Below are 70,502 nucleotides of genomic sequence, written 5' to 3' on the forward strand. Positions count from 1 at the left end.
ATGGGCAGTAATGTTAAAGCAGCCTCTTAACTACTTAAAGTCACTGCTGTAAGTCTTGAAAACAAAGGCATTTATCTCTGATTTCAGGAACAGCAGCGCCCCCGTCTGCAGCAATGATAACTGCACTGAGAGTCATCTCTACTCTTGGACCTCTAACAGCTCAGCGCTCATAAATGAGGCAAAGGTTACTGCTTTAAAGTGATCTTTCCACAGAATCTCTTTCATCTTCTCCTCTTGTCTCAGCTGAAAGACGCTGGATTTTGCTGCTGCCCTGAAGGTTCAATCTAAAATCCAGGTTTGTGACAGTAAGCTTTACATACAGTAGGCATTACATATGCGCCAGCGTAATAATTACACTGCTTAATGCTTAATTAGCTACACTCCCCTATTAGCATTACCAAAGCTGCTACCTTATTATTATTACCATCTTATTTGTATGTACTTTTTATATTTAGTGGTGTTTGACAGTGGGTGGGTTGTCACATTTAGGAATAGACAGATTTACACAGTCAATATAAAAAGTAATCAAAGACGTCCTGGCCTGCTGTTATTAATAACTGGTTGATGAGGAAGGATTGTCAGCTAACGCAGCTGAGCTGTACTCTCCAGGTTATAAAAGCCGGCCCAGGTGACCTGCTCAGTCTCTTCCATTCCACCAGGTATCAACTCTCCTTGATGTTTGTGTCTTGGTTGGTTTATGTTTAATAAATCATCTTTTATTAAAGTAAACATCTTTTGTGGACTCCCTCCTTGTTGCCTACCTTGACACAAATGACACACAATTCAACTCACACCGGACACACACACACAAAAATACTACGAGGTCGATAAAGGACACAAAGGTTTAATCTTAAAGTTCCTGATGGGCTGATCACACCAGTCACGTTGTGTTTCCCAGGTCACGGAAATCAAGAGCTAATATTTCATCAAATACACTGATCGCCCACAGCTGTGACATCAATATCAACAAGCACCAATGTTCATAATGATGCAACAGTGGAGATGAACTGCTCCAAACACTCACGTTTCTCACATATTTTCTACTTTTGCATGTTTATTATGTCAAAGAGCAATGTAACGAGGGGCAGCCAATCAGGAAAAAGGATGGCTCAAAGTTCGTTAGAGCTCAAACTGCTTATTTCAGGGCCCAGTATAAGGCAAATAAAGCTTAATTTGAAATGGGAAATATGTCAAGCTACTCTAGTAAAGTCCAAGAAAAAAAAAATATGTGGAGTTGGAACTTTCTATAATAAATCAGCTTGAACAACCAGTTTCCCTGAGACGGGACTGAAAATGGATCTTCGTCCAGCAGTGGGTTTAATCCAGGTCTTGGCCCCGTGTCTGTGGCTCATCTAGTTTCCAAACTAGGTTAAGGTGGTGCTGTTAGGAGGTGAAGCAGGTGTGAATGGAGATGGTTCTAAATTATTGAGTGCCCGCCCCCCCGCGCGCGCGATACAGACAGCAAAAATATTTGCCAATAAGTATTTTAAAACTATTTGAAATTGTTGTCACTAAACAAAACCTGGTTAAACTACAAAGAAAGACCGGATCATCTGACTGTTTGCCACATGACTCTAACTGTTAAATGTTTCAATGAAGTGTGCTAGCTCCGCGGACACAGGCAGGTTTGACCTACCAGGTAGCAGTGAGTTCTCCGCGGGGACAGCGTGTGTTTCAGGGCCGACTGCCTCGGTAAAGCGCCGAGTGTGAGCTTCGCCGGACTCTGTAAGACTCTGCTGTGAAGCAGCCGGCAGCCCAGGCTGTGATACAGCACACTCAGAGCCATGGTTGGACCTGAACAGAACCGCTACAACAAGCAGGAAGCCGCTACAGCTTTGGGAAAGCATGAGAAGTGAACAGGAACTCTGCGGACTGGCTTCTGTTCTCAGATCAGTTATACTGCAGCGGTGCTAGTTTTAAATAGCCCACAAGGCGCTAAAGTGGCTGATTTCAGATCCGTAGCCGGGGAACGGTTACTAAACACAGGAAAATACGTCACAACCTTCTTCTTCTACTGTCTCTTTTGGCCGTGTCTATGCTGCCACCCGAAGAATGGAAAAGGTTTACTTTTAGACTAGACTGGTCTTAAATTCACTTTATTTTATTTAACTTGAAAATTACATTTGATTTAACAGAAGATAAAGTTTAAATAATAAACTTTTTTATTTTTATTAATTATTTTACATAAGTGTTCAATAAAAACTCAAACGGATCAGTGCATTTTAGCTGTCATAGATTTGTGTTTAATCATGTTTCATCAGCCAAAACAGGCTGATGTCTAAATGGCAGTCGTACAGTGTGAAGGCCAGTCTGATCTCAGATCCTTGTTGATGTGGTAATAAAGCCAGGCCACAAATGGGAAGACTGTGATGGCAGCAGCTGTGGAGACTCTGAGTATCCCGACAGGAGCTCTGACAAAATGAGGAGATGAGGGGGAGGAAAGGAAAACAGAGAGCAGATGAAATATAAAGGACAAAAAAAGTATGGTTGAGTTATAGGCTCAATGTAGGCAGAAAAAAGAACAACAAAAACAACAAACAAAAAGAAAAAAAATTAACAATGCTAAATTTATTAGCTGAGATTAAATTTTCAAAAACATGAAGAGGATATTCTTTTGACACAAAAATATGAGGTAACATTTGGATATTCTCTGAGTTTACCTCAGAAAAATGAACAGAAAAATCACTAGGATTAAATTGTTTTTCTAAAAAAAAAATCTCACAGTAATTTATTATATTATATATACACATACAGACACACACAGAGAAAAAAAAAAACTATACAAAGTTAAGTTTTTTGAAAGTTAAAAAAAAAATATATATATATATATATATATATATATATATATATATATATATATATATATATATATATATAAAATCAAAAAGTTAAGAAAAATACAAAATATTTTTGTCTTTTTTCATATATATATATATATATATATATATATATATATATATATATATATATATATATATAAAAAAATCAAAAAGTTAAGAAAAAACAAAACAACAAAAGACAAAAATATTTTGTAAAGTTCTCAGTATAAGATGGAAATGAGATTCAAACTAAATCTGTTACCTTCCAGAGTGGCGACACAGGAGGAGCCAAATTGCAGTCAAAACGAGACCTGAAAATTCTCTAAAGGGATAAAAACTATATCAAATATCCATGTATAAAAATAATAATCTGCAAAATATGTTACATTAGTGTTTCATACAGAATTAAACTATAATGATACAGCAGAATGCCTTTAATGAAGTGAAGCTTCATTATAGTTATACCGTCTGATAGGCAGCACATTTTTTTGAATGGAGAGCCTAAAAATGCGTAAACGGTTTGTTTTTCTCAGATCAGGTGAGGTGTGGCGTACCTGCCCTCCTCCTTCTGGAAGATCTGTGTGATTTGCTCTTTGTAGAGCGTCCATCCCAACATGGCACTGATCGCACTGGAAATCAGCACATGAAGGTCAGCAACACGCCTCCAGGGCAAAGTCTCTGAAAAGGAAACAAAAATAATGAAGGCAAACAATTGAAATCACAACCCTAACTCTGCAACGAGCTGCACGGTCAGGATACAGCCGCAGGGTGGCGCTACGTGCACTGGGGAAATGCACGAGTAAAGTTCAGCAGCAACGTAAGATACCAGCTTCATGCACGTTAATATGAGGACTTTATTGTTAATATGCGAAGCATCTACTGGCAAATGACTCCAAACTCATCCCTGTACCTGTCACATGAGGCTTCACAACAATACACGCACTCAGGACTGCAGGGACGCCGTAACCAGCCTGAAAAAGAGGGTGGTGTTTATAATAAACTGTGCAAAAAGATCAAAATGTCTAAAAATATGGACCAAAAAAAAGTGTACTCTTGTGTAATCTTACCATCCATAAACCTGCATCTGGATCATTGATCTGCAGCGGGAAGTCAGGACATAGTTATTGATCACAGTTCAAAGAAGTGCTGAGAAGACAAAAAATCAAACTCTCACCTGGACGTACGACGCCAGAGCGAAGAACAAACACATGAAAACGTTGCAGATTTGCCAAACAACACGAAGCCACGGCTTCCTCTCCTTACAAACTTCTCCCATAGCTGCTTATTGTTTCACTTCCCCGCCCGGGCCAACGGGACGTGCACACGTTTTAAAGCAGGCGCACCTGCAGTTCCGCAAGGCTGTCAAATTGGTCAAAACCGTGATGGGTTCGTTCGATATATATCACGTCTGCTGACGGATGCATCGATCACAGGCGGTGTAAACGACACTCACTATCGCGTTGTTTCTTTATTTTATTTATATATTTACTTTTTATTTTGTTTAATTTTCCATAATTTGCACAAAAAAGTAATTAAAGTTGTTAATTTAATGTGTCATATCCCGCAAGCATCTTCTAAAACAAACAAACGTGTACGTAAGCATCAAATAAACCTGGCACCCTTTTATTCCTGGACACCTTGATCGATAAATCGAGCACACATTTCAAAAGTCCGCAATGACGTTAGTCTGCTAGAAGACACGCCTTATCCGATTAATCAGACGCGTCCTTGCCGCCGCCATCTTGCAGCGGGGTTCTGAGACCAGTTAAAGATGGAATCGGGACAATTTTCCATATTCTGCTACTGTGAAGATGCTGATAAAGTTCTCCACAGCAGGGAAATATGATCTAAATCCTTTAAATGCTTTATCAGGATGAGGATTGTTTTGTTTTCCTCATGTTAGGTTTGATTTATTGTATTTTTGTCTTTTCTTTGTTGTCATTGTTGTTGTTGTGTTATTTTAACATGTTCAAAATAAAACCGCAAAAAGGAACAGGCTATGTTTCGACATTACTTACACAAAGCATGCAGTTAAATATCATTTTACAGAAGCTCTTTCTCTGTGTGTGTGTTTTAATATGAAAACTTGAAGGTTTGCATTTATTTGTCTCCAGTTTCTGACGTTTCTGACATGAAATATTTTTCCTTTTAATAATGGAGATCCCGGTTATGATATATATTTATATGCCTTAATAATGCACTAGGAATTACAGTAGTTCCCCGCACCAATATGGTGGCTGGGCGGAGGTGTTGCTGCAAAGATTTATGATATCTTTACAAAATAAAAGTACCATGAGTATAAACCTTGTCACTGGTCAGAACAAAGACCAGAAAAGAAAGAAAAATGTCTGAAAATCTAAACTAAAGCAAACAAAGCAAACAAAGCTGCTTAGATTTTTTTTTATTTTTTTGTTTCATTCTTCTTCTTTTGTTAAATATAAATGTGTAAACACTACTTTAACACTTTTGTATTAAATCAGCAGACTCAGACTCTTATATTATACTAGTAAAGTTTCATTTGTTTAGATGTTTCAAGCCCATAAAATTTAACTGTAGCTTTGACATTGCTTGTATGTGGTAAAAATGGCATTAAAATACATAATAACTTGATTTACACGTGTGCACACAGCATTGGGAATCTATTACGTTGGTGCAAATCAAAGTGACAGCAGGTGCAGCGAAGCAGCAACACAAGACAGTTTAGCAGGTGCTGGTCATGGGTCACTGCTCTTTCACTTCTCACTGATTTTTTTGCCTGTTTTACATTTTACTTTTTTGTCTTATATTGTGACAATCAAGTGTGCCCTGAATATTAATTTAAATGTACCATGCATTTATTTCGAGAATTATCTAAATTAACTGTGATCTATAAGAAGTATAAGGAGTGAACACAGCATCCAGCTCAAAACAAAAAGCAAAAAGGTTTCACCTCAGATGAACTTCAGTGCAACCTTAGACACTATTATTTTAACATGTATCCAGCCTGAAGCTTGTAGATTATTCCAGGAAGAAGGGCAACATGTTCAAAAGCTTTTTCAAATTCAAATTCAAATTTTATTTGTCACGTACACAGTCATACACAGTACGATATGTAGTGAAATGCTTGGACAACTGCTCGTGACCTAAAGAAAACAAAAAAGGAAAAGGCTATGAATAAGAAAGGAAATAAATACGAAAAATTAAAAAGGGTAAATTTAACTAGGAAGGAATAAAATATAAATTAAGGTTAAAAATGAAATAACTGTACAACACAAATTAGAATGAAGGGTAAATTTAACTGGGAAAGAATAAGATAAAATATATAAATTAAAGTTGAAAATAAAATGACTGTACAACAAAATACACAATATAGAACTATATAAGAATTTTTGGTAATTTTTGGTAATTTGGATGTTTTTATGTACAGCTGTGAAGGCTGATTCTTGGCACGCTTTTACACACTCTGCAGGATAGTACACTGAAAGCACACTGAGTCACAAACAGGTTTAATCAATGTGGCAGTGAGCTAAAATGAGGTGAAACTCCACTAGATACTTATTTTTAATCTAATATAGTCAATTTCCCTCAATTTCAGTTTAATTTCAATTAAATTTCACTTATTCCATAAAATGTAATTCAGGATTCTGTGTCATATCTCCTGCTTATAATATCTCTTAAGGACATTGATGTGACTCCCAATACATTTTAGCCAAGCACTGCTGTATTTTATTTTGAAACAAACTCCGTTGAACGTCGGTTCTGTCTGCTGCTCGCGAGTCGACCGCTACTTATGTATGGAGGGACAAAGGTGCCAAAATGACATAACTAAATAAATAAATGAAGTTACATGAATGAAATCAAGCCGTAAATAAATACAATACAATACAATATAATTGATTTAATAAATATCCATTCATTTTATTTGAAAACATACTGAGTTATTTCACTGTTTTATTATTTTGTATTTCCTGTGCTGCAGTGCATCATGGAATAATTTACGCTGTCAATCGCCAACAGACTCTAGCATATGGTTACCCTGTACAGCAAGTCAAGACAGAGAATGGATGACTGCCACAATCAGTTAGTGTTGGTGTCCACTTGGCTGCCAGGTATCCCAAATCCCAACTGGTAATGATGGAGGATCGTGGGACAAAGTGCAAGTCAAATGCTTTTTCTGTTGTTACATTCACCAAATACACTTTGGTTTTTTTTCTTATTTTTATTTATTTTTTAGTTGTGAATGTAGTGACACGATCTTCAAATGTCTAAATGATTTGTCAATGTAGAGTCTACTTGGAGAAGTGCTCCATTGTTTTTGGAAATCTGTGGTTAGCCTAACACCCAGTTTGCCTTAGCAGCTATGAGCTGCCCAGGCTGTCAGATCTCACCTAATTGGCACACCTGAAAAGAAGTCTATTCCCAGCACTCTGTTTCCAAAGCACTCACCCTAATCTCTAAATGGATGGAAAAACTGGATTTACTCCTCTTAGGTGATATCAAACAGGTGATGTTTTCTTCATTTCAGTGTTTTATTTCTTCAACAACAAATAAGTTTTGCTGATATCAAAGTTAATCTTGGACTGGACAGTTTCAGTGGAGCACTGTCAGTATATTTTAAATTGTGTCACTTGCTTGTTTTTATACCTGATGTTCAGATTGTATTATACTTCTTTATAGCGTTTTATTTTCAATTAATTAATTAACATCAATTAACTGACACTGAAAATATTTGAATGCAGGGAAAGAACTCAGAACCTTTTCAGAAACATCTGGACCAGCAGATGCTGAAGAGTGATATCATGCCAGATTAAAAAAAATATTTGTTATCAAAATTTAGTCAACTGTATTCTAAACATGAGCTGTCTGTTATAAGTGTTGAAAGTCTAACAAACAACAAATAACAACAAACAAATGAATATGAAAAGGGCTTTTTCAATGAGAATTGAGAGTTATGTACACATTTATAGTATTTTTAGGAGAGATCTACACAGAACAGTCTGTTGATTAATTATCATATTATATCTAATATACTGGTGTACCGTTTTTCACCACCGTCTTCCAAATGAGTCCAGTGTTTATGTCCGTTCACTTAGGCTACGTTCACACTGCAGGTCTTAATGCTCAATTCCAATTTTTTGATCAAATCCGATTTTTTTTGTCTGCTTGTTCACACTACAGATAAAATGCGAACGCGCTCTAGTGTGAACGCTCAAAGCGGCCCGCATGCGCAAAAGAAGATGTCACACAACGCGCTGTTTAGACCCAGACCAAACAGTATTGTTTGACTGATGGCCCTTAATATAAAGACTTCGGACTTTACGTTTCCCAATTTTTACTTTAAGTTATTTTGTTATTTACATAATAATGTAAATAACCTAATAATGATCCTTATTGCTGTTTTAGAGAGGAGCGGTGCTTCAAAGGATAGCTGCAGATTTCTGTCAGAATCTGCAGATTATACAGTACAAATAAAATGTTCACGTTGTCTTCCCAACAGTTTCACTGACATCTACACTGGATGGCCAGGAAGCGTTCGCGATGTCTTCTCAGGCGCTTCTCCGGTGCTGATAATTGGCGTCTGTCTTGTGTCAGTGACGTAAAAGACGGATTTAATGCGACATGACCGTTCAAACAGCAGTCGCTTTCTAAAACATCGGATATGTATCGGATTCAGTACCACATACGAAAGTGACCCAGATCGGATTTGAAAATATCGGATTTGTGCCGTTCACACTGTCATACCATGATCGGATATGGGTCGCATAGGGTCAAAAAAATCGGATTTGGTGCGCTTTCGCCTGCAGTGTGAGAACGTCAGGGATAATGAATTATTTATCGACGCATTTCATGTTGGCACTGTTAGCCCTCCAAACAGTGGGTGTTGACATGTCCGTGTCATTTGGTCAGCTGATTGCGGGTCGTAAAGCCTCTGGGATAGCCAGTTTAGTTAGCCTAGCTGGCTGTATGTTTGTTTTTTTTAACGTTGGTACAAAGGTGGCCTTTAACGTAGCCCTGACGTTTTAAAAAGCTGTAGCAATTTACGGCATTTCAAGCGCCGCTGCCTGCCTTTTTTTGCGGCTGTTAGCCTAGCAACGGTTAGAGTGGCCGTGGGGAAGGGAGTGAAGTTGCTCTCCGAGTCTCTGCATTGCAGCTCCGGGTGCTGCTGATGGAATTCAAACACACAACAATGGCGACTCCCAGCCCTAACAACTCAACAACACCCAGCAGCAACAACGCAGGAGCACACCAGCAGTCCCAGTCCCAGCACATTACCACCATGAGCAGCATGCAGGGTAAGTGGGAGGCGGTGGGAAAATATTCTGGTGAAGCTGGAGGAGGAGGGGAGGGCTCACATTCTGCTGCAGTGAAGGTTAACGTTAGCAAGGCTAGCCGTGGGAGGCTCAGGCTACTCCCAGGACTGAAAAACATTCCCAAGGGAGCGGACTAGCATCCCCTCTCAGACAGGAGAGCTGTTATTGCCGAGTTCCCCAATTGGAAAAATAATCAATTTATTATTTCTTTGCTAACGAGTTAAATGTCCTTGTTACCATTTTTTGGTGTTTTATTGCCCCGTTGCATCCTGTTTTTCTATTGCCTGGACATAATCTCGCCAAGTCCCATTACAAAAACAGGCAATTTTAGCTAGCGGTGATATTTCTTTATCGTACATAAACCTATTAAAATATTTATGTTGGTAAATAACACAGACAGTGGAGGGACATTGTTCAGCTTAGATTAGAGCAGTGTTTCTGAATGCACTTGGGTTGCAGCACTCTTGACATTCAAGATGATCTTCCACACGTACACGGTGGCTTGCACCTCAGTTATGTTAGTGTTACGTAGGCTGACTTTATCAAAACGCCCAACGATTAAGATTTTCTCAGAAGTATTTGCTGTACGTTGATGGAAATAACGTAAGTTAAATAGCTGGATTCGTTATTGGAGTTTAGTTATATTGGATGCATTATTTGCAGATCTATTAAGCAGCAGGTTTATGCAACTCAGTGCAGCACATCTCCATACTTGCTTGTGCAGACAGTAGTGAAGGCTTTCTCAGCACCACCACACGAAAATGCTCTTTACCTATGCTGTGGTTTTTGTACAAACAGTCTCTCATTTTAACTTTCAGAGTCCAACACCTGCTGGAGATGTCAGAGTGAAACAGGTAGCTACACATTTCCTTGACTTAGTAGAGTCAGATAAGCAGATGACTTTAAAAATACAGTGTTTAATCTGGATAGTAAATTCTTGGGAAAATGAAACAGCTATTACATACTCTGATTTAGAAAATAAATCTCACAATATACTGATGTAAGAATCCCTGAATCATGAAGGTGAATATTGCTTGATTGGAATTAGGTGTATTTCACTTTAATGTAATCAGTGTAAATGAGATGCATGCATTTTTCAGCCCTCGTAGATGTCACAATAATAAACTTTATGCCACTTTAATTAAGCCTAACGTTAGCGATAACATAACCTTCAAGTGCTTTGATTGTTTAATTTTTATATTTACATTTACGTCACGTAATCCTGTCTCTGTTTACTTTTCCCTGACTGTATTTCATCTTTCATTTTAATGCTGCTAACTAACGATTCCTAACTCCTCCCGTGATGCTGATGGATGGTGAGCTGTCCTAAGAGGAAAAACAAAAGTGTTTTATTTATGTACACATTTGTTGTTGTTGTTGTTGTTGTTGTTTTTAAGTTCAAATAATTTCACGATCATAAGTCATGCTCGTTCCTTTTTAGTTTTACCTGCAGGCCATTTTTCCTTCTTCACTGACTGACACCTCATCCTGCTCCAAGTGCTTGGCTCATAAACATGCGTGCATGCCAGTGCATTGCCATTCAGGAAATGCATTTAACCTGCGATAGATGCACCCGAATGTTTGACAGCTCCGAAACTAAAGCCAGGGCAGTTTTTGTAAATTGCTTCTCGGGCTTTTGAGTTGTTGGGATGTCAAAGTCAAAACTGACAAAGTAGTAGTCTATCTCTTGAGGTATATAACACAGGCTGGCATATGGAAGGTGAAATATAATAAAAATAAAAAGCTGTCTTCTCACCTCTAGGGTTTCAGATAAACCTGTCTGGAGCTCCCCCAAGTAAGCCAAATCTCTTTTGCTTCAGCACCAACAGTTCTCATCCCTTTGTTTCTGCCTGACAGTCTGGTATGGGGGAGTCTGTCCTGCTGTTCTTCACTAATCTGAGTCAAAACTTCTGATGGGTTCAAGTAGGCTTGTGCCGGTACCTGATGCTTTTAATATGACCTTTTCAGATATCAGGATATATCAGGCTACAGACGCATGCAGTTATAGAAATGTTGTTTGTTTTGTCCACGTCAGGATTTTTGTGCTGCGCAAAAATACTTTTATTTTTATTTTTTTGTCAGACACACTTCCAGGAAAAGCGTGTCTGTTCTCGTCGGCACAAGCCTAAAATTCAGAGCTTCCATTGATATTTTGGCACGAGATCTCTCAACGGACCCCCCTCTCCCCCTTCTGCCAACCAAAGAAACACCAGTTTAAAAAGTGCAATGGAAGCTCTACCTGGCTGGTTTTCAGTGTGCAACTAACCAGCATAAGTAGTGCCTGTATAAGTGTTGTGTGTTACTTTTTTTTCCCTCCCCTTGGCATTGGTGCACTCCAGCATAGCCCTTTCTTGTCGAGACAAGGTACGCACACTGTGAAGTTGTCATTTCACACAACTTCTTCCATTGAAACCTAGTGGAATTTCAGCACTCGCATTCCTGTGGTATTTTGGGTGGAGTGAGCTGTCCTTCGATTCAAGGTGAAATCAGAGCAGTTGGCCTGAGGAGCATGTTTCCCAATATATATTTCATTTTATTTTTTTCTTTCTTACATCCCCCCCCCCCACCACCCCCCTTCATGTTTATCTTTGGGTTGGTCTGTTTGCATTGTAAGTGGAGGTGGTTTAAGCAGCATGCTGGATTTCTGTCTCTGCATCAACGTCAGTGTCTGGGTATTTTTTCATCTACTGTTGACATGCTTTGGAAATTTGAGTCTTTAAATTCTTAGTTTTGCACAAAGCCAGATGGTAATGCAAGTTATGATTATGAGAAACATAAACAGTGACATGATCATTTCTCACTGGTTTTTGTGCCTAGTTTGCATTCATCTGCTATTTTATTTGGTCTGTACAGCCAAACGGTCCAATCTAGCAGTCCTGCAGTAAATCCTCCTCTTTATAGTACCCGCTACGACTCCTACCAACTGCGTGAGGAGCTGTAGGGGTTTGGTTACTTGCGGATTGAGTGGAGGCCCTTGTCGTCTGGTCCACGGCTGCCCTGACTGGTGTTAGGGACATGGAACGCCACCCCTCTTATGAAGAAAGAAGCTAGAGCTTGTGTATGAGGTCTGTCGCATCCAACTGCAGATTGAGGGTCGTCTGGGAGTGTCTGGCAGAGTCTCCAATTGGGGAAAACTTATTCTTAGGCCATGTTCTGCTGTTGTGGCCCCCTAGACCCAGAGTTGAAAGGTGCTGTCATCCAATGGATCTTGGTTATTTTGTGTCTTTGGTCTCTGGAGAATGTCGTAGGTAACAGAGGACCAGATGACTTTGGATTTAACTCAAGGATGCATTGTACCTACAGGTTTTTCTATTATTTAGGCCACCACATTTATATCAGTACCTGCAGATCAAACACCTGTGTAAAGCAATAACATAGATTTCCCTGAAATCATCTTCATTCTTTCACTTTTAAGGTGTTGTTTTTTTTAAAGATTATTATACATCATCAAGTGTCATCATGGAGATATCAGATTTACTTTGAAAAGCCCCGCCTCTTTACTATGTATGAGTTGTAAATTATAAAGATGCATACCCATTATATTACCAGGACTGATTGGTTTTTCTGTTGTTTGATGTACCCTGATTGTTTTGATGAGGCAACATTGAGTGCTTAGAACAGCTGTCTGAACGACCTTCACGAGGGAGGATTTTTTTGCAGGACTGCTCAAGTAGATCGTTTCAGTTTTAGCTAATGATACTAAACTGGCAACTGACTGTACACCAGTATCAGCCTGCTTGCAGTTGAGTCAGTGAGGTTGCTCCACTCACTTATTTATTTGCATTTTTTTGATTAAAGTAGATTTATTCAAAAAGAGATTCATTCACTTGTTTTTCCAAGTAAACTTTTTAGTGTTATTATCAGATTTTTTTTTTTTTGTCCATTTCCTCAAAAATCACAAAAAATACAAACATTAGGAAAGTGCGCTGATCTTTTAATCAAGATAACTCATTGCCTTCTGTTTGTTACTCAGTCATGCTTACGTGTCTAGTCAGCCAGGAAAAACCCCGTCTGGATTTCAACATGGAAATATTACAAGATTGTCTGCTTCCCGTACAAAGACAATCTAGTACTCCAAATCTATAAAACTTCTGACTTTAGAATGCATCTTATCGGACCCACCATGTTTTTCTTTTTAATTCCATTATTATGAGCTTTATGAAAAATGTGGTTGGGTGAGGGTTGTATTGTTCCCATGAAAAGACCAAAGTAACTGACTGAGCTGTCAGCAAACCTGAATAGAAATAAAAACGTCCTGTGTTTTTATCGGTTTCCCAAAAGCTACAGCCAGTGTGGTTTTAAGCAGACATTATTTAAACTGGAAAAGTTGTACGTTTGTTGGGGACTGTTTTCATTGGTGGATTAATCCCATTTTAATCCAATAAACTCCAATATGTGTGTTCATGCTAATGCTGTTGTGCAGTTTGAGACTGCATATCTCTATCGGGGATGAAAATTCTCTCTGCAGCATGCCTGAATTGAATCCCTGGATGCAGAAGGATATTGAAGACAGATTTGTTTACCTCTGTCTTCATGTTCCAGTTGGTAACAACATCCATGTGACTAGAAGCATGTGACCTCAGGTGGTGCTTTTTGCATTGTTGTCTGATGAAGATGAATGCAATAAATCTGTAAAACTGGGGCCCTGCAGTTCATGAAGTTTGAATTCTTTTAATTTTGTTGAGAACCTCAAGATGGTGACATTAGACTTTTTCCAAATTATCATTAATATTTATTTTCTTTTTTTCCCCTTCTACCTTGTTCTGCGGAGAGTTCTTCCTTTTGAAAGGGAGTTTTTCCTTCTCACTGTCACCAAGTGCTTGCTCACAGGGGGTCGTCTGAAGACCGTTGTTGTGATTTAAAGCTACATAAAGAAAATTGAATGGAATAGGTTTTCTTATAATATTGAGATTTGCATTTAGGCAATCGTGAAGAACCCTTTCAAAAGTTTCTGGATGTGGATTGAATCCACAGCGCAGTGGTTCGAACCTCACTGCAAGAACGAAGAAAATGGATGAATGGACTGAATCCAGAAAGTAATAAAGAATGTCATGGAACAGAAATGCTACACCGCTCACAAACTCATCTCTTTGGTCTTTTCATGGGGTAGCTAAGTTTAGAAAAATTGGCGAAATTACCAACAATATGTTCGAAGGCTTGCGGATGAGTATTTTTGTAAATATGCAGGTGTTGCAGAGGTTGCCAGTTCCCATCCCAATAATCTATAAAAAGCATGTCATCTATAGATTTCAGGAGGTTGGGATGCATTTAATCATCTGCCCAGTCCTTGTGTTGCCTCATTTCATGGTTGGTATCGTTTTCAATCACTGATCATTCGGAGCTGTCGTGTGGGATGAGTTTGGTCGTTTCATCGGCGTTTGATTCATGTTTCTCTCGCTCAGGTAAACGTAAAGCCCTGAAGCTGAACTTTGCCAATCCTCCCATCAAACCCATGACTAGATTCACACTGAACACGGCCGGGCCGCCCTTCCAGAACCCTCACATGTGAGTGAGCTTTCCCCCAGGCTTGTCTGTTAATGTAGTTCATCCAGTTTCTCGTTATTTTGGCCGGCTCTTTCTTTCTTCCCTCTCAGAGAGAGGCTGAGGACACACAGCATTGAGTCCTCGGGAAAATTGAAGATCTCCCCAGAGCAGCACTGGGACTTCACAGCCGAAGATCTCAAAGATCTGGGCGAGATCGGCCGAGGAGCTTACGGCTCCGTCAACAAGATGGTGCACAAGCCGAGTAACCAGATCATGGCGGTCAAGGTGATCATTGCCCTTTCTCTGTCTGAGCTAAAACTGAACACGGGAGCGATGTCTGTGAGTCTGTTTGATACGTATGGAAGCATTTTGTCATTTTCAGAGGATTCGATCAACAGTTGATGAGAGAGAACAGAAGCAGCTGTTGATGGACTTGGACGTGGTTATGAGAAGTAGTGATTGTCCTTACATCGTGCAGTTTTATGGTGCTCTGTTCAGAGAGGTGAAATGAAGTCACTTTGTTACAGAATGAACAATAATGTCTCACCTCAAAGGAAACAAGTGACTGAATATTCCTTGTTTGTTTGTTTTTTCAGGGGGACTGCTGGATTTGTATGGAACTTATGGCTACCTCGTTAGACAAATTTTACAAGTTTGTATATGGCTCATTAGATGATGTGATTCCAGAAGAAATATTAGGAAAAATAACTTTAGCTGTAAGTTTTTTGGACTTGAGTCTTCCTTATTTTATCCATATTAGAAGCCCGATTATCGTCTTGTTGTCCTAAACTGTTTTTGCATGTTACAGACTGTGAAGGCGCTTAACCACTTAAAAGAAAACTTGAAAATTATACACAGAGGTAAGAGGATACCTGACTTTCACCATTGTAATGCATTTGGATCATTGCGTGTCTTTTCACCAGCCGTGTCTCTTAACTCAGACATTAAGCCGTCAAACATCCTCCTGGACAGGAACGGCAACATAAAGCTGTGTGACTTTGGCATCAGCGGTCAGCTGGTGGACTCCATCGCCAAAACCAGAGATGCCGGTTGCAGACCGTACATGGCGGTGAGTAACAGGATGAGGTTACCGAAGTAGAGTTAGCCACAAATCGGCTTGAGTCCATTGAGCTTCATGGAAAATGACAGCTCTGACCAACCAGTATTTCAGTCACTGTCCACTTTATTTATCACCTGCTTATCCATGCTGTTACTCAGTGAACCAGCCATGTTCCAGTAGTGCCATCTACAATACCACAGCTTGAGTTAAACATTAGGATGGAGAAAATGTGTCGTCTAACGTTGGTCATTGTGTATTTCCATCATTCTTATGGAAGAAATTGTGGCTACTTGGAAAGAGCCAATAACATGAATTTCAGTGGTTAATGAAACATTAAAACAACATGTTTATAATCACTAGAAAAATTCAATAAAAAAAACAAAACACAAAATTGGCTCATTTTTGTGGCAATTTTACCTGAAAATCGGGTCTAAATGAGGTTTGAAAATCTTTGTTCCTGCTCATCTTAGAAGAGCTCTAAATAGAAACATGCTAAGATTTCTATTCAAGTCTTCTCCTTGTATAAAGACTCTGGTATCTCTGAAGCTGCTGATCTCTTGAAATTTTCACAGTAAGAGTCTAGTTCAGGACAGAGGTGGGTTAATGGGATGTTTAAAAAAAAAACCCCCAAAAAACAGCTAATTGGCTTTTGTGAAGCTCTCTGTATACCTGACTGCAGCACCATGAATAACTGAATAAACAAAGTGCCACCAGTAAAGTTGAATTTAAAGTGGCTGAGAAAGACCTTGTAATATACGCTACAAAATGCATTATGGGTAAATGATAGTTGGGGAGATTGGGGATGGGATAGACAATGAACCTTCACTGTGTGTTTTTCCTGCAAATTACCCATCTCGTAATAGACTCAGTTAACCATCTTCTAATGGCTGCTGCCATCGGGATAATGACGCGAGTCACGCGGCAACGATCGCTTCAAACAGGTTTCATAAACATCAGAGTCCCTGAAATGAGCTGAAGCACCTCTAGGTACTTATTTGAAGCATTAATTTCAATGATCACCAGAACATAAAACTGCACCGACTGCATTAAAAAGCTTTTTCTGCTTTCTAATAAAAAGTTTTGCTTCTTCCACAATTTTTTTTTTTTTGTAACCTGTGTTCAGCATATTTTGAGTGTGTTGTGCTGCTTAATTGGATCTGGTATTTAGTAGCACAGGGATGTGGTAGAATGGAGTCGATGCATGAAAGTGCAGCTGACAAAATCTGATAAATTGCAGAATTTTTGAAGCAGAGTCTCAAAGGTTTCTAGTGCCTCGTAGAATCCAAGAACTTAGCTGTTGAGTAGTTACAATGAGGACCAATCAACTATTAACTGGTTATTTTAAATAATTTCACTTATCAGTAAGAAGGTTACTGGTCTTGAATGTTCCTCCTGGGTTTTGTGCTGACTGTAAACGACAGACAGTCAGAGGTTACAACAGTTCAGCCTATTCTATCACATGAAGGTCTTAATGATAGTCTGTGCAGAGACACCATCCTCAATACCTGAAATCCTGTTAGAGGAGAAAAAATGAATTGTTTAAGAAACAGTCGAATATGTGTTTCTAAGGATTTTTAGTTCTTTATGAGACTTTAAGTAGAATATTTGGAGATCTGTTGCTATTATTTGGAAAAATTATTTAAAATGCTGATAAACATTTTTTTTAAATGTACAGGTCAAACATCTGACGATAAATAATCTGTCACATTGCTTTTTCTCATTAATCACACTGTGTGTCGTACACATGCTTGCGTGTGTGCATGCAACCAAAGCTTTCAAAGAGGTGATCTCATCATGACATCATCGCTTGAGGTTATTTTTGCCGCAGGGTTACGTCAGCTGGGGGGCACCTCCTTCTGACCCTCCGTACCTCCTAGCCCTCCTTGTCTCTCTGCAGCAGTTTCCATTCTAAATTTGGTTAGGCGATATTAGGACCCGGCGGTACGCGGCCTCCTCTGCACGCTCTCCGCTCTCCCAAAGGCCGCGGCAGGGCGCTTCATTCATGACTCTGTATGAACCAAGTTACCCGGGAGCTTCCCACGGCTGTGAGCTCAGCGTGCAGGAATCTCAGCTCCAGTTTCTGGTTTCCAGCTGGCACACACACCAGGTGTGTGACCGCCGTGCTGCTGGTTACTACAGGCTCAGTGACGTAGAAAAACAGACCTCGGTGCAGCTGGGAACAGAGCACACACTTTACCTCAGGCTATAGCCTGTACCGGATGCATGTGGATGTTGGACTTTAGAGGACCAGTAGCTCTTGTTCACAGCTGTTAGTGGTTCTGATAAAGTTTGTAATAATTTGGCTAATTTTCTATTTTTTCTGTAGATACTTAAAGTATTAAATTTGAACCAGTTTCTCTTTACTTTAGTAGTTTGGTTGTGGTTGTATCCAGCACAGTTATTCGGCTTTTACAGATTTGCTCAGAGCCTAATAAAGTTTGGTTTCTCAGGGTAAAGATGCAAATCTGATTACTGGAGAGGAAAATCCAGATATGAAAAAAAAATGCTGTCTAATGATTTCTTCACTAACGTTATGTGCAGTGGTTGTGTAGACGAAGTCTTGGTAGATGCGTGCAGCCTCTTGCTGCAGCGCAGAGCGTCCCACTCAGCTGGGTGACATCAGCCTCTAATTCAGGCCTGTAAATGGGCCAGCGAGGTGCCTCCTCCTCTCAGTGCTGCAGCAGGAGATCTCTGCAGCTCTCTGACGCACTTTGCTCCCGTGTCTGTTCTGCGGCTCTGAGACAAAGTGAAGGTTGATAATGTCAGAAGAAGCCTCGCAAGGCAGGAAGGAGGCAGCGAGCTGATGAACCTCAGAGCTGATGGCATGTCGTTGTGCAGGCGGAAGCATGCCCAGAGGCGATGAGCTGGTTTAGTGCTCTTAGGGCTAGCTGTTGGTTTTGGAAGCACAGATTTCTTTCTTACCATCTTGTGTGCAACTTAAAATGCAAGAGAAACACTTGGGTTAGATCCTAAAATCCAAACTAAAGTAATCCTTTGTTCTTTCCTTGCACTGTGGAGGTTGTGGGCTTTCTTTCTGTTAACGCTGAGGAAGAAAGGGTGTGCAGTTTTAAACCGAACACTCACAGTGACCTCTGGTGTCTAAAGCCTGCAGCACAGTTATTGCATTATAGGGGCAAACCTTTCCAACCTGGGAGGTGATTCAAAGCTGCGTTAACGCCTTTTCTAAGACTCCAAGACACACGCTGTTTATCTCTTATGGTCAGAGCATAAGCCTGCTCAGGAGCTGTCTCAGCAGTTCAACAGCATAGATGCATCATCTCAGAACATTAATTCACTAATGTACTTGCTAATATGTTAGTGATTCAGACTGTTTTTATCTTTAATGAACACACGTGTGGTTTATAGCAGCGGTCCCGTTTGGTACCGGGCCGCGAGAGATGAGGCTCGGGTGTGAAATTTATGGTTTTCGGGGGTTTTTATCATTACTTGTTTAATCGTTTTTATCGTTAACTCTGTTTCCCTGGGTATTTTCCTGTGTGTTATGAATAAATGTTCTTTTTTTTGGTTCCCGGTACTGGTTTTATTTTGTTGTATTTATCCGTCCGTGAAAATATTGTTGGACATAAACTGATCCGTGGCGCAAAAAAGGTTGGGGACCACTGGTTTGTAGTTTGTTTCCATCACTAAAAACCCCTGATGAGCTTTTCTTTTCCTTGAAAACCAGTGTTCAATTTAAAGGTGCTTGCTTCGTCCTGTTTCTGTTGTCAGCCGGAGAGAATAGACCCCAGCGCGTCCCGGCAAGGTTACGATGTCCGCTCAGATGTCTGGAGTTTGGGAATCACACTGGTGAGTTTCAGCTCTTCTTACGTCTCTTCAGGTCCTGAAAGAACCTGGACAAATGACTGTGGAAATTGTATTACATATTTTGCATGTTGTTCTTTTGGTCTAGAAACTGAAGCACAGGAACGTGTACAGAGGGCATCGTTGCAACAAATCCCTATTGAAGGCAGAGTCAGCCTTAAGCTTTGGGGGGGTTCCCCAAAAAATCAACAAATACTTTAACAAGACTTAAATTTCTCGCAAACTGAATATTAAACTGTTAGATACAGTTTAAAACAACAGTGGTGACTGGTTTTGGTAATGTGGCAGACTTGTTCTAAAAGCAGTCTTCTTGGATTACATCTCGTATGGTGGTACACTGGTTGGCATCCTAACCTCACAATAAGAGGGTTCTGGATTCACATGCAGGCTGCACGTTCTCCCTCTGCTTGCACAGGCTTCTCTGTACTCGGTGCTCCAGCTTCTTCACACTGCACCTTCAGCACACACAGACCAGAACAAAGGAAGAAAAGCCAATCGCTGAAAGCCTCATGGTTTCCAGAGACGGCGCGACCTTTCTTTTATTAGGCCCATGATGACAGTGCATACAGTATGAGCAATAAACCTGCACTATAATCATTGTTGGAGGTCTGAAGTTCACCTTTAAACCGTTAGCACATTTAAATATAGTGTGGAGTAGCACCTCTGCTCTCTTCTCTAAACAAAGATGCTTTATGCAGTAAATGTTTATTAAGAAATAAAGCAATCTGCAGAAAATGTTGGGATTTACGCCATATTTGTAGTTTTCCGCTCTCAGTGTGCTTGAACTTTAATGCTATGTGTTTCAGTATGAGCTGGCCACGGGACGGTTTCCCTACCCAAAGTGGAACAGTGTGTTTGATCAGCTGACCCAAGTGGTGAGAGGAGACCCGCCGCAACTCAGCAACTCGGAGGAGAGGCGCTTCTCCCCCAAATTCATCGCCTTTGTCAATGTGTGGTAAGAAATACCTCCATAGACAAGAATTTCTGTCTCTTTGTAGTCTGTGCTGTGTTCTCTTCTGCCCCCCGGTGGATTAATCACCGAACTGCACCCTCCCGTAATTTAACACCTCTGCTTTCTTTCTCATCTTCGTCTCAAGCCTTACAAAGGATGAATCAAAAAGGCCAAAGTACAAAGAGCTGCTGGTGAGTTCATGTTAAGTCACCCTAACCTTTCATGTTTTTCTTTTTCTTCTAGGAGTTTGAGTTAATGTAATAATTTGTTTCTTTTTAATCCACCTCAGAGAGATCCGTTCATTCAGATGTATGAGGAGCGCTCAGTCGACGTAGCCGGTTACGTCTGCAGGATCATGGATCAGATGCCGGCCTCTCCCAGCTCCCCCATGTATATGGACTGATAGCAAGATGAAACAGGAACTCATCCATAAATATAAACCACTCTGCAATGACAGCATCAAAAAGAGATAACTAAGTAATTAAAAAAAAAAAAAAAAAAGTCCTTGTGTAAATTTGCTCGGTCCCATTATTGCAGTGTTAAAAAGAGAATTGTAAAGCCTAAAAAAGAAAAGAAAAAAAAAAGCACCACGTGCAGTAAAAGTGGTGTCCTTTCAGTCATTTCTGTATATTAACACACTTCTGTTTCTTTCTTGTTCACAAACGCACAGACGCACAGTCACCTAAATATTAATAGCAGCTGAATCAGTCAATCAATCATGACTCATCCTGATCAGGATACATCTCAGTGATTTAGTAACAGTGATTTTAAAGAGAGGAGAAAAAAAACCCCTGGAACTTGTATTTATAGAACCAAAAATCGTGGAGACTCTTCGACATACTGGAATTATGCTCTTTGTGAAATGTTCCCACCTCTTCATGTAACGAAAGCATCGTGTTTGGTATCTTAATGGAACTGTGCTTCTCTGGGTATAAAGCAGTTTAAAAGTGTTGGTAGTCAGTCATGTTGGACCCGCAGTCCACTCAGTGCTCGCTGTGCAGTGGACTCTAAGCTGATTTATGAATAAAGAGAGAGAAGGTTAAAGGTGTGTTTTGCCTCTTTACTCTTACGGTGTCTGTTCTGCCTGGATCCAGGTGACCTGCACCTGCAAAAAGGCAGCTATTTAAGGAGAAAAATGTAATATATTAAATTATGCCATGTGCCATACAATTCCTAGTGAATCTAGAAAAGCACAAAACGTTCAGATGCTCAGACTATGACTGTGATTTAAACAACTTTTTGATGTGTACAAATACTGTTAACTACTTCTTCTAGCTGTTTACTTGTAATTGTGTTGGTTCATACTGTAGTTTAACTTTAGGAGTTTAATGGGGTGGTAGTGATATTATTGACATGTATGCAAAACCTAAAGTAGTGGCGAAACATACAGTAACAGGCACTGGGTGGAACAAAGAGTCACAAGAAACTACTTTTTGTCTTTCCAGTTTAGAACAATTATGTTCTTAGAACTAGTATGGATTGCTCATATTTCAGTGGTAGATTAACTGATGCAAGATCTCCAGGGCTGAAAGTGTTGCAGTGATTTTTTTTTTTTTCTTGGTCACTTTGGGAACATAACCAGGTCGCATGCAGATAATCAGATATCAGCAAAGTATCAGGAACCCTGAAACCCATATTGTGTGTAGTTTATATTATGTAACATGAGCTTTATGTAAAAGTTTAATAATAATTGTGTATTAATAACACTGATAATAAACTAAAATCAATATAATCTAAAAATTGCTTACATGCACTAAATTTAGTGATTCTGTTTTTTTTTTTTTTATATATAATTTTCGGTTTTTAAAGAGCTAACCACGTGTAATTTAACGTTTAGGCGTTTTATTTTGAAGTACTTTGTTTACGTTAAGCACATCTTCAAGAAGAGGCTCTGTTCCCGCCTCTGTCTCTGAAAACCCCGCTCTGATTGGTCCACATCTCTGCCAAACAATCTCGGAAACCAATCGGCATAAAGAACGGACAACGTCATCACTAGATGCCGGAAAAAAGTTGTCACATGTGTCATATACGGTGTCAACCAACTTGGTAGCCCTTGTGGAATGAGCGGAGACCGTCTGTGGGGCAATTAATCGATCAGAAAGAAGACAGTAATGTTTAAGTAAGACTAACTCAGCGCGTTTACATGTGATTAATCGGTACGCTGTGGTTTGAATGACTGCGGGAGACGATTAGCATGAACAGGCTCCATGTGAGGCTCTGGCACTTCACGTCGCTGTTTGTGAACGGCAGGACTCTCCCTGCTCCTGTCCGCTGCGATTCTTCTCTCCATCGGTCTGTTTTTCAGCTTTTTCGGACCATGGCCACCACTACCACTAACAACAAAAACAATTTACCGAAGAAAGCCAAGCAGAAGGAGCCGCTGCGCAGAGTGAAAACCAAAGAGAACCGCAGCAAGCGAGGAGACGTTCACGGACCGTCCACTGTGTACCTGCAGGTGGTCGGAGCTGGAAGCAGAGATAATGCTGCGTCAGTTTACGTGTTCTCCGAGTTCAACAGGTACGTCTGAAGGCACTTTGGAGCACATTGTTTGTGCTGTTGTATGTTAGAAAAAACTTGACTTTTTAATGTACCCCACTGTAAGCACACTTGCAAAAATAGCAGGCATTAACAGCAGGTCAAAGCGATCCTGGGCTCCACTTTACTGCAGTGATGCAGAGAAAGCTACACTTTTCACTTCTGGTATTTCACAGGTTGTGGGTCCTCGAGTCCTCACCTCATATCTCAGTTCTCCTCAGGAGAGGAGTCGAGACAGGTGTTTAACAAAATGAGACATCCTTTACTTGAAACTTTACTCGCCTTCGCACCTAAACGAACTTGAGTGTCATCCCATTCTTAATCCTTAGGGTTTAAGCTAATGTCAGCCCAACATTTGCAGCGGTAGCAGCTTCAATTCTTCTGGGAAGGCTTTCCACAGGTTTGGGAGTGTTTATAGGAATTTCTGACCAGTCTTTCAGAAGTGCATTTGTGAGGTCAGACATGGCTCCCACAGACCATTTGTATTTAATGGATTAATTGTAAGTTTATGAGATTGCATCAGTTTGTTGGAAGACATGAATACACACTAATCAGTGTATATTTATCAAGTGGCTTTACTGTCATTCTAACCATGTGCAGTGGTACAGTACACAGTGAAATGAGACAGCGTTCCTCCAAGACCGTGGTGCTACATATAACAGACAATCAACGGGGGGGGGGTTGCACACAAGTGCAAGTGTGCAACAACCCCCCCCCCCCCCCCCCCCCCCAAACAAACAGTGCAACACCAGACAGAACAGAACGATAAGACACAAAATAGTGCGATAGAAAAGTGCAACAATGACGACCTCCACAGATGATCCATCAGTGTTAAGTGGACAGTGATCTCTCTGTGCTCTCCTGAAGTCATCAATCATCTCTTTTGTTTTGTCCACGTTCAGAGACAGGCTGTTGACTCTACACCAGTCCATTAGCTGTTGTACCTCCTCTCTGTATGCTGATTTGTCGTTCTTGCTGATGAGACCCACCACAGTCATGTCATCTGCAAACTTGATGATGTGGTTCGAATTGTGCATTGCTGCACAGTCGTGAGTCAGCAGCGTGAACAGTAGTGGGCTGAGCGCACAGCCCTCCAGTGCTCAGTGCGGTGGTGTTGGAGATGCTTTTACCGATCCGAACTGTCTGAGGTCTCTCCGTCAGAAAGTCCAGGATCCATTTGCAGAGGGAGGTTTTCAGGCCCTGTAGGCTCAGTTTTCCAATCAGGTGTTGTACATATGTGTCTTTATCATCCAGGTGGTTGAGGGCAAGATCTACGGTGCTCTGCACATTCTCTGAGTACTCTCCCAGGAATGTTATCTGGACTAGCAGCTTTCCGTGGGTTAACTCTGCAAGGGGTTTTTCTCACGTTAGCCAAGGTCGAGATGATTTCCTCACCAACACGTCATTCTGAGCAGGAGGGAGGGGAGGCGTCACCATAGCAGGCAGGTGTCGTCTACCTGTAGTTGATGATGGCCGCAAACTGGCCGTTGGTGATTTATGAGTGCTATATTCTGTTTTTCTATTAAATAACCTTAAAAAAGACCGTGTGGTCAGGTGCCTCCTCAGTACTCATTTGGGTTTCCAGGTCTGCCTGACAGACTTCTTTGAGATCTCATCCAGCATCCAAGTGTCCAAAACTGCCTCAGATCAGACGCTAGAACCACAAAGTCAATCACTGACCTTCTCATAGACAGGATAAAAGATGAACATAGAACATTAAACCTGCCTTTGGCAGGGGGAGTGGGGCGCTCCCTTTGTTCGGTGACCTCCGGACACATTTTGCTGACTGGTTTTGAGGCTAAACATGTCTGTTGTGGTTATTACTGGAGGCAGAAAGATGTTTCTCCACAGTGTCCTCCTTGATGAGGGTTAGCCAAGTCTTTAGCCAATCAGCATGAGACATCCCTGGTTTCTCACGCAGCTCCTGTAATTTCTCATACAGTATCTGGCTCAGTGATGATATTTTAGAACTTTTCACTCCCTTTCAAAGACCTGTTTGAGGGTTAAAGTTAGGTGCAGGTAAGGGTAACGGTTTGGGACTGTTTTGATTTGACAAAGCTGGAAATGCATTGATATTAGTAAGTGTCCCAGTGTGAGTGTATGTGGAGCAGGCTGTAGTTACTTTATGGTAACCTCTGATAGCAAAAACTAACTTTAAACCTTTGACTGCACTTACTCAGGTCCTCAGCAGCACACACACCTAGTTTTACGCAGCTTGGCGTAGGCGAAGAAAAGGCTTCTCAACATGATAATAAGATGCTTTGGACAGTTTGGCATAAAACAAAAAATAGGAACTTTGACACAATCTGTGGAGCATAATGCAGCAACAGGAATGATCATGATAATAATCTTTCTTGCCCTTAAAATCCTGAGACCAATCGCCTGGTGTAATTCAGAGGTTCTGATCGCAGCTCGCCCAACGCTTTCTGAAATACACCTATGCAAAACAAACCTCTCTCTGCTGCAGGTACCTGTTCAACTGTGGTGAAGGAACGCAGAGGCTCATGCAGGAACACAAGTAAGCTGGTGATGCCACAGCAGCGTTAAGATTTCAGTCTGTCTGGTGGTTTAAAAACAGCATGAACATGATCGTCATGTTTTCCTGTGGCAGGCTGAAAGCTGCTCGCTTGGACAACATCTTCCTGACCAGACTGAGCTGGGAGAACGTGGGAGGCTTGTCAGGTCAGTGAACACAGGTTCATGTTAATCCCTGTCATCACACTGGTGCTCCACACTAACACCAGGTATATATTACAGAGCTGAAGTCACATACATGACAGTAATATTCAGCATTAATGGAAATAAAATGTTTTCATCACCAGTATTCATCAGTTTGTGTCTTTCTGCATTATTTACAACAGGGAGGTTCTAAAAGCACAACTTGATTAGTGACATATTTTGTGAAATATATGCATTCATGAAAATGCCAGTTGAAGCTGAGGACAGTTTCATAACTGTGGATGGAGCCAAATACACTGAAATAACAATCCAACCCAGGCGGAGGTCTGCCTCTCACCTCAACCTGCAGAATTTTGTGCTTCGTGCTGTTGCAGCTCAGTTTGATTTATGCAGCAACAGCTCACAGGAACAGTCGTCTCAAGGTGTTTTATATTTTAAGATGAAAACTTTAGGAACTGCAACAATGTCACGGCCTCTTATGGGCAAGTACTTGGCAACTGTGGGATTCAATTCAATGTATACAGCACCAAATCACAACAATACTCGCCTCAAGGCACTTTATATTGTAAGGCAGACCCTGCAATAATACATGCAGAGAAAAATCCAACAATCATGCAACCTCATATGAACAAGCACTTTGGTGACAGTGGGAAGGAAAAACTCCCTTTTAACAGGAAGAAACCTCCAGCAGAGCAGGTTCATCCCTTTGACACCTGGACAAAGAGATGAACCCTTAATCCCTTTAAACATGAAGAGACCTCCTTTTGTTTCCACTGGTTGCGTCTTAATCATTTGCCTTAAACCCACGCTGGTTGCAGAAGTGAAGGCTTTGAAAATTGACTGACTCCCACACGAAGACCTGGAATAAACTACAGCTCTTGTAGCCGAGATTTATTACGGTGGTTGGAATTATATATGCACAGTTCAAGAATAAAACATAGAAAAGAGCAGAATATGACCCTTTAAACGTGACCTGCTTTACTTTGATTGTTAATTGCACATAATTTGAAATAATTTCTGAATGTACAGGTCAATTTTTTATTTTTTTAAACTTGTTATTTTCAGTTTTATATGAAAATAATATTCGTGCACCCTTAGATGATTTATGTCTATATTCTGTATAAGTAGAGCCATTACACAGAATAGCTATTTGATTTTGGTTAATTTCAGTATATTAAATATTCTTATATCTCTTTGTTCTGTAATAATATTCATCTGTGTCTCGTCTCGTTGCAGGGATGATATTAACCTTGAAGGACACCGGCGTCCCTGAGTGTGTTCTCTCTGGACCTCCACAGCTGGTGAGAAGCTGGATCAAACAGTGCAAACACGCCTTGAGGAGCTTTTAATGTGAAAGGATTCACTTTACATCTGCTCTCTTCCTTTTTTTTTTTCTAATCACAGGAGAATTATCTGAATGCCATCAAGTCTTTCTCTGGACCACTGGAGGACATCAAGCTGTGTATGTTGAACTTGAGACAAATGCATTATTCTTGTGTTACGTCTGTGTGATATTCACTGTGTCGTCCCAGCGGTCCGACCGTACACTGAGGAGACGTACTCCGATGACACCATGACGGTTTATCAGGTGCCGATATTCGGTGGGTTTGTTTCCTGATTATTATTTTTTTATTCCTTAACCTCAGGAAGGAGTTTGTTTGTCATCTAATCTTTTTTTTTTTATGCCGTCGTCTCTGCAGCAAAGTCGAGGGACAATGACAGAAATCGCTCCCACAGGTCGGGCAGGAACAGCCCCACTCAGGCGACTCCACAGAAAGCCGACGTTAGCAGTGCAGACGATCCAGGTGAGTCAGAGCAGGCTAGACTAGACATGCAGTATTATACAGATAAGATTCATTTGACCACCTGAGGTTGGAGCATTCAAATAAAACAGAAAGCCAGCACAAAAACAAAATCAAATTTAAAAATTATTAATAATCATTTAAAATAAATCGGCGTCATCAGATTTGGAAATAATTTTAAGCGTAGCTACAATGTGGGATCTTAAGCTTTAGGCTTCATGCCGTCTTCTGTCAGGACTGAGGTGTGAATAAAAGTGTAATAGGCCGACTGTGGCTGCGTGTCTTTGGTAATAAAATGAACAAACTGAGTGCAACAATCGCTTCAAATTTTAGGTGAAAGGCGAACAGCAGCGAGAGATTCCTCTCTGGTGGTTGCCTTTGCCTGCAAGGTAGGATGCTGTGAAAATATGTCCATCCTGTGACGTGCAAATTGAAGCTTATTGTATCTGACAGTTTGCTTTTTACCTGTCTGACACTCTTACAGCTTCACCCAAAGAAGGGCAACTTCTTAGTTGCTCAAGCCAAAGAGCTCGGGCTGCCCGTGTAAGTGGAATCACTGTTATGTTCTTTCCAAGTTAACATGAGGTCCAGTTGTCTTATCAATGTGGACTTTTTGTTTTCCTAATGTTTAAAAGCTTTGTACTCAGTTGGCTGAGGATTTGGCAGACACTGGTGTGCACAAATTATACTTTACATGAAACAATTCTTGTCTATAAAAAGCTTTGCAGTAGCAAAATATTAGTTTTAGTTTTGCTTCATTTTCAGTCTGATTTGAACTGTTTCCTGATCTTTCCTCCTTTAAGGGGCACAGCTGCTATTGGTCCCATCATTGCAGCTCTGAAAGACGGGAAAAGTATCGTGCATGAAGGAAAAGAGGTGAAGACTCTGTTTTCTTTTCGTTCAGGCTGCAGCTCTAAGCTGGACTTGCTCACATTTCTGTCGCTGCTGGTTTTCAGATCCGACCCGAGCAGGTCTGCACTCCTACTGATCCAGGACCAGTCTTTATTATGGTCGAGTGTCCGTCTGAAGAATTTCTTGGAGCTCTTTGCACCAATCAGCAGCTGGGAAGGTAATAGTTTAGCTGCCAGTCACATTTGTTTTTCCAGCGCTATTTTAATTATTATTTTAATAAAATCATGCTGTTCTCAGATAAAACAAATGATGAAAGTGATCAAAAATGTTTTGGGTTTTAACATTTAGGTGTTTGCGGTTTTTCTTTCTAGTGGATAGTTTAACTATTTGTCTTTTCCAGTGCAAAACAAGTTGATCTATGATTTTTTTTATTAATTTATTAATGTGCTGATTTATCTTCATTCATTTGCAACATAATGGTGTTTTCCTGGATACAGACCAAGCAGAATTAGCATTGGAGAAGTTCCTTCAGTTCATATATCTGATGTATATTTATCATAAAGATTTAACTTGACAGGAGATGCATTAATGAGTCACAGTGTATTAGTGTGAGCTATGGTACAAACTCATAAAACTGAGATTTCAGTTTTGCAGGTCGTTGTCTTGTTCGTTTATCTCATGTTATAAACTTTTAAATAGGTCATAAAGTTTTGATATGATGTCTTTTTTTCCCCTCTTAGTTATCATGATGTCATAAAAGTGTCCTGTTCAGATTAACTCAGTTCTACAAAAAACCTGATAACATGAGAGCTTGTAGGACCTTGAAACTTTTCTTTTTTTGAATTAAAGGTAACTGTATCCTGGTAGAAACTAATTCCCCCACATCAGGCTACGTAGAGTCAAAGAGTCACAATTTGCAGTTTTCTTGCTCTGGAAGACCTGATATGTGCACATGACGCACTTAGATGAAAATAGTTTAGCGAAGCAACACTGCCACACGTGATGAAACGGTGCTACTGTAGCCTTTGTGCATTTAGTGCCTGTGTGGTGTTTAACTTGACAACGATAACCAGTTATTGTGTGTAAGTTTGACCCAGTGCTTCTTTCTGTGCTGTGGCAGGAAGTGTGGTTCTTATAAATATTCTCTAGAAGTGTCTAAAGTTGAGGTTGTCACCCCCTCCAGATACCAGACAGGTGGGACGGAGGACCCTGCTGCGTTGGTGGTCCACATGACTCCAGAGTCTGTTTTGAAAACAGACCAATACAAGAAGTGGATGGAGAGGTTTGCAGTTTCTCTCTCTGTCTGAAAACTTTTTGCCACAGCATTTTGTCCACCGAGCACTCAGTGGTTTGTTTCTGCAGGTTTCCATCTACGACAGAACACCTGATCCTTAATGAACACGCGTGCACGATCCACAACATCAGAAGTCACAAGATTCAGGCCCAGCTCAACATGATCCACCCAGAAATCTTCCCACAACTGAAAGCTTACAAAGCAAAGGCAAGGCTGATGGACAGAAGAAACATTTCGGTGTTCACTGCAACGTTCCCTTTCAAACGGGGAAGTTTGACCTTACACCTTTTACAATAGACTAATCCCTGCATGCATTTAAACTCGACTTGTACTGTGCTGAAAAAGCACATTGTTTTATACACTGAGAGTGAGAAGCGCAGCTCCCAAACTGCATGTAAGAAAACATCAAAAAACTCTTATTTTTTGGTTTCCTGTAGGAGCCTCAGGCGGCCTTACACGTCCCGAACGTCAGAGCGGAGTGTCTGCTCAAGTTCCAGCTCAGACCTGTAATGGAGTGGCAAAGGTTAGTTTGTCCTTCAATCCCTCCAATTTAGCCATCGTTACTTTGCAGCTCCGAGCGCCGGCTTGTCATAGAAAACGATCTGCACTGGACCAGCCCCTCTCAACTGCTTTCTTCTCTCCTCGTCTTTTTTTAACCTCATCTTACAAGTGTCAGGGTTTTATTTTTATTTTTTCCTACATTGTTTCTGTCAAGTACTGTAGAGGCGCATCAAGGTCAGATGTAGGGAGAGGGAAAAAAACCCACTGCTTTTTCCCCAGCAGTGTTTTTGCAGGCAGTGGTGTGTGTCTTTTTCACTCTTGTCTCATTTGTTAGAGATGCCATCCCCTCCTGCAACTCTGAGGAGTTTGTGAAAGAAGCTTCTGAGGTCCAAAACTTTCTGGCAGAAGTGGACAAGTGCAGGAAGATTTGCTCCGCTGGCTCTGCAGAGCTTTCCGGTCAGTTATGGAAACTAGCACCCGCCCAAAAAGTGTTGGATTCACTCAAGCATGGTCTATCTACAGTGCCCTATTTTTGTCTTTATCTGTATTAAGTTCATTAATATCACAAGAAATTATATGAACAACTGAAAGAGTGTAGCTTGAAGCTACAGCTTACGTAATACAGCAGTCAGAATGTAAGGAAAATTAAATCGACTGCAATTTTAGCTTCTGATTTAAATAAAAGATGGATATGGATGAACTGTGTCGAGACCATCATCACACTATACATTTAGCACAATCCTGAGTAATCATGTTATTTCTATGCTGTAATTTAAAAACAAGTTTTAATTAAATTTGTTTTTATTATTCCTCATTTTAAACAGCTCATAAATATTATGTTTGGATTTCAGTGAGTTTAATCCAATAAATTATGGATTTGTTGACTCTCAGTAGGTTTTCTTTGTTATCACTCATATTTAGTTTTATGTTTTGGGAGTAAAAGATCGAGTTGATGTTTGGTTTGTGTTTCCTCACAGCTCTATACAGTCATACGTGGAGCAGCAAGTCAATAATATAAAATGCTTAGTGATTTTTGGCATAAGAAGTCTTCAAATTAAAACAGTGTTGCAGTTTAGACCTTTTGTTTGATACTTTATATTTAATTTCCAGGTTAATTTGTTATTAACACTAACTGGAAAACATTTTGCTTGAAGGATTATGGCAGTTTTAACGTAACTTTTTCTTTGGTTATTTAATGAGTGGTTTTCCGATTTTAATACATTTAGTTTTTCCAAGGTGAGGAGATCATTTGTTAGACTCAAACCAGTCAGTAGTTTACTTTCCAGAGTATCCAAACACTGCTTTGGATAAATGCACTCCATTGACTTATGTAATGTAAACAATAGTGGTCCAAGAAGTGAACCCTGTGGCACCCCACAAGTTACCTTTTAATAAACCAGAATCTGTATTATTTATATGTGCATACTGATACCTGTCATCCAAATATTGAATTAGCCAGTGATAGGCAAGCTTCTGATGCCATACCTGTCTCATTTACTTAAAAGCAACGTCTGATCATCCAACACCTTTTTTAGATCCTGAAGTATTCCCCCGGTGTGCTTCTTTCTCTGTTGCATTAGTAATGTGTTTTTGTTTGTCGACCTCACTCATCGTGCATGTATGGTTGTGTTGTTTTTGTTGCAGGTCAAGGAGGAAAATACCCAGAGGTGGTTTTCTTGGGAACTGGGTCAGCTCTTCCGATGAAGATCAGGAATGTCAGCGGCACTTTAGTTAATATCAGGTAACATCTCTCAGGACAGGCAGTGTAGCTCACCGCTGGTGTCAACATTGAAATAAAAATTGATTTAGAATTTCAAGACTATTACGTAAGAAAGAGGAAAATCATCTTTTTATCAAGAACCAACATTTTAATGAGATTGCATATGTTGCTTTTATTTTGGTCGGTCAAAACAGGAAGCCAAAGAGAAGCTTCGATCGTCTCTTAATCCTGTGAGATCCTTAATTGATGTTCATGTTTGACTCAGTGTTACAGAGGAACTGCTAAAATGACTCAAACACATTTAAAACTTTTGGCTCTCAGTGAAAAGTGAGTCTGACTTGTACAATCAAATATCTGTTGTCAACGAACAGCCCGGCCGTCTGAGAGCGTCTCATTGTTTCCACAGACTGAAGCTTTTATCTGCAGTACAGAGGATATTATTCACTGTGTCTCCAAGCGCCTAATGCAGTATATGACCTAAACCTAGACTAGATATTGCACAAGTTTCTTTTTGTTTCATATTGGCAATAGTATGCTGCCGTAGATAACAAAAGGGCTGAATTTTAAATTGAAGCTGTTGCCTCAGTTCTTTGTTCTCACGTCTCACTGCTTTCCTGGGGAGTTTGGGTGACTTCTGGTCTTCTTTTTTTAATCAATTCCACTTTTCCCACCCTGTCAAAGTCATTCTGTAGTCATCACTCTGATCCTTTCATTAAAGCTCACTGCTATTCTGACATTTAGATTCATAGACAGCCATCTGTGCATCCTCCTCCACCATCCAAACTCAAGACATTACATCTGACTTCAGATGATCTCTCAGTATTTTATTATTCTTTTGTGTTTAGCTTAGGAAAGGTCATTGCATCTTACAGTATGTGTGGTGGTATTTAAACACAGAGAGGTGGGAGGTATTCCCACAGAGATCAAAGATGTTTGATGTCCAAAGTGGGAATTAAGCGATTTTTGAGTGGGTGGAAAGGTGGAGGTGACGGAGAACATGAAAGGATTAGCACATAAACTACAAGATGCTCTAAAACAGCTTACAAAGTGGCTTTTCTCCATATGTATCTTCTTCTTCCAGCACACCACCGTAAAGAACATCCCTCTCCTGAAAGTTGCCAGATAATCAATGTTATTTACTTCCCCTGGTGGTCATGAAGGGAATAGACCTGAATAATGGCCTAAATTAAATATATTTAAAACCTAAATCTTTAAGCCATGTTGTTATTGCATCATTTTTCAGTGCACTGAGTTACCACTGTGTTTGGTCCAAATAAGAATAACAAAGTCTCATCTGTGATGTAAATTAGGTTCAAATGTTCCATTTTTAAAAAATCAGTTTTAGACAGTATCTCATTCAGCTGCAGGAATCTGCTGCTGCATCCTGGCAGGTGTTTTCATCGTTGTATACACCTGATGTATTCCCCATGTATCCTCAGTAGTGTTTAAACAGTGCTTCACTGTCTCTAGTCAATTTTAAGAGGCTTAAAAACTGATTAAAATGATTTCTTAGTGTAAATTTGTAAAACCTACAAAGGCGTCCTGTAATGAATAATGATGCGTGTGTGCTGAGAAGGCTGTACTCACCCACTGTTTGCAGTTTAGTGTTTGTCTGGGCGTGTTTCACATGTTTGTTTGTTTGTACTCGCATGAAGCCCGAGTCAGTCTTTGCTGCTGGACTGTGGAGAGGGAACCTTTGGTCAGCTCTGCAGACACTACGGGGACGACGTCGATGACGCTTTGTCCAAGATCGCCACGGTCTTCATCTCACACCTGCATGCTGACCATCACACAGTAAGCAGCCGTGCATCAGGTTTTAACTTGTAAAAACAAAGTTAGACTGCTCGACTTACTCTCGTTGTGATCTTTTTGTTTCAGGGGCTGGTGAAGCTGCTGTACCAGAGAGAAAGGGCACTGGTGAGTATTTGAAATACTGTTTCTTTTTTCTGGATTGAAGTGAAAACTCAAGACATGAAAGGTTGGTTAAAAATAGAAACCTCTGATATATACTGTGTGAATGTGTGTGTGAATGGATGGATGACTGGCTGTGTAAAGATAATACAGGCCATTTACCATTTATACTACCTCCTTGTTTTGTGTAAGGATCCCAAATAATGACATTCAGGGGTTTGTGTCACATCTATACCTCCAGGCAACTTTGGGAAAGCCATTTAGCCCGATTTTCCTGGTTGCTCCGGTTCAGATCATGACCTGGCTCAACCAGTACCACGACTACTGCGAGGAGATTCTCAGTCACATCAAGTATGTGGACACAAAAACATCTTAACTCATTAGGACACACTCCACCTCCATGCTCCATGAGTACTGGATTAGTTAAGCTGAACTGTTTTTGCTGTTACTGAACAGTTTCATTGTGTCTTTGCATTTATAATAATGTGAAATTAATAGTAAAACCAAAGCACAATTGCATTTATGTATATTATACCACTTGCACTACATTATTTGTGTGTACTGGGCAAAGAAAGAAGTCTGTTTGGTGTATTTTTGACAAATACAGTTGGCGTTATGTTATCAGCAACTTTCAGGGGTTTTAATTTTGTTTCTTCTGATTGGTTGAAAAGTGTTTGAGCTGTTCAGAGTAGCTGGAAAGATTCCTAAACTATATAAATCATGTAATTACATGCAGTACGTTTAGGGAGCTAATTCTTGTCATTGATGTTTCATAGACCAGTGTTTCCCAACCTTTTGGAGCCACGGCACATGTTTCACATCAGAAAGATCACACGTCACACCAACAAACACAAATGTCACAAAAAGCATATTGATCATTTTCCCTTGCGCACCAGGTATAGCGGTATATTGTCCGCAGTATACTTCTTTTGCTTTCTTCTGACCACTAATCATGCTAGGGCCTTCATCTGGGTCAGTTTTCTCCAGGACCAGGTCAGACTGGATACTTTTATTTTCAAATATGTATCTATTGCTGTTACGCGCTGCATTATCTAACTCGCAGCTTGACTATTATGTCATTTCTTCTTCGTTTTCTTCTGTTTTACTGGCACTTGGCAACCCATTTAATTAGAGCAGGTAGTTGTACTGCCCTCTAGTGGAAGAGAATGTAACTGCTCTGCCTGTTACTCAGGCTGGTCGTTTAGAGTACTAACCAGGTGGAACCAGATAATCTTCCACGACACACCTATGTGCCGTGGCACAGTGGTTGGGAAACACTGTCATAGACTACTATTAAATACTTAACAACATATCATTAATAATAATAATGATGTTTATTTGTGCTGCACATATCAAAACCAGTATTATAAGAAACACAGAATAAAGAACAAAGGACTGTCTGACCTTCTTTAAATGTTTCTCAAAGGTCAGACTAAACTAACGGTTCTAACAGGTGATGTCATGAATGGATAAAGGGCTTAGGGAAGACTGAATACCTGGAGCTTCCCTGAACCAGTGATGAGAATTTCTGTTTTATTTGAGTTTAAAAATCGAAAAAGGGGCAGGTCTGTAATTGAAGAATCCACTTGTACAGTTAAATTTACAAGTATGTTGTTGTTTTTTTACTTTATAGAAATATATGACATAGAAAATACGAGTTTTGAGAAATGCTTATGGAGTAACTCAGTAAACTAAATTACTAGAACTATAGCAGCAGGAGGTCTTTCAGCCTTTAAGTTGCATTGACTGAAACCATGAACAGGATAACAGATGAGCATAGACACTGTGCTCACTGGTTTCGAATCATCATCAGCTGTGTTTTGGCTGTCATCGTGTAGTTATTTACATATTTGGGTAAGAGATCCTTGGCAGTTAGATCAGACTTCAGAAAAACCTACAAGCCTGTTTTGTTTTTTTGTTTGTTTGTTTGTTGTTTTTTGTCTGAACCAAGTAGCAAGTCATAATATTAATCATATAATTCCTAAAGGCACCAACAGTTAAAAACATGTCGGAGAGGCGTAGAGCTGCCTGTGTTGGGACCGATCAGTTGGCTCAGGAATACAAATGAATTCTTGTAGATTTGCTATGAAGGGAGAAACTCGTCCATAGAAGCAAAAACACATTTGCAGACTGCAAACATGACCAACTAAATGTTGGCCTTTAACATGGGAGTCTATGGGGATTGACTTGCTTTTGGAGGCAGTCTCAAGTGGCCAAAACAGGAACTGCACTTTGGCTTTATGTTACATTAGACCACTGGAATTAACTTAATGTAAGTCATCTCTCTGTTAATTTCCTGCACCAGGTCCTTGTGATATCAGTTTCTGTATTTAGTGAAGACACCCTTCACACTAATCATGCACGCACTTGTCTGTGCTTAAAGGTGAAACGGTCAGTTTCAGTGCGTCGTTTCTCTGAAGGATGTCTGATTTGTTTTTCAGCCTCATCCCCAATAAATTTCTGTGTGACACCGTCGAGGTTCCCAAACAGAGGACGAAGTCATTCATCCAAGCGATGCTGAAGAAGAACAACCTGCAGCGGGTCAGCAGCCGTTTGAACGTCACGTGTTTTTTTTTATTTTTTTTATTTATTGAAGCCTTTTTAAAGTGACTCATCGTTTTATTCCTGTGTGTCTCACAGTTCCACACATGTTTAGTGCGTCACTGCAAGAATGCCTTTGCCTGCAGCTTCACTCACCAGGCAGGCTGGAAGCTGGCCTTTTCTGGAGACACCATGCCCTGCGACGCATTCGTACACATCGGTTAGTCCTACTCAGACTGATTAAAGTCCATACGTCACCCAAGTGCATCTAGGCAGAAGCACATAATAGCAAATTGAGCGTCCGCTTTCGATATTACAGTGATTCATATAAGGTCATCTTGACTCTAGCTCGACTACACGGGTTGTTTTGAATAATTTATCCGATATTTCTTAATGCTCTCAATCACTCTTGTAGCTGGCAGCCTCTTCTAATGGTTCCTCTGGGATCCCTCTTCATTGACTCTTCTTAAATTGCTTGACTGGATTCTGTCCAAGCAAAGCCTCCCAGAGACAGCCAGTGTTTCCCAAGTCTGTTCATTATAGATGGCTCAGCTCACCGGACAAACAGGGCATGCGGATTCTTGATCACACTGACCACCTGATTGATTTCCTGTGGGACGGGAAGAAGCTCTAAGTGCTTCCCTCTGATTTGGGCTTCTCAATCTCATTCTTTCTTTTTTTAACCCAGGAAAAAATGCGACCTTACTAATCCACGAGGCCACGCTGGAGGATGAGCTAGAGGAGGAAGCTGTAGAGAAAAGGCATAGGTGAGTGAAACAAACTGTGTGGCTCTGCAGGTACTTTAAGGTGATTTAATGAAGGAAATGAAGGAAATGTTGGAGGAGGAAAAACAAGCAGGTGGAGCTCCGTGTCAGCTAGCAAAGAGCTCTCTTCACTTGCTGATTGAGGCAGCCGTTATGTTCTGAGTGCATTGTTAAATCTCTTCATTCTCCGCATATTGATATTGATTTTTGTTCCTTTTTTACGGCGCCACTGTGAGCGTCTGTCTTCACAAAAGCGCGTTTTTATGTCTTTAGAAAACGTTCCCATCGAAGAGCGACGTAAATCTGTGACTTTATGACTGATCTTTTCTCACAGTACAACCTCCCAGGCCATCGGTATCGGCATGAAGATGAACGCCGACTTCATCATGCTCAACCACTTCAGCCAGCGCTACGCTAAGATCCCTCTCTTCAGCGAAGACTTCAACGACAGGGTGGGAATATCCTTCGACCACATGAGAGTAAGTCTCAGTGCAGCTGTGTCTGATTTCTTTGACAAATAATGTCTCACTGGATTTGACAGCTGGTTTCCAGATATCCTGTTGCACTTGAAGGCATCACGGGGACACTGCGTGAAACATGGTCCACAGACGTGTGCAGATGGAGGCTCTCTTAATGATCACGCAATCCTGAAAGTTTTAATGCTATAGTGTTGCAGACAGGGGTCCCCATGGAGTTAAACTTGGAAAGTTCGACTCGTTTCATTTCAGCCGAGCTTCAGTTGAAATTTCTCGGCTCTGCTTTCAGAAATGAACTTTTCTCCAATTCATCCACAGCTTCAGCAGCAGGGTCCATTTATGCGTTCCTAGAGAAGGTTTTGCACATTTATATACAACAAGAGCAAGAACTTCAAACAATAGTATATTAATACTTTTAGAAATAACATTTTTTTAAGGTTTTAAGGACATCTCTACATTTCAGTGAAGCTTAGTTCCTTGGCTTTCCTCTATGATGAGCCCTGCCTTCATGTTTGCTTGGCAGAGATCGGCAGTCATGGACTGATTTTCTTTGCTAATTAACTTTACCTACTCTAACTACTATATCATCTGCTTGGCATCTCCTTCAACTCCACTTTAAAGTTCATGGTGACTTTAATATGTAACTTTAATATCTTTAGATACTTTCAAAAGTATCAACATCTTGTTTTTTACATTTTGCTTCATCTGATTTTTTTCCCGTCCGTCTAAATAAGAAAATTAAAGAACAACATTGTGTCCGGACAGGGTTAATCTCTTTATTCAGTACGGTGGTCCCTCACTATAACGCGGTTCACCTTTCGCGGGCTCCCAGTTTTGCAGATTTTTTTTGTGCACAATTTTGCATGCTTTTGTTTTTCTTTTTTCTTTTTTAACAGCGCATTGTGTTCTGCATCCTAATTGGCTGTAGACCATGTCAATCAGTCTCCTCCATGTCATGTCTCCTGTACAGTACAGAATGTGTTCAGCTTGTCACATTTACATAAAAAAAGAACATTACGCTGGATACCAACATCATCCGCATCAAAGCTAAAAAGCTTTATGAAACTTGAGCTGACAGCGAGGAGCAGGATGCTGCGGAGTCCAGGCCATCGACGAGTGCTTTTAATGCCAGCAAGGGCTGGTTTGACAAATTTCAGAAGTGCTTTGGACTTTGGACAGAAAAAAGAAACAGTATTAGAAGAGAAAAAAAAAAAAAAAAAAGAAGTGCTTTGGACTTAGAAGTGTTTGACTGCATGCACCGCCTCTGCGGATACCTCTAGAGCAGAGGCATAGGTGAACAACAAATTTAAAGCGATCATCAAGAAAGGGAGATATAAGCCTGAACAAGTTTTCAGTATGGCTGAGACAGGCTTATTTTGGAAACGAATGCCCTCTCGCACCTTTATAATTCAGGACGAAGCCAAAGCCCCAGGATTCAAGGCCCAAAAAGATTACGTGACTCTGGTTATCTGTGTAAAATGCCGCGGGCTTTATGATAAAACCGGCGCTTATTTATAGATCAAAAAATCCTAAAAAAACAAACTTTGAGTGTGAAAATGTTCACGCCTGTCTGAGAAAAGTGTGTAGTGAGAGGTTTTACAGCCTTAAAGCATCTGTAATAATTGTAAAAAATAAAGCTGACTACTTTGCGGGTTATTTTTAGAACATAACTCCCGCAATTAACGAGGGAGCACAGTATTAACAAAACATGTATGTAAAAACAGGAAGCTGGGACTAAACCTGGACCTTAGTGGAGGCTGAGTACTTTCTCCCTATGTATGACTGACATGATAAACTTCTGGCTCCTCAGCCTTGCTCATTAGTGATTGTAAGACAGCATACATTACCAGTAAGACTAAACCAAAGCACGAGAAATGACAAATTAGTATTTAAGTTTGATGAAATATCTCCAGTTAAAGGCACATTTAGAAACGGTTTTTCAGCTGTTTCTTAATCTAAATGTTAGCAGAAATGCTAGTAGTTGGATGGTGATTGCTGCAACTTCCAAGACAAGATTTTCCATTTTTTGTAACATAAACTACCAACAACAAACATTTATACAAGAATAACAAGGAAACTGTATATAAAACATTTACTGTAAAGAGTATAAATAAGGATAAAAAGAGCTAAATGGTAAAAAAAAAAAAAGTCTAAATGGAATAGTTCTGAATGCTTTCATTTAAATATTGTGGCAATTTCCTTTATTTCATCTACTCACAGATTCGTTTTGATGACTCCAAAATCATCCCCAAACTCATTCCTGCACTGAAAACCCTGTTTGCCGAGGAGCTCGGCGAGATGGAGGAGAGGAGGGAGAGGAGGGAGATGAGATATCCAAGAGGAAGCAGCTCTGAAGTGACCAGCGAGCATAAGACGGGAGCGCCGGACGTCGGCAGAGGTGCTAAAAGAGACCAGGAGGAAACGGCAGCACACGTAGAAACGAAGAGGCTGAAAACCAGCTGATTCCTCTCTTCCATTTAAACATGAGTTTTGAAAAAAAAGAAAGACTAGATGAATCCATCTTGAGTTATTTTATTTAAATGAGCTGGAGATTTTTATTTGACTTGTGTGGTCTGATTAAAGAAAATGCGCTTGTTGCATTAACTGTGCAGATCTGTGTTAAACGGAATAAAGCAAAGCTCGCCATGTGTCCTTCAACAGTGATTTGTAATCTGTTTCCTGCTGGGTGCCATTTCACTTGACGTCTAAATCCAGACTTTCTAAACTTTTAGAATAAAACTAGTTTAAATTTAGTTACATTCGCATAAAAATAGCAACAAATCTCTATAGTCTGTTCAGCTGAAGCTAATTTGTGGCAACATCCAGAGCCGAAAAATGAAGCTAAAGTGTAATTTGCATACATTATAGTTACTTTAATGTCAAAATGGAAGCTGATACCAAAACAGAGTCAATCCCCGTGGATGCCCATGTTTAATATTGCATTTACATTCTGAGTCTCTGTGGAGCGTTTCCCCTTCATAACAACTCATCCAGCTGGATTCTGTAGGGAGGGGTGTGGCCATGTTGATAAACAGGTGTGCTGACGTGGGCACCTGGAGCTTATCAGTGTCTCTGGATCACATCTGATGTGCTGTGCTACTTATGGTAGCATATGGTCAAAGTAACTATGCTAACCCTCCAAAATACAGTGGACGTTGTCACTGTAGCAGTTTCCATCCTTTATGTGATCTGTGGCTTTAAGGAATTCACCAGAAGAAGTTCATTTTTCTAATGTTTTCACATCTTGCAGCAGCTTATTTTTTCTGGTCTTTTACTGAATAATTTGATTTATGAACAAGCCACAGTCATACTGCACTTTTACTCCTGTTGAAGTCATTTATCACACACTGAAATGCCAAAAGGTGCAGATGTTCGGTGTCTTGCCCAAGAACACTTCAAAAGGCTGATTGGAGAAGCTGGGGATCAATGAACAGTACAATGTAATAGAAATAAATAGAAATGATTAGAAAGGCTTTAACAAAGAAATCCATTCTTTCAGCGTCAGATGATGTTTGAAAATTAATAAGATACCAGGATACTTTACGAGGGGTATGTTGAATATTTCCACACAGGTCCACATGGGGGCTTCAGTGAGCCATCAGAGCTTCGAGGTACCCGTTACTGTGGCCTAAAGGAAAAATCATGGTAATAAGCCTCATGAAGAGATGGGCTATTATCTTTTGCCACTGGAGGGAGGGGCGGCTGCAGGAATCTCCTCTGCTCACAGCAGAGGAAAAGTACTGAGACACCAGAAGGGTCGGGTGCATTGTTAGAAACTACACTAAAGGTGCTGGCTCACTATGAAACTGTAGTTTGGCTTTTTTAAAAGTTGCCTTTTGATTTGACGTATGACACGAGGCGCATACAGTCTGCAGGCATGAATGAACTTTGGTTTCAGAGGTCTGACTTTTCAATTACAGCGAACTTGCCCTCCGAGAAGACATTTACCACTGCCTTGTTCTCCCGCAACCCTTTTTCTTGTATGACAGTTTTACCTTTGTGTCTAGGTTAAAATTGTCAACATTTCCATCACTTGTGATTCTGCTCTAAATTCAAGGCAACAGTTAGAACAGATGAACTTCCTAAAAGGATCCCCTCCTCTTTCATTAGACAGTTGCCAGAACCATGAAGTAATTGTGAGTTTTCGGAGATTAGTGACTTGAGCGGTGGGTCTGCGATTAGCCTATTTTCTGGAGTGTGAAGCAGTGAGATGAAGATGCATTGCTCCTGAGCCTTCTGAGTCCATTTAGAGGCCTTTGCCACCACTGAGGCCGCTTCTATCATAGGAGGCACGCGTGATAAGCAGAAAGGGGGCATAATTGGGTTTTGACATAAGCATTGCAGAGTCAAAATGGTGGATTGATGGACCTAATCATCACTTGACCAGCAGTGGACCACCACAAATGAATATTGAAGACATGATTCAAATGGATTTACCCGAGATTTCGCCAGCTCTCTTTTTACCCTGTGTGAGTGACTGCAGTGGTATTCATTCATTCCTTTTTCTTTCCCAATTATTTGTATTTTTTTTAAACTGCAGTAAATTAAAGAATGGATGCAAGCAGGCAATGACAGAAGCTCGCAGGGAAGAATACTGATTGCTTTCACTTTGATTTTGATTGATATTTATTTTTAGTCTTCACTAGACAACCAGGGCTTTCACTGTTTGCCCTGAATTGCAAGCTTTTCTTCTTGAAAGTATTTGTTTTAGGATATGCAAAATTAAAAACAAAAAACTAAAAAGTACAATATTTGTTTGCCAAATATATTGGACTAATAGTAGAAATCAGCACAACATAGAAATACACAAGATAGAAAGTAAATGACATTTTTCTTTCAGTTTCTTAACATCAGATTTGTTTCAAACTTCTCTGATCATTAGGCTTGTTTTTACAAACCTCACCACCTTCCCCTAGATTTTAGGACTAGCTTCACTATTGCCAAAAATAAAGACCCAGATCATCAAGGAATCTTTGTGGGTTACTAATGAAGCCTGCTGGCATCAAAGTTTCTCCCACAATGGTGACCATGTGAGACCAAGACTCACAGATTGTGAGGATGTGCATCTCTGGCTCATTAGGCACCCCTTTGGACAACGATCCTCCACAGGAAGCTCATTCAGAGTCTCACATGTATCGAGACTTTGGACAGTTCTTTTTCTTACAGTTTCAGCAACTTTTAAACGGAAGCCCTGAAGTTTAACCTGGAAGTTCTTATTTTTTCATGTTCTCTTGAATGAATGAATCATTTTAAACATTTGTCTGAATCATCTGTCTGAATATAGCATTAGAGGGAAGCATGTCAATATCCGATTTTTCTGAGTTATGCATTTAAAAGAAAAATAGATAAACTTTTTAAATTGCAATAAGGCTTAAAGTTATGTGTGATTAGCCACAATGAGTGACAGGTGGGTGCCGGTCTGCTAGACCTCACCTCCACTAATTGGAGTAACTAAACTAGAGCACTGTGCTGTGTTTTAGCTGTTGTGCATTTTAAATGCAGGTCATCCTGTGCAGTTAACTGGACCAACAGACTATCCAACAAATGTGTAAATGAAATTCTAGCGCTTTACTTGTGTACTACTTAGCATTAATATGTAGTATTGGTGTTTTAATAATCACAATAATAACATGATGTTTCTGCCATTTTGGATGTGTGACAATCATCGTCAAAACGTAGGGTTAAGTGAATAAGACCTAAAGACCAGCCAGTTACCCGTGGCAACAACTAGTTGCTAGGGAAAAACATGTATTTCATTGTCAGTTGGTGAGGAGAAAAAAGTTCCTAGCTGTTGCTAACATTGCTAACAGATTGAGAGAGATTCAGAGGGCCCGGTGGCGCCAGTGTCCGGCAGCCTCGCCTCTGTCAGTGCGCCCCAGGGCAGCTGTGGCTACAATGTAGCTTGCCATCGCCAGTGTGTGAATGTGTGTGTGAATGGGTGGATGACTGAATGTAGTGTGAAGCGCTTTGGGGTCCTTAGGGACTAGAAAAGCGCTATACAAATGCAGGCCATTTACCATTTACCATTGCTAACAGATTGCTAACAGATTGCCCGGTTGACTGTGGTTTACATTGAACACGCTGACTTGTGACACAAACCAAAATGGAGACTGTTTGAAGCACAGCTTATACTTTGAAGGTGAAAAATCCCCGAATCTGGTTTGTGTTACACTTTCTCAAGTTTTGCTACTACACAGCTAGTAGCTAGCAAATGTTTGAAGACAAACACGTTTCAAGTTTTATTGTCGTGTACAGATAAATAGTGTAGCAACATTTACCTGTAATGAAATTCTTAGGCTTGTGTTCCTCAGCTTTACTTGAATATATAGAAAGTGTACATGTTAAAGAAAGAAACAGCTGGGAACCAAAAAAATCGTATTTGGTGCTAAACACACTTTGCGATTGAATCCAATTGCCACTATTTGCCAACCAGTCAGGGAATAAACATTTTTCCTCAAGCAATGTGTGAATAATGTCACATGAGAAACCTCTGTAGCATTGTAATATTACACACACAACTATGGATGCATTTTGCTAAAACAAACAGAAAAACAACTAAAAAAAAAAGACTTTACAAACCAACGATATAAACTCTGTGAGAAGAACTGATTACTTTTTCCTTCAGCCTAGAGAGACATTGCTGTTGTAAAGAGTGTAGTTTTTCTTCTATTCAGCACGCAGCAAGATAAACTCGGTTAACCTTTGTTACATTTTATATCTAAAACGCTAGATATTTGAAAAACTGGATCTCAATCTGCAAGATGGCATCAAACTAGTTGAGGTGATTTAGAAAACATATTTCTTGATAATTGGTTGAGTCAAGCCTGTAGCATCTGCAAATAATATGCTATGGCTAATTAACTCTTACCTTGGAAACCTGCAGGTGGTTGCAGGTATTTGTGAGCCCCTTGAGGGATTATTTTTATTATTACTTGTGAGAAATTAAGGCTAATAAAAGACAGTAGAAGCCTCGCTATCATCCCTGGATCTGCATCGTGCGTGGCTCGTGTGTGAGAGGGGAAGTCATTAAAATATAACATCTAACAAACAGACAGCTGTGCTACTCGTGTTTGTCATACTTTATTTGGTGTGGAATGAGGAGAGACAGATCTGAACAGAGCGGGACACCACCAATCAGATACACCTCCCCACCTGAATCCTCCACTTCAATCCAGAGTCAATTATGCAGCCTGCTCGCCTCTCCTCACATTTAATGCCTGGCTGCTGATTCAGAGAGCGGCCCCGTTCTGGTCTGGCAGGAATCAAAGTGTGAGGTAATCTGAGGGGACTTGTGAAGAAAAAAGAGGCACCAGTTTGCGGAGCCTCTCAGATTGGAGGTCACAGTCCAGGCCGGCACATCTCAGACGCACAGACAGGTCGGTAATTATAGGCGGAAGATCCATCCCTGCTGATTAGACCAGCTATTTCTACATAACTGTCCATCAGCTGCCATCTCACATCTTCATCTTCATCCACTCTGCTCAGATACCTTTATCCACCGCTACAGATCAGGCCTAAAGCCTGAGGGAACAAATCCCGAAGCCTCAACCCACCTTCTCATAAAAAAGACTACAAAATTATGATCAAAGATCCGAGCCAGACCTTTGATAATGTTGCGAATACAGTGAAAATGGCTTTTTCAGAAGTGGCAGAGCAGCTTTTGTGCAAGTAAAGGAGAGGTGGTGCGACGCAGAGCATTAATATTCCATCTAGTTCTGCCTGGGTTAGCCTCTCTCACCACCCCAGCATGGCTGCGCTGCATTAACAGACTGTCTGAGGGAGAAACCTCGGGAGGCTCGGAAAGCACTGGCTCTCACCTGGTCCTGCATGTGAATAAAGATCTTCTCCCAGCAGAGAAAACAATCAGCCGCTGTAATATTCACAAGCAGTCGGCTCACAAATCTCACCTTCCTGGTGCAGGCAGAACGAGGAGACATTAAAAATGTTTGTTTTTACAAGGTGAACTGTATTTTTCTAGTTTGTTATTTTGACATTCAGATAAAGACTCGTTGAGGATTAAGGAGCTTGAAGTGAAACAGCAAAATATGCTTGACATGCATTACTCATCACTTCTCAAAACGATGTCCCATGAGGGCTTGCGTTCAATGTGAATCACAGAAAGGTGAGTTGCTGCTTTATGTTTTCAAGTATGATGAGATAACTGCTAGCTATCCTATATGATGCAAAAAAAAAAAAACAAACAGGCGAGGCTTTAATTTAATGATGCTCTTTAGCTTCTTTAACATGATCATCAGAGACCACTCGTGCCATGCAGATGGAGGACAAGAGGCCACTTCAGTCAGGACAAGAATAATTTAACAGATTATAAGCCGTCATTATATCGCTGGCATTAGCTGCTGAAACACACATACTTACACCCCCCATTAATTTTTTTATTTTAGTGGTTTGCACTGCCCGCTGGCTTTTGCTGTGCGATCATATATTCAGGTCATAATCTCTCTCTTTTTGTATTTATTGGACCATCAGTAACAAAATTGATTATAATGCTTTGATCTTAATTCTAAACCTGGAAGTCTGCGATGTTCTCCTGCATCAGTCAGACCCCACTGCTGTGAAAACTGCTGTAAAATGTCATTTAAGCCCAAATCAGACCGCAGTGGCTCATTCCTACAGCATGTCTCCGTTTTTGCAAGAAACCCTAATAACTTTTCCCTTTTTAATGATGCGCCTGTATCACTTAATGAAAATCTATAATGGCCTCATAGTGGCTTATAAAATCCTATTTAATCCCATTTAGTAAAGTGAATGAACTAGGCCCATTTAGCAGCTATTTAAACCTCATTTGTTTACTAAAACAGTTTAAATTTTCAGCGTAATAATGCCATAGGTTCTTTTTGTGTAAGACAAACGCAGGACCTTTGTCACTTTATCTCCCTGTCTCTGTTTATTATTATCTGAATATAAACCAGTATTATGGAATAGAATAGAATAGAATAGAATAGAATAGAATGTCTTTATTTTTATTGTCACAGGTACAATGAAATTGAAAGTGGTCTCCGATTGGTGCATCATCCATAAAAATATAAAATTTAACAATAAAATTACTTAAAGTGGTAACAAGAATAATATACGTAGACAATGGCCTGAGCCCACATGCACACAGACATCAACAGTATGAACAAACATTGACATAAAGATGGCTTTAGCCACCATGACGTTCATTTTGAAACGTCAACTTCAGGTTTCAAAGGTTTTTAAAGCCACAAGTGACCACATCTGGATGAGGTGTAGGGATGCGGACAGCATGGTGGTGCAGTAATTGGGATTCACACCATACTCCAAGACGATCCAGCAGCAGACGATTGGTTTGAATCGACTGGAATGGGTGGAGTTATGTGTATCTTCCTCCCACAGTCCACAGATAGGCATACTGAGATAACTGCTAATTCTAAATTGCTCATGGGTGTGAATGTGAGAGTGGATGGTTGTTTGTCTCTATATTTTAGGCCTTTTGCAGCAGCTGTGAGAAGCTCCAGCGCCCCCATGACCCTAAACTGGATAAGGAAATAGGATATATGGATGGCTGTAGTCTTATATCATAAGCTAATGCCAGCAGTATGAGTGCAATGCAGAGAATGCACAAATTCCTACTAATTAGTGACATAAAACACTACAATTCCACTCGTTAGAGCTGAAGACTCTTTGCTGTGAATACGAGGTCAGGTGACACTAAAAATGCACAAAGTCTGCACTGGACATTTCCAAAAAACAAACAGCACGCTGCAGTGGGGTTAATCTATGGCATATATCCATGAGGGTAGGGGAAAAATGCTGAGAATGCCACGTGGTTATTAAGCAAAGAAAGGAGAGAAAACAAAGGCCAGCAAGACAAGAAATGTGGTTTATTTTCTGCAAAAGAATTAGAGAAAATACACACGCAAGGCTGAAGCATCACTTCTTTATAACCGTTTGGCTTATGAAGAAGTTAAAAGCCAAATTGTTATACCTGGTGGCATAAAAACACTTCTGCAAGGAAAAGACTCAAACGCGGCTTTGGCTACTGCTTATAGAAAAAACAGGACGGATTTTGTTGCTGCAGTTGGATGAAGAGACTGCCAGTGCCCGACTGCTCACTGGCTTGTAGCAATTATCTGGAGGATTGTGGATGTGTGTCTGTGAACTGAAATCAGACAGGAGAAGAATAATAACAAATTGCAAATCAAAACAGCCATTCAGTGCTCTCCATCCAGGTGTTTTGAGCATAGACGATGTCACGATGTCCATTCTGAGGAAGCAGCTGGCAGCAGTCGAGAGAAAACAGGGAACACATCTGCAGAACAAAACCATATTATCTCAGAATGAGTCCTTTTCTGCAGGAGACATTATGACTTGTAGCAAGAAGAGTACGGATGTATTTAAAAAACAGTGATGATGGCTTCGTTCCATTCACATTTACACAGTTAAAAAAAGCTGCTTCTTTGTGCATCTTGGATTTCTGGACACAACTACAGGAAACACAGCTGTCATTAGTGCCGTGCTGTTTTTGGAATAACAGGATAATAGGTGTGAAGAAGGTGGGCGACAAAATGATTTCGACCTTCAGGCTCAAACTATAGTTTAAGAGGCCCATCATCAAATATTGCTGCAGGATGGAAGAGCTTTCTAATTCGTTCACGGCTGATGCCGACCTGTTCTAAGTTAATTCAAACATGTAGCAACAATAAAAGGATCGATGCAGCAGAGAGAAGTTCAAGGTCAACTCAATGACTGAAAGGTGCCCAGGTGTCGTGGCCGCAACACAAACTCGAATCATCGCTCCTCCACCATCGCGGTGAAGTTTGTGCTGATATGACATGTTTGAGTTTCTTCAAATGTGGTGCTGTGGATTACGGACAAACATCTCCACGTTTAGGTGTTGTTCCAAAATTCACACCTAAGATGTAGCTCCTTGTTTTTCTTCTGGTAAGATTGTGGTACTGTGCTAACGCACCTGAATGTTCCACACCAGCTAACTGACGAAATTTCAGCCTTTATAGGGATGTTCGCACTTGCTAAAAAAAAGTGCATCACAGGTGATATGAAGCATCTTAAACTACAGTTTTCATGCTTGTTAATAGTTTTAAGTCTTTTTACAGTTTTCTCGTTTTCCATTCGTACTTGTGCAAATCATCTCTTACTTGGACTGACCAAAGGGGATTTGTCACTGGACAACAACTGTAAAGAGTTCAGCAGTTTAAATTGAAAATACAACAAAATGGGACTATTTGCAGTATTTTGTGGGATGTTAGTGAGGTTGATTGTTAAAAAAATGGTGGCATAAATTGATCACGGGTCTCCAAATGTCCTAAAAACCTCTGGTTATCTGCCTGCATGCAAAAACAGTAAATAAAAAAGAGATAAGCTCTCAAGGGGAACAAATGTTTAACAGCTTTATAAGCACCAAATTCTGCTACAACAGGAAAATTTGACATCTGCCGCCACACATGCACACACAATAGCAATCAGAGAGTTAGTTTTAGCACTTTATAGAGCCTCTTGTAAATTGGACAGTTTCTGAATTGTTTTTTTAAGGCTTTTATGAGCCTATCGGGGGTTAAAAATGTGTTGCAGTCAACAGAAGACCTTGTAATTTCTTTAAGTTACTTGAAAGTCAATACAGTATTATTGTGAAGGAAAGCTTGTGGGACCAGGTCATCGTGTGCTGGAATGAGGCTCAGGAGGTAATCAGATGTCTTACACAGAAGCATTTAATGAAGCTCGGTCGAGGCGGATAGAGTACAGTAATGGAGTTTGAGAGATAGAAAGCCGCGCTCCTTTCTAAAGGTCATTAAGAGCTATTTGTACTCGCTCTGTACACGAGTACACAACACTTTAAAGTTTCACACTTCGTGGAGGGAGATGAGATGCTGTGCATGGAAGGTTTTTCTGCTAAACTGGGAACAAAAAGTCCTGAAATCTGTTCCCTTTTGCACCACATACACAGGTATCACATTCTTACACTTTAGTAGTGACGCACTGCTGGCGAGTGACCACTGATTGACCCCTTCTCCTATTGACTCTTTCTAAACTGTGAATGGTCCGTACTCTTGTACCACCTTTTTAACCTTCGCTTACTTCTGCTGAAGTTTTTTTAATCCAGCCCTTCAAGCACATGTGTTCAAGCAAGCCTGCATTCAAGATTTAATGTCTTCAGATTGAGAGTTTAGCTTCAAAGTGCTCTGAATCTTCAGTTTTTGATGCTTTTTTTTCTAGTTTTGGCTTTGTGTAATTATAGAAAGGCGATAACCTTAGTATTGTAACAAACAGAGCGACCCCATATATGGATGAACAGTGGAGTGCTATGTTTTCAGCCAATGCTTGAAAACTCTGTTAACTTGTATGGCTGCAGTTTATGGCTGTATGGACTGTGACAGACTAATAAACTATCTCCTTACTGCTTTGTAGGTTTACTGGCCAGAACTGACTTAATGGGACTAAACATGAAGTGCATGAGTTAGTAGTCATTAGTGGAGTGAAGCCCAGTTTGGCCGTGCTGTCAAATATAAAACTAAGTGTGTGGAAATGGCACAGACAGCGACACAGGAAGTGTCAGCTGCAGGTCCACAGGAAGGAGTAGTTTAAATAGATGCTCTGCACTCAGCTCCAAATAGCAGTTCCTGCAACACAGAATAGATAGAGCATCATCGCAAGAGGCCCCGGGGCCACAACAAAATAAAAACTAGATTAAAATCCTCGAATTTCACTCACCAAAACTGAAGCACAAACTTCTCAGACTGGCGGTACCTCACATGAAGCCATATTATTTGTCAGGAAATTGCATTAAAAATGCCCCAAAAGGCACAAACACTGCAGAGAGGTTCTGTTTTGTGATTCAAGTTAGTGGAGGTAAGTTCCTAGCAGACAGCAGCTGATTGATTCCAGTTACAGGCAGCTCTGGCCAAAGTGCCAGGGTCTTAAGTCCAGCATCCAAGAAGGATGAGTTATAAAAGATCAGCCCTTGTGGAGCTGCGATGAAGGAGAAAACTATCCATAGAGGCTACAAACAGGCTGTAAACATGCATTTTAATGGACGTCTATGGAGACTGATGTGCTGTGGAGCAACCCTCGTGTGCTGGATATCTGTAGGTGGTTTGTCAGTGTGATGCTATGACAAACATTTAAAGAAGATACAGGGCCTCCATGCTAATGTGTGCATGGAAATCTTCTTGCCCTGTGCACACATTAAGTGTCATTTGTATGCAAAAATAACACATAATTGTATGCTAGATTTATCAAACGTGCACCGGACAATGTTATAATTAAATGCATACTGATAGAATTTTTTAAATATAAAGAAACATTTCACCTCAGCAGGGTGCTGCAGGTAGGATGAGGAGAACAACAGCCGGAATTTTATGAAGGTGATTTAGATGAAAGATGAGATCTTTTTGGGATAAAACTGAAAGTTATGACCAGGCAGATTGAACGAGGAGCCCCATGTTGCCGGTCCTGTTCCATCTTTCCTTTGGCACGTTGTTAAGGAGCTCCAATTATCCCGAGTGGTCCCACATCGCACATCTCTTCATTTTCAAACCCACTAGCCTTCAGCTTCCACGTCCATCTCCGCAGCTTTGATTTCCCTGCAGGCCAGCGTGCAGTCCTGCTGCATTCGTGCTTCAGAGGCAGGCTTCCCTCGCTTCTTGATGTCACCTCACACATGTAATAAGGAGAAGGAAAATCTGCGCCTCGTCGTACTGTGTCCTTGTTATCCTGAGGTGGTAGAAGATTTCCCCCGCTTTTTAAAATAAGAGGGCTGTGATTGGGAAATTTCGGTTTTGCTGAATGAACACGAATGGGTGTCCTTGGGTAATAAGCTCTCCAGAAAGAGGAATGCAAGAATTTCCCTTTTCTCTCACAAATGCTAATCGGCAGTGAAGTGAGCTGCTCAAATTCTGCCATTGCCCGTAAAGCCGGGTGAAAAAGGCTGACAACATTTCAATCCAGCTGTGCAGAGAAGAAAAGCATAATCACACTCTGCAGTGGCTTCTGTGTGGAGATGCTGTGAGGAGATAAACGCAGCCCCCTCGGGGAAGGTGGGCAGACAGAGACGGATTTGCTTTATCTTCTTAAACAGCGACATAAGTGAAAGGTTGATTTAAGAAGTCTGGAGATAATTAAGACCTCATCTTGATGTCAGCCCCCCTTTTTCTACTGACAAGACGGTAAAGAGCACATTGTGAACATTCACACCTTTATATGTTTTTTATATTAAGATGCATGCCTGTTTTTCTTCTTCTCAAACTGTGCAAACAGCAGAGTTTAATGGGAAGTTGTTTTTGAGCGTGTTTGCAAATCTGATCGGACACACTGTTTCAGCATAAAAGCTGTGCTGTTCTGTGCTTTTGTCAGACTAAAAGAGATTACCACAGGGATTTACTATACCAGAGTTTTCAGATGATAAGTATGAAAACGGGAATATGAAAGGGTTTAAATTTTTGTATAACATTCACACTTAAAAGGGAAGTTTTGTATCGTGGCCAAGATTCCTGAACGACAGGAGTACGGACAAAGTGAGCAAAAAACCATAAAGTTGACCACAAAGGGGGGCAAAATGACTTTATTGGTGCACAAAGTCAGTGGAAATAACGTGACTACAAAGAAAAGCAGTGATGCATCATCAACTGGAGAAATCAGTAAATGTCTGAAGTTGTTTGGAGAAGCGATTTCCATATTTTGGCCAAAAAGTAAATGCTGCTCTCATCACTTTATTTCAAATTCAAATTCAAATTTTTATTTGTCACGTACACAGTCATACACAGTACGATATGTAGTGAAATGCTTGGACAACTGCTTGTGACCTAAAGAAAACAAAAAAGGAAAAGGCTATGAATAAGAAAGGAAATAAATATGAAAAATTAAAAAGGGTAAATTTAACTAGGAAGGAATAAAATATAAATTAAGGTTAAAAATGAAATAACTGTACAACACAAATTAGAATGAAGGGTAAATTTAACTGGGAGAATAAGATAAAGATAAATATATAAATTAAAGTTGAAAATAAAATAACTGTACAACAAAATACACAATATAGAACTATATAAGAATGTATGAAGAAATCTAAATATAAATAAATATATACACAATAACAGCAGCTGTACAAGTATTAACCGGAAATGAAGAATATAGTGACCAGTGTTGTGCAAAACCAAAGTCCAGAAAGTCCAGTGTGTGTGTAAGAACCATATGTGTGGGTCAGTACTGTGTGGTGGTGTGATTGAGAGACCGTATCGCCTGCGGGAAGAAGCTCCTCCTCAGTCTCTCTGTGTTGGTCTTCAGGGAGCGGAATCGCTTTCCTGACCTCAACAGAGAGAACAGTCTGTTGTTGGGATGGCTGAGGTCCTTCACCATCTTCCTGGCCTTGGTCCAGCACCGCCTGCTGTAGATTGAGTGCAGGTCAGGGAGCTCGGAGCGGATGGTGCGCTCAGCTGACCGCACAACCCTCTGTAGAGCTCGTCTGTCCTGCATGGTGCTGTTCCCGAACCAGGTTAAGATGTTTCCCGCCAGGATGCTCTCTATGGTGCACGAGTAAAAGTTCCTGAGCACCTTGGAGGGCAGTTGGAAGTCTCTCAAGCGTCTGAGGTGGTAGAGACGCTGTCGGGTCTTTTTCACCACGGTGTTGATGTGACAGGACCATGACAGGTCCTGCGTGATGTGAACTCCGAGGTATTTGAAGCTGTCCACTCTCTCCACTGGGCACTCGTTGATGACGGGGGTCTGGTAGTTCCTCTCCTGCTTAGTGCTGAAGTCCACTATCAGCTCCTTTGTCTTACTGACGTTTAGAAGGAGGTTGTTCCTCTGGCACCAGTTCTCCAGATTCCTAATCTCCTTCAGGTAGGCCGTCTCGTTGTTATCAGAGATCAGGCCCACCACGACGGTGTCGTCAGCAAACTTGATGATGGTGGTGGAGCTGGTAGTGGCCACACAGTCATGTGTACAAAGAGTACAGCAGGGGGCTCAGAACACACCCCTGGGGGGCTCCAGTGCTGAGAGTGGTGGAGGCTAAGACATGTCCGCCCATCCTTACTGCCTGTGGTCTGCCAGTTAGGAAGTTGGAGATCCACTGACACATAGATGAGCTGAGTCCCAGATGCTCCAGCTTGGTGGTGAGTGTGGAGGGAATTATGGTGTTAAATGCAGAGCTGTAGTCTATGAAGAGCATTTTAACATAATTCCCCCTTCTAGTGTCCAAGTGAGTGAGTGATGTGTGGAGGAGATGAGAGATGGCATCGTCTGTGGAACGATTTGGACGGTAAGCGAACTGTAGTGGGTCTAGTGTGTCTGGTAGTGAAGAAATGATGAAGTCTCTGACCAGGCGTTCAAAGCACTTCATCACTACTGAGGTGAGGGCTACAGGGCGATAGTCATTGAGAGAAGCAGGGTGGGGTTTCTTCGGGACAGGAACAATGATGGACTCTTTGAAGCATGTGGGGATCACCGACTGAGATAAAGAGATGTTGAATATCTCAGTGAACACAGGAGCTAGCTGGTATGCGCAGTCTCTGAGGATACGACCTGGGATGCCGTCTGGTCCTGCTGCTTTCCTGGTGTTCACTCTCTTGAAGGCTCTCCTTACTTCATGCTCGGAGATGACGAGCACGTTTCCGGTGCTGGCAGTATCTTCCTGTCTGCAGCCGTTAGCGCCGCTAACACTAGCATTGTTGGAGACCTTAGCTGCAGCCTCGAAGCGAGCATAGAAAGTGTTCAGCTCGTCTGCCAGAGTCACGGCCGCGTTCGTCATACCGGTTGTTGGTGCTTTATAGTCTGTTATTGTCCTTAGTCCCCGCCACAGGCTCCTAGAGTCACTCTGTTGGAGTTGTGACTCTAGTTTCCTCCCGTAGCGCTGCTTCGCCTCTTTCACCGCCCTCCGCACGTTATATGACGCGGCTTTGTACGGGTCACTCAGAGCGTTGCGGATGGTTTTATCCACCCACGGCTTCTGGTTGGGAAACGTTGTGATAGTCTTTGTCTCCACGGTATCATCCGCTAGTTTCCCGATGAATCCCACAACCGCTTCCGTAAACACGTTGACGTATTTGTAGGAATCATAGTTGGTTATCTTTGTAAGGACATTCATTAACATTAATGCATCATCTATGTCGCCTTACTCTAATGTTTACCATCACCACACCAAACTCAAACAGAGCTTTGGAGGCTGTGTAAGGAAATGTGAGCCAACCAAAATGTTCTGGCAACATTAAATCAGTCTGATGTTTTCTAAAACACAAAACGATTCTCACACAGCTAGCAGGACAAGCTCTTTTTTTGTAGTTTCATGTATTTTTTGTCAGTGAGGAAAGAACTTCAGTCAGACTCATGCTGTTTGGGATTAACGATTCTTGAGAAAACTGCAACCCTCAATCTGCCCGTTCTGCACAGCCTCATAAATGCTTTCAGTGAACGTGTGCTTAAAACTGTCCTCTTTCCAAAATGATTGTCTGCATGTGAAATGTTTATGGGACATCTGTAAATTGTAGCTACAGAAAGAAAAGCTAGACCAGAAACCCAAGGGGTGAAAAATGAACACTGAAGTTTTTATTTGTTTCAACATTTTCCTCCTTCATTAACTCTGCAGGAGGTGAATTTTCATCCATCTGGATACAGGAGTCGGGGATGTGACTATTCTGGATTACTGACCATGTTAATCACATTACATTTTTCACTAACACAGTAATGCAATACCTTACTGTACTAAATTCATGAATTATTCGAAAGTTACAATAATGTCAAACACTGTGCTACAGTTTGGTTGGTGTGCCCGGAGGAGGAAATGTTTACAGCTTTTGAGGAGCGGTGAAACGAACATTATTTTTTAAATTTTACAACAAAACAAGAGCGTAAAGTTAAAGTGCAAACTGCATCCAGGACAGAAACAGCTGCTTCATATTGTTGACAGAACATCTGCCTTTTGCAAGCATCTGCACAGACAGTGTGCTAACACAAAGCTAGCCGAGACCCCAGAGTCAGCTGTATGCTTCAGCCCAGCAGAGCCTGATCTTCAACAAAAGAAGCATCGAGCAGTCAGGACTGAAGCCCCAGTTTTGTTCTTGTTGTTGGTTTTATGTTCATATGTTACTCTATAAGAAAGATAATTTGTGTTTCCTGATTAGGATAGACCTTTTTGTCATTATGTAGCAGTGCATTTCAGGTCATGTAACGTTAAAGTGATGTAACTAGTTGTGCAACAAGCTGCTTTTTCTGACAATTATGTAACGTATTGAATTACTTGTAGGAAAATTAACAAGTAATGTGTAATAAATTACATTCTTGGTGTAACGACCTCAACACTGGTTCTGACTCAGCCAGTTCGGTTGTATCCAGTTGGTCTAGGCTGGGCCTCCCCTCAGTTACTACGAGTCACTGAACTTTTTTTTTGTGCATTTTTAATGGAAATATTTGAATATGAGCTACTGTGTCGTAGAGACTACCCAGAAATGAGGGCTTCAGCTTTGGTGAATGAAATTCTAGGATTTTATTTATCTGCTCGATGATCAAATGACAACCTGAAGTCAACATGTAAGTATGAAAACCCAGTGGCTACATCAGCTTAAAAAAGTGAGTCAGTTCCCACAGACTCCCATGTTAAAACTGCTCATCATTCAAACCATGGCTACAGCTTGGCAACCAAGAATCTTTCTGGTCACTATGGATAGTTTCTCGCTTCATAATAACTGCACAGTGAATAAATATTCCAGGGTCTGGCTGCTTTGATTGAAAAGCAGCGGTAGGTGAGATCTGTTTGCTCGACTTCACCTGTCTTGCTTTAAATCACTGAACTGGACCTCTGGACTCTGTTTGTGGTGCCTTTTGGTGCAGTACATATGACAACAGCTGCCACCTGTGCACCTGGTTTGTATTTGCTAGTTTCAGTTGGGTTTAGATTTCTATTGATTTCGTTTTTGCACAAAGGTCTCAGTGAGCCTTTCCAAACTGCTGGCTCTCATACTTCAATTCATTGTGTTATTTATTTTTTTACAGATAAATATTTAGTGTCATTGGTCTCTTTGTCCTCACTACGAGCTGCGGTATACCAGTACAAGACATTGTTCTGCAACACAATGCACGGTGACAGAGAAAATATTGCAGCTTGGTTGTTTTCTAAAGTCCTTCTTCCAGCCGTCACCTTTAACTGTGTCTGTGTGTAAGAAGCTGAACTTCTGGCACCGAGCTCAGTATAGACAGAACTACACGGACAGGAGGACAAATCCCCAGTAACAGCATTTAGATCACATTTGTTAAGTGGATACAAACAGCATAGCCTGACAATCGTGTCTGCTGAATACAAAACAGCAGCTTACAGTAAAAATGAATGAACCCATTCAAATGCTTCCAACAGACATACAAATTTACGGCGAAGCCAATTGTTTCTGAACCGGGGACGTTTTCATTTATCACGAGAAAGGATCAGGAGTGAAAGAAAGAAAAAAAATGTGGCTGTGAGACTGTTTCTGTTGTGACGGAATGAATGGAGCAGACTTTAGCTGAGGTAAGGGCTTCTGACTGTGGTGATGAATTGGTCGAGGCTTATTATCATTGAATAGTGTGGTGATATAATCTCAGCCTGTCCATAAATCCAATGCTGTGTCCTTGGTTTAAATTTTACTACATGCTACAAAAACTTTTACTGCTGCACAGCGACATATGGTGGTTCGGATTTCTGGATGGTCCGTGTGGGGTGCAGCAAAGCATGTGAAGTTTACACATAGACTGCATATAAAAGATGGATGTAGCCCCCTTGACGTGTTGGTGAGCTGAAGTGTTGCTGTTGCAATCACTGCTGGAGCTCTTTGAAAGCAAACATCACAAGAACTGGGCGCATCTGAATGAGGAAACCGAGAGAAGTTGCAAGCTTGTTGTCTCTGTAGATGAGCGTCATAAATTATGAAATGAACATCATGTTGTATTCAGTAAGACATGAACCAATCAGGAAAATGTTTACTAATGTCACTGAGAAAGTGTGCTGAGGGTTGTTTCCCCATAAACTTCTACATAACAGCAACTCTTTTGGTAACCACTGGAATTGCCACCTGCTGGTCATTTGAAAGAATGCAGGTTTAAGGCGCTTCACTTTCTAGATATGGAAACTGAGTCCAGCTTTTTTAAGGTAAGATAAGAATAAACTTTATTGTCTCACACAGGAAATTTCTCTTGGACAAACAGTACTATATGTAGCTGCATTTGCATTATAAAACCCATCAAAAAATAAAAGATAATACAATAATTTGTCATGATACAAATCTGGCAAACATACAGGTGCACGACGATGTGGCGCCGGACCTTTTCAAAAGTGCTAAGCTCTTGTTTGCGAGTGCAGTGGATGCTGGGAGGAATGAGAGATTATAGTGGTTATGTACATTCTATGGCAGCTACTCCCATTTTGAAATGTCAAAACATTCCTCAGGCCCTCCGAACCTTTAACTATGACTCTGATTGTTACTCCCCTCGAGTCGTAATAAAGCTCAACTTGTTCCTTGTGTTTTAACTGACATTTATTTCGGACAGGAGGATTCTTCGACATGCCTTAACTTGTAATGATGTCCAACCACAGCCGATACAATGCCGTCAGAACTAAAAAGAAATACAAACTTAAATGAATATTCTTAATAAAGCCCCTAAGCATTATATATGGCGAAACATTCCAACAAAACAATCAATAAAATACACATTACACCTCACACTGCGGTAATTGCACTAGAATATCACGCAACACTAGCATATTTACATACAACGAAAATAAACAAAAGAAAACATTTACCTCATTGGCCTCACTCAAAGGGAATAAAACTTTAATCCTTACATCGTGGGGAGGTCCAAAAAAGGCACTCTTTTATTTATCTTACTATTTACTATCTTACTGTGGACGTGCAAACCTCGTGGCTCGTCTCAATTAGCTTGCTGAGTGTGCCAGCCAAAAATACCCTCTTAGCAACAACAGACGGAACTATAGAAAAGGTTCCTATCTAATTGCACAATTAGTAAAAATAACACATTTAAACATATAAATCCAATGAACAAAACATGAATTACTATTGATTTATTTCTTAATATTTCAACTACTAATTGTTTCAACCTTACATATCTAATAAAATGAACTTAAATGCGAGAGTTGCCTATGACGGCAGCTACACTGATCATCAAATAAGCCAACAGAGAAATATTTCTTTGTCTGTGTGTTTGCATTTAATTTTGGTCTTCTGACGGTGTACTTGTTTAAAGCTGTTTCTCTGTTAACGGCTTCAGTTGATTCCTTCCATTCACAGGATATAGCAGGAGCTCAATATGCAAAACAGATCAGAAAATAGAGAATCATGTTTAATTTTTAAATGCCATGGCTTTGTTTCATCACATGTAAAATTAATGCTTCAATTATTAAAAAATGTTGCCAGCTGGCAATAATGTTGGTGGCACAGAGGAGTCTGGGAAACTGTTTCACAATCCATGAATGTTGTTTCTAAGAGACACAGTTGAACTTTGAACCTGGGTCTTGCAATACATTAAAAACCTGCCCCTCTCTCTCTTTTGCTCTCTCTGTCGCTCGCTCAACTTTATGGATGGAGGGAGCAGGCTGGGTGCAGAATACTGAAATTCCATAGGTTGGTTGTTTTCTCAGTTCTCCAAATGTTTGTTCTTTCCTGGCCAGAGGGTATAAAGAATGTTTTCACTGCATTTAATTAAAATCCTCTGTTTCCTTCCTTCACAGCCTGCAGAGTAAATATGATTGTTCTGCCTCATTGCCTCACAATCCAAATCGAATCATAGACCCTTAATATTGCTACACTCCTATTTGTTGTTGTTTTTCTTCTTCTCGGTGCAGCAATACCCTCGCTGTCCCCGAAGCGATACATCACACAAAACAGCAGAAGCACAATAAAAACCAGAAAAGGACTGTGGACTGACTCTCCATCCTCTCTGCTGTCTGATGCGAGTTTCCCAAGGCAAGTTGTTTTTCAGCTGCTGGCAACAAAATCCGACTCTTGCTGTTAAAATTGAGGGAAAATAACAATGGGAAGAGATTCACCTGCGTAATCTCCCCCTAAGATGGCCAGCAGACGCAGCAGTGCTATCCTGTTACTTTCTCTAATCTGGATTCTACCAGCGTGAAATCCTAACAAGTATAGATCTCATAGTTTCTTTTATGAATTATTTCTGCTCTTTTCTACTGTGGAGGGAGACCTGGGGGACCCGGACTTGTCCAAGCAGGGACATTAATTCTCCTGCAGTAGGCCTACATAGCTTGCAGTCACTCTATTTATACTCCTGCGTGAGTAACCCTGGATAAGATCTTTAAATTTGATGTCACAGCAGCAGATCGGACTGGAGGTTTGTCGAAATCTTCCACGGCAACAAAAAACATCTTCCCTTGCAAATATAACAAGAGCTGAGAGCTCAGATGCACAATACCACTGATGCAGTTTCATGCTCATTTGCTCGGAGTTTGAAGCATTAGCGCCTTGGGACGTGAACTCCTTTTATTCTCGTTAGCTCCTTGGCTGGCCTGCTTATGATCAGTAACGACTTAAAATGAGATGAAATAGATGCACTCTGCATCTCTCAAAGCCTCAAGGCTCTCAGACAGATGACAGATTCAATGATTTATTGTGACAGTCCTCATCTTTTCAATGAAACGGAGGCGAGTTCACACATTCATTCTTACCGGTCTCCAAAACAGACGTCATTTCTCTGATGCTGAATGATGCTCTTTGTAAAAAATGCAAAAACAAAATCTGTTTTTAGCCAAACTTCTGATATTGCTTTTAAAATGGTCACTCTGGTTTCTATGGGTTCAACTAATGATCACTTTAATTAATGCCTCCATTTATTTTATCAGTTAATCACTCACATAGTCAGAAAATACATATAACAAGATCTCAGCTTATTTTAAGTTTATCGCACTACATTTTTATTAGACTTAAGACTGAAAAAAAGAAAAGAAGGCAGCAAATATTAACATCAGAGAATATGGATCCACAGAGTATTTTGGGGCTGGTGTTTGAAGTAAAATACCCGATTAACCTTTGTGATATACACTATATCTCCAAAAGTAATAGCTCACCCATCCAAATCATTGAATTCAGGTGTTCCAATCACTTCATAGGCACAAGTGTATAAAATCAAGCACCTAGGTATTCAGACTGCTCCTACAAACATTTGTGAAAGAATGGGTCGCTCTCAGGAGGTCGGTGAATTCCAGGAAGGGAGAATTTCCCGCAACAAATCCAGTTGTTAAAAGTGGAACCAACTGGGAATGGCAACAACTCAACCACAAATTGGTAGGACATTTAAAGTCATGGAGCAGGGTCAGTGGATGCTGAAGCATATAGCGCACAGAGGTCGCCAATTTTCTGCAATCAATCACTACAAAGCTCCAAACTTCATGTGGCCTTCAGATCAAAAACAGTGCATAGAGAGCTTCATGGAGTGGGTTTCCAAAGCTGAACAACTGCATCCAAGCCTTACATCACCAAGCACATACATAATGTAGGATTTAGTGATGTTAAACATGCCTCCATCGGACTAGAGCAGTGTAGATGTGTTCTGGAATAACGAGTCATACTTTTCCATCTGTCAATCTGATAGATGAGGAGGAGGGATGCCAGGAGAATGCTACTTCTCTGACGGCACTGTGCCAAGTGTAAAGTTTGGTGGAGGGGGTTGTTTTTCAGAAGTTCAAATTGGCCCCTTAGTTTCAGTCAAAGGAACTCTTAATGCTTCAGCATATTAAGACATTTTGGGTAATTTCATCCTCCCAACTTTTCGGGAACAGTTTGGGGATGGCCCTTCCAGTTCCAACATGATTTTGGTATGGAAACTTAACTTTGAGATGAATTAGAGCGGAGACTGTGAGTCAGGCATTTTCATCCAACATCAGTGTCTGACTTCAAAAATGCACTTTTGAAGGAATGGTTAAAGATTCCCCCAAACACTCCTAAACCTTGTGCAAGACCTTCCCAGAAGAGTTGAAGCTGTTATAGTGCAAATGGTGGGCTGACATTGTTTTAAACCCTGTGCACTACCAATCCATAGGGTTTTAAACTTGTCACTCATGTTCATATGTGTTGAATACTTTTGGCAATATAATGTATTGCTTAGTTCTGTTTAATAAATCAAGAAAAAATTAACTGTACCTTGCTTAAAGTGACATCAAAACTGTGTTTGTTCAGTGTGTTTTGGTGTCATTTTGATTTGTTGTGTATCTCCTACGTTTTCCAGCCAGGAGCGCTTAGTTTAGCCAGTTTAGAGAGTGTGGGAGCAGGCTGCTCACTACCAGCATTTCTATGATAAATCAGAGCAGCAGCACAGACAGAGATTGTTGCAAGAGTTGGAAAAGATGACCATCTGCTGAAAAGATCCTTAAAAATCTCCATAATTACTTTGTTTATAAGTTTCCTCTTTTAACTTGTTTTTTCCTACATCAGAACATGTTAAAGAGAAGACAAATTGTCAAACACAAATACAAATGGTTACTTTCTCATGCTACTGTTTAGCTCTATCGGTCCTCTCTTATTTAGCATTCTGGCAGAATTATTTTCATCTCTTGAAGTTGGGGCGGTATACAGAGTCCTCAGCAGTTATGGGCATTTCTTTAAAGAAGTCATGTTGACAGCTACAGTGGGGCAAAAAAGTATTTAGTCAGCCACCGATTGTGCAAGTTCCCCCACTTAAAATGATGACAGAGGTCAGTAATTTGCACCAGAGGTACACTTCAACTGTGAGAGACAGAATGTGAAAAAAAAATCCATGAATTCACATGGTAGGATTTGTAAAGAATTTATTCGTAAATCAGGGTGGAAAATAAGTATTTGGTCACCTCAAACAAGGAAAATCTCTGGCTCTCACAGACCTGTAACGTCTTCTGTAAGAAGCTTTTCTGTCCCCCACTCGTTACCTGTATGAATGGCACCTGTTTGAACTCATCATCTGTATAAAAGACACCTGTCCACAGCCTCAAACAGTCAGACTCCAAACTCCGCCATGGCCAAGACCAAAGAGCTTTCGAAGGACACCAGGAAAAGTATTGTAGACCTGCACCAGACTGGGAAGAGTGAATCTACAATAGGCAAGCAGCTTGGTGTGAAAAAATCAACTGTGGGAGCAATCATCAGAAAATGGAAGACATACAAGACCACTGATAATCTCCCTCGATCTGGGGCTCCATGCAAGATCTCATCCCGTGGGGTCAAAATGATCATGAGAACGGTGAGCAAAGATCCCAGAACCACACGGGGGGACCTGGTGAATGACCTGCAGAGAGCTGGGACCAAAGTAACAAAGGTCACCATCAGTAACACACTACAACGGCAGGGAATCAAATCCCGCAGTGCCAGACGTGTTCCGCTGCTGAAGCCAGTGCATGTCCAGGCCCGTCTGAAGTTTGCCAGAGAGCACATGGATGATACAGCAGAGGATTGGGAGAATGTCATGTGGTCAGATGAAACCAAAGTAGAACTTTTTGGTATAAACTCAACTCGTCGTGTTTGGAGGAAGAAGAATACTGAGTTGCATCCCAAGAACACCATACCTACTGTGAAGCATGGGGGTGGAAACATCATGCTATGGGGCTGTTTTTCTGCCAAGGGGACAGGACGACTGACCCGTGTTAAGGACAGAATGAATGGGGCCATGTATCGTGAGATTTTGAGCCAAAACCTCCTTCCATCAGTGAGAACTTTGAAGATGAAACGAGGCTGGGTCTTCCAACATGACAATGATCCCAAACACACTGCCCGGGCAACAAAGGAGTGGCTCCGTAAGAAGCATTTGAAAGTCCTGGTATTCTGCCCTCCCTGTACGTTGATGCCCAGTTTGGCAGATAGATAAACAGTTCTTCAAAAGGAGAGGCAAAGGCTTCCAGTTCTCATTGCAGGGTTTATTTGTCTCCCTAATGAAGGCACTGTAAAACTACAAACATAAGAAAAGCATATTAAAACATACATCTGGAACATAATATATTTCTCATATTACAAAGTACAGACTGAAGACTTAGCAACTTGAACTATAGCTGGTATAACCAAGAAAAATAAATGAAAACATGTTAACTCCAAATCCCGCTAGCTTGATGCTAACACACAATGGAATTTCCTATTGACATGCTAACACAATTAGCATCGGCAATGCAGCTAACATGCCGGCTTCAAATATGAGAGTCAACAACCCATTTTACATCACATGCTTAACATGAACACAGAATATAATCGTACTTACAAGCATATATTTCTCATGCTCCAGTACAGCCAACTTCAGAGCTAATATTTTGTGTGCTGGTATCAACTTGGCCAGACTCCATGAACTTTTCCTATATTTACTAGAGAAACTTTAGTACACAAACCCGCTTCCTCCCCCTAGTGGGGTGGTGGAGCTACTGCACCCAGCAGTGGCAGCACACTCCCCGCCTGGTATAATGAATTATACCACTACCCATTCCCTGGATGTAGTAGTAAAACAACCTCCGACACTGGCCGCAAATACACTTTAGGAGTGCCATTCTTGACTACCTTCACTTCCACCTTACGTACTCTATGATCTTGGCTAGGAAAGGCTTTAATCACAAGTCCAACAGGCCACTCAGTCCTTTTTACTTGCGAATCCTTCATCAGTACAACATCTCCCACTTGAAGGTTTGGCTTCTCTGTTGTCCACTTTCTCTGTGTTTGAAGCGTGGTCAGATACTCCGTTTTCCACCTCTTCCAAAATGCATCAGCAAGTGCTTGGACCCTTTTCCAGTGTTTGTTGGACAGATCATTAACATCAAAATCCCCAGAGGGAGCAGTCAACGTATCTCGTTTCTGTGTCAACAACATTGATGGGGTGAGAACTGCCGGTGCTTCTGGGTCAGAAGACACTGAGACCAATGGTCTTGAATTTATAATGGCGGTAACCTCTGCCATCAGGGTGACAAGTGTCTCATGTGTGAGGTACGATGGATTCAGCCTCAGAAGAAGAGCATCTAAGATTCGCCGAGCGATACCAATCATCCTCTCCCACACCCCACCCATGTGGGAAGAGTGGGGAGGATTGAATATCCAAGTACACTTGTTGCTTTTAAGGTAATTCCTCACCTCAGAATCTGATGTGTCAAGTCTGAGTTCTTTACAGGCTCCAGTGAAATTTGTTCCCCGGTCTGATCTGATTGTTTTGATCGGCCCTCTTATGGCAATGAAACGTCTGAGCCCATTGATGAAGCTTGTAGTGGTCATAGTCTCTATAACCTCAATGTGCACAGCTCTGGTAGTCAAACAAGTGAACATTACTGCCCATCGTTTACTTTCCGCATGCCCTCCTCTTGTTCTTCGGGCAGTCACCATCCAAGGTCCAAAAACATCCAACCCTACATGAGTAAATGATGGATCTGGTGAAAGTCTTTCAGATGGTAAGTCTGACATCTTCTGGTCCTCCATTTTACCTCTCAGCCTTTTGCAAGTTACACATTTGTGTATCACACTAGATACAAGCCTTTTCCCCCCAATCAGCCAAAGTCCTGCCAACCTAATAGCTCCCTCCGTGAAATGGCGTCCTTGGTGCGCAGCCTGTTCGTGATATCTTCTGACCAATAATGTAGCAATGTGCGTCTTGGGAATGACCAGAGGATGTTTATCATCAAAAGACATAACGGCTGAGGACATACGGCCGCCAACTCTTAATAGCCCATCTTTGTCCAGAAATGGTGTCAGCTTTCGCAGTGGACTTTGTTTTGGGATTCGGTCCCCTTTGGCTAGACACTGCAACACCCTTGCAAAGGCATCTTGTTGTGCAGTTTTAATGATCACTTTTACTGCTTGTTCTTCTTCATCCCCAGTGTTGCCACCATGTGTATCTGCAACACTCCTTGCCTTTTTGATTAGTGTGGAGACTGCACGAGTCAAAGCTCTCCAAGTGGAAAATGTAAGAAACCTTTGAGCTCCAAGCGAGCTTTCTTTAACCATTGAGCTGAAGGTCGTTACTTCAGAGCGAACTTCTGGATCCACCTCCGGATGTATCAGCTCAAAGTCATCACTCTGGGGAAGGAGTCGTTTTGAAGGGCCCAATAGAAATGATGGTCCAGTGAACCAATTGGTGCCTTTGAGAGCTGCAGCAGTTGTTGGCCGAGTTCCATGGTCTGCTGGGTTTTCTTCAGTGGTGATGTAATGCCACTGATCTGGACGAGACGACTTTCTGATCTGTGCTATCCTGTTTGACACATAGACATAAAACCTGCGTGAGGTGTTATATATGTAGCCCAGTACTATCTTGCTGTCAGTATAGTACTTCACAGAATGAATGTCAATATCCATTTCATCTTGGATGAAGACTGCCATTTCAGTTGCCAAAACCGCAGCACAAAGCTCAAGACGGGGCACGGTGTGCGCTGGGTGTGGGGCCAGCTTTGCCTTTGCCATAACAAATCCCACGTGGATATCTCCTGTTGCAGAAATTGTTTTCAAGTAAGCCACAGCAGCTATAGCCATGACTGATGCATCTGAAAACACGCACAACTCTCTGTGCTGAGTCTGTGTAGACAAAGACACTGGAACATATAGTCTTGGGATCTGGAGCTGATCTAAGTCTTTCATAGAGTCTTTCCAGAGTTTCCAGTGTTCTTGTTTTGAAGCTGGCAATGGTGTGTCCCAGTCATACTGTTCAATGGAGAGGTTTCTCACTAAATGTCTTCCTCCCACTGTGACTGGCACTACAAATCCCAAAGGGTCAAATAAACTGTTCACTGCAGACAAAATCCCTCTTTTTGTCAAGGGTTTCTCCTCCTTCGACACACAGAAGGTGAAGTTGTCTGTTTCCAGATTCCAAATTAGACCTAGACTCCTCTGAAGAGGTAGTGACTCCACTCCTAAGTCTAGATCTTTCAAATCCTTGGCCAAGTCTTCTGGTGGGAATGCTTGCATAACACTGCTGCTGTTCGATGCAATCTTGTGTAGCTTAATGTTTGATTTAGCTAGCATCGCTTGGGCAGTGCGCAGGACACCAGTGGCTTCTGCTTCATTAGGAAAAGATGCAAGTCCATCATCCACATAAAAATTGCGTGTGATGAACTCCCTTGCACTGGTAGTGGAGTCATCTGCTTGCTTAGCAGCTCGTCTGAGGCAGTAAATGGCAACTGCTGGTGATGGACTGTTGCCAAATACATGTACTGTCATTCGAAACTCTTTCACTGCTTTCTGGAGATCATTGTTTTCATACCATAAGAACCTCAGAAAGTTGCGATGTTCCTCGCACACCTTGAAGCAGTAGAACATCTGCTGCACATCCGCTGTAACTGCTATAGGTTCTCTGCGGAAGCGGATCAGAACCCCAAGGAGAGTGTTGTTCAAGTCGGGTCCACTCAGGAGCACATCATTGAGGGAAACCCCTTCATGTTTGGCACTTGAATCGAACACTACCCTTATCTGGTCAGGTTTTTGTGGGTGGTAAACCCCAAATATTGGTAGATACCACCTTTCCTCACCTTCTTTTAATGGAGGGGCCGGCTCTGCTTGCTTTTCAACAAACATTCTTTGCATGAAATCGATGAAGTGTTTCCTCATTTGTGGTTTTTTCTCCAGAGTTCTCCGAAGAGATGCAAGACGCTTTAAAGCTTGAGGTCTGTTATTGGGAAGGTGGTTTCGTGGTGACCGAAAGGGTAATGGGGAAACCCAAGTATTGTAACTGTCTTTATAGACTTGTTCATCTAATGTCTTCAAGAAACTCTCGTCATCGATTGACATTGCCGGGACGTCATCATGTTGTGTCCTTTGAAACACCTGACTGGCAAACTCACTTTCCTTACTTTTCAAGTGTTGTGCAGAGCTTTGAAGACTTAGGTTCGAGGTGTGACAACCAAGCTTTTCTTTGACTAGCATATTGTTTGGACATGCACTCAAGAGTGAAGCTCGTCCATTTGGTAGAATGTTGGTCTTGTATACACAGATGTTGGATGTCTTATGCACTTCTCCCAGACACACTTCCCCTACGATCACCCAACCAAGGTCGAGTCGTTGAGCATATGGTTCATTATGGAGACCATTATGTTGTTCTCTGACTTTGTGCACACGCAGAATGTCTCTGCCAAGGAGAAGGAGGATGTCAGCTTCTGGATCAATTTCTGGGATTTTTCCCTTGATTGCCTTCAGATGTGGGTAGAAATGAGTGACTTCTGGGGATGGGATTTCCGTCCTATCATCAGGTATCATATCACACTCAATAAGAGTAGGCAGGAGAAGCTGTGTGGTGCCATCAAGGGACTCCAAAATGAAGTCACGGGCTCGTCTCCCTGCTATCTCCACAACACCTGAGCATGTTTTCAGTGTATACGGCTCAAGCTGTCCTTCAATGTTGAAGATGTCAAAAAAGTATGTTTTAGCCAAGGAGCGATTGCTTTGTTCGTCTAGAACAGCATACATCTTGACAGCTTTCTCTGGTTGTCCAGCAGGATACACTCTGACCAAACATATCTTAGAGCATGACCTTGAACCAACTGAGTCTCCGCATACTTCTGTGCTTTTTGATGTCACGTCAGCCACACTTGCTTCTCCTTCTCTTTCTTCCCCGCCATACCCTTCACTAGCCACCAGGCTCTCTGCATTTTGAGGACGAGGATTGGGGTGTAGTGCGGTGATATGTCTTTCACTACCACAATCTGTGCACTGCACTGATTTAGGACAATCTTTGGCCATGTGCTGCACAGAAGAACAACACTTGAAACAAATGTTCTTGTCCTTTAAGTATGCCTTTCTTTCTTCCAGGGTCTTACTTTTGAAAAGACGGCATTTTCCGAGAGGGTGAGGCTTGCAGTGTAATGGACACTGTTTATCGGGGTCCAAGTTGTTCTTGCCTGTAGGAATGTTTGGGCTGGCTGCCAGATTACTTGCTATCTCCGTCCTCTTAGCAGAGACATGTGAACGATACTTCTGTTGTGTCATTGTCTCGATTCTAGGCTTGTTGACGTTGGCACCGGTTACACACGAAAAACTCGGGTCATTACGAATTTTAGCTTCTTCGTTCACAAGTTTCACAAAAAAGGAAAATGGAGGATAAGACACTGCATTCTCTCTCTTGAACCTCGAGGCAGCTGCAACCCACTTCTCCTGAAGGTTGTATGGGAGTTTTTCCAGAATCGGATTCACCCCGTGGGCTGTATCGAGGTGTGAAAGGCCTGGGAGATGACCGCTTGTCTTTGCAGCATGAAGTTCTAGCAGAAGATCCCCCAACTCTCTCAAACGCTGGTTGTCTCTGTTCGTCAGCTTCGGTAAATCCTGGATTTTCTTTAAAAGTGCATGTTCAATGACTTCTGGTGCGCCAAAACACTCTTCGAGTCTCTGCCACACCATCTGAAGACCTGCAGTGGGATTGTTTATGTACGCAGCCCTGACTCGCTTGGCTTGTGCTGCTGATTGTGGCCCGAGCCATTTGGATAGCAGGTCTAGCTCTTCTTGAGGTGTTACACCCAGATCTTGAATTGAACTTAGAAAGGAAGCCTTCCAAGCCCAGTAATTTTCTGGTCGATCATCAAACCTCAGCAGGCCTGAGCTGATCATCTCTTTCCGTATCAGGTATCTCGTTAGATCAGACGTGTCAGCATGACTACTCCTTACAGGTGTGGGTGTCCATACCTTAGACTGAGGATGGTGATATCGATCATAGTTTGCTGGCTCGCCTCCATAGCTCCAGTTGCAAGATTCTCTCTTTGGGCTCAAAGCACGGAAGACTGGCAAAGGTGTGAATTCTTGGTTGTTGCTCCTACTGGGCTGATGGATACTTGGTTCCTTGTGAGCTTTTGGTGTTGCATCGATGGCTGTGGCTGGCTGTGGCACCAGAGAAGATAGGAGTTCTGGATGATTAACTTGTGGAGTCTGCAGATCGTCGCCGAGTTCTGACTGTTGCTGCACATACTCTTGGACTCGTTCTAATGGGCTGATTTGCTGCATGCCGTCCAGCTGGGGCTGTTGTGGGTGCTCACTCTCTTGCGCAGATGCTTCCCAAGCTTGAGCCTCAGCTAGGGCTGCTGCAGCTGCCTTCTGCGATTTGAGTACGTGTAGCTCTGCATCCAGATCTGCTTTCTTTTTAAGCTGCTCGGCCTGTTGTTTTAGGATGCTGGCTTCCTGCTTAGCAAAGGAGAGCTGAGCACGGGCAGCTTCTGCTTTTGCTCGTGCTCTGGCGGCAGCAGTAGATGATGATGTAAGCTGGCTGGAACGTAAAGAACTGGACACTTTTGACCTTGTTTCCAGCGTCTCATCCATCCTTTCTTTTAGAGAACTATCTGGCTGATGAGAATGATGCTTTTTTACTATTCTGCCCTCCCTGTACGTTGATGCCCAGTTTGGCAGATAGATAAACAGTTCTTCAAAAGGAGAGGCAAAGGCTTCCAGTTCTCATTGCAGGGTTTATTTGTCTCCCTAATGAAGGCACTGTAAAACTACAAACATAAGAAAAGCATATTAAAACATACATCTGGAACATAATATATTTCTCATATTACAAAGTACAGACTGAAGACTTAGCAACTTGAACTATAGCTGGTATAACCAAGAAAAATAAATGAAAACATGTTAACTCCAAATCCCGCTAGCTTGATGCTAACACACAATGGAATTTCCTATTGACATGCTAACACAATTAGCATCGGCAATGCAGCTAACATGCCGGCTTCAAATATGAGAGTCAACAACCCATTTTACATCACATGCTTAACATGAACACAGAATATAATCGTACTTACAAGCATATATTTCTCATGCTCCAGTACAGCCAACTTCAGAGCTAATATTTTGTGTGCTGGTATCAACTTGGCCAGACTCCATGAACTTTTCCTATATTTACTAGAGAAACTTTAGTACACAAACCCGCTTCCTCCCCCTAGTGGGGTGGTGGAGCTACTGCACCCAGCAGTGGCAGCACACCTGGAGTGGCCTAGCCAGTCTCCAGACCTCAACCCCATAGAAAATCTGTGGCGGAAGTTGAAAGTCCGTGTTGCTCGGCGACAGCCCCAAAACATCACTGCTCTCGAGAAGATCTGCATGGAGGAATGGGCCAAAATAC

General features: G+C 41.2%; 5 protein-coding genes across 7 annotated transcripts in view; 2 read left to right on the forward strand and 3 right to left on the reverse strand.

Moving 5' to 3' along the window:
* Positions 1 to 1,947, reverse strand: part of sco1 (synthesis of cytochrome C oxidase 1) — a 7,962-nt gene extending 6,015 nt beyond the window's left edge. Inside the window, exon 1 of one of the 2 annotated variants that reach the window (XM_085404722.1) lies at positions 1,637 to 1,947. In XM_085404722.1, coding sequence (XP_085260848.1) covers positions 1,637 to 1,786 — 150 coding nt within the window. In that variant the 5' untranslated portion in view covers positions 1,787 to 1,947. The remainder of the gene's footprint in view (positions 1 to 1,636) is intronic. The other variant, XM_085404721.1, reaches the window with a different exon arrangement.
* A 114-nt stretch (positions 1,948 to 2,061) lies between these two features.
* Positions 2,062 to 4,152, reverse strand: tmem220 (transmembrane protein 220). Its single transcript, XM_085404723.1, has 6 exons — positions 3,994 to 4,152; positions 3,887 to 3,916; positions 3,730 to 3,790; positions 3,374 to 3,497; positions 3,082 to 3,141; positions 2,062 to 2,411 (listed from the first exon to the last, which is right to left on the reverse strand). Exons 1-6 carry the CDS (start codon positions 4,093 to 4,095, stop codon positions 2,279 to 2,281), a joined length of 510 nt encoding a protein of 169 aa, XP_085260849.1. The 5' UTR covers positions 4,096 to 4,152; the 3' UTR covers positions 2,062 to 2,278.
* A 4,404-nt stretch (positions 4,153 to 8,556) lies between these two features.
* On the forward strand, positions 8,557 to 21,471 carry map2k4a (mitogen-activated protein kinase kinase 4a). Of its 2 annotated transcripts, XM_085404724.1 has the most exons (13): positions 8,557 to 9,091; positions 9,928 to 9,963; positions 10,872 to 10,904; positions 14,512 to 14,614; positions 14,704 to 14,878; positions 14,976 to 15,095; positions 15,190 to 15,309; positions 15,402 to 15,453; positions 15,535 to 15,662; positions 19,383 to 19,460; positions 20,282 to 20,430; positions 20,573 to 20,618; positions 20,717 to 21,471. In XM_085404724.1, the coding sequence occupies exons 1-13, from the start codon at positions 8,965 to 8,967 to the stop codon at positions 20,828 to 20,830; spliced, it is 1,281 nt and encodes a 426-aa protein (XP_085260850.1). In that variant the 5' UTR covers positions 8,557 to 8,964; the 3' UTR covers positions 20,831 to 21,471. The 2 variants fall into 2 exon arrangements, with proteins under 2 accessions (XP_085260850.1, XP_085260851.1); XM_085404725.1 differs by lacking the exon at positions 10,872 to 10,904 and having other exon boundaries at positions 8,563 to 9,091.
* A 964-nt stretch (positions 21,472 to 22,435) lies between these two features.
* On the forward strand, positions 22,436 to 40,160 carry elac2 (elaC ribonuclease Z 2). Its single transcript, XM_085404726.1, has 24 exons — positions 22,436 to 22,944; positions 25,430 to 25,480; positions 25,574 to 25,644; positions 26,878 to 26,942; positions 27,046 to 27,103; positions 27,174 to 27,242; positions 27,342 to 27,446; positions 27,777 to 27,832; positions 27,928 to 27,986; positions 28,247 to 28,319; positions 28,400 to 28,512; positions 29,479 to 29,577; positions 29,658 to 29,796; positions 30,027 to 30,112; positions 30,425 to 30,546; positions 31,735 to 31,831; positions 33,466 to 33,604; positions 33,689 to 33,727; positions 33,963 to 34,072; positions 36,163 to 36,262; positions 36,362 to 36,482; positions 36,951 to 37,029; positions 37,361 to 37,505; positions 39,723 to 40,160. The coding sequence occupies exons 1-24, from the start codon at positions 22,622 to 22,624 to the stop codon at positions 39,963 to 39,965; spliced, it is 2,562 nt and encodes an 853-aa protein (XP_085260852.1). The 5' UTR covers positions 22,436 to 22,621; the 3' UTR covers positions 39,966 to 40,160.
* A 23,750-nt stretch (positions 40,161 to 63,910) lies between these two features.
* Positions 63,911 to 70,292, reverse strand: LOC146672200 (uncharacterized). Its single transcript, XM_085405368.1, has 2 exons — positions 70,183 to 70,292; positions 63,911 to 69,879 (listed from the first exon to the last, which is right to left on the reverse strand). The coding sequence occupies exon 2, from the start codon at positions 69,701 to 69,703 to the stop codon at positions 63,911 to 63,913; it is 5,793 nt and encodes a 1,930-aa protein (XP_085261494.1). The 5' UTR covers positions 69,704 to 69,879; positions 70,183 to 70,292.
* Positions 70,293 to 70,502: the final 210 nt, after the last annotated feature.

The sequence above is a fragment of the Rhamphochromis longiceps genome, linkage group LG4 (assembly GCF_057381845.1).
Source record: "Rhamphochromis longiceps isolate RC_006_pf linkage group LG4, R_longiceps_female_GT1.1, whole genome shotgun sequence".
NCBI lineage: Eukaryota > Metazoa > Chordata > Actinopteri > Cichliformes > Cichlidae > Rhamphochromis > Rhamphochromis longiceps.

Excerpts from the sequence above, each read along its gene's own strand:
- tmem220 (XM_085404723.1), bottom strand. The coding sequence starts at position 4,095 with ATGGGAGAAGTTTGTAAGGAGAGGAAGCCGTGGCTTCGTGTTGTTTGG. Across the intron at positions 3,498-3,729 it reads TGTGAAGCCTCATGTGACAG|AGACTTTGCCCTGGAGGCGT; the intron begins GTACAGGGATGA and ends TTTCCTTTTCAG. Across the intron at positions 3,142-3,373 it reads TTCCAGAAGGAGGAGGGCAG|AGAATTTTCAGGTCTCGTTT; the intron begins GTACGCCACACC and ends TTATCCCTTTAG.
- LOC146672200 (XM_085405368.1), bottom strand. The coding sequence starts at position 69,703 with ATGGATGAGACGCTGGAAACAAGGTCAAAAGTGTCCAGTTCTTTACGT.
- elac2 (XM_085404726.1), top strand. The coding sequence starts at position 22,622 with ATGAACAGGCTCCATGTGAGGCTCTGGCACTTCACGTCGCTGTTTGTG. Across the intron at positions 27,987-28,246 it reads AAAGAGCTCGGGCTGCCCGT|GGGCACAGCTGCTATTGGTC; the intron begins GTAAGTGGAATC and ends TCCTCCTTTAAG. Across the intron at positions 30,547-31,734 it reads TGGCTCTGCAGAGCTTTCCG|GTCAAGGAGGAAAATACCCA; the intron begins GTCAGTTATGGA and ends TTTTTGTTGCAG.
- map2k4a (XM_085404724.1), top strand. The coding sequence starts at position 8,965 with ATGGAATTCAAACACACAACAATGGCGACTCCCAGCCCTAACAACTCA. Across the intron at positions 20,431-20,572 it reads ATCGCCTTTGTCAATGTGTG|CCTTACAAAGGATGAATCAA; the intron begins GTAAGAAATACC and ends CTTCGTCTCAAG. Across the intron at positions 20,619-20,716 it reads CAAAGTACAAAGAGCTGCTG|AGAGATCCGTTCATTCAGAT; the intron begins GTGAGTTCATGT and ends AATCCACCTCAG.